The 72,089-nt window shown below is 42.6% G+C and overlaps 1 long non-coding RNA gene across 2 annotated transcripts; it reads left to right on the forward strand.

Annotated features, from left to right (window-relative positions):
• Positions 1-22,253: 22,253 nt before the first annotated feature.
• Positions 22,254-48,241, forward strand: LOC132400266 (uncharacterized). 2 transcript variants are annotated; one of them, XR_009514201.1, is made up of 3 exons: positions 22,254-24,025; positions 25,253-25,391; positions 48,041-48,241. It is a non-coding gene; the product is annotated as an uncharacterized LOC132400266 (long non-coding RNA). The 2 variants fall into 2 exon arrangements; XR_009514200.1 differs by lacking the exon at positions 48,041-48,241 and having other exon boundaries at positions 22,254-22,410; positions 23,266-24,025; positions 25,253-25,564.
• The last annotated feature ends 23,848 nt before the right edge of the window (positions 48,242-72,089 follow it).

Genomic DNA, 72,089 nt, shown 5'->3' on the forward strand with positions numbered 1-72,089 from the left:
TTAATTGGGGATATATTTTATTCTGTTCAACATTACCTCTAATGAAAATCACTGGTCATTCCAATTTTTAAAAATCTTTAGAATGAGGAAAGCAAATGAGAAAATCTCACTTGTGTTCTGTTTTTAGTGTTTGTTTTTTGGAATCTGAGCATCACTTGTAACTTCAAATGTATTATCCGCAGATTGAGTGGATTGCTAGGCCATTTACAAATCAGACAGATGAGGTGCGTCTGGAGTCACACGTGGGCCAGAGGAGGAATGCTTGGCAGATCTCTTCCCTGAAGAACTCTAATGAACCAGATGGTTCTTTAATGTCAATCTATTCGCCATCATTAACACTATTTGCTATTTTTTTCAAATTCCAGTTTATCAACCGAATTTTAAATTTCACAGGTGGGATTTGAACTCAGGCCTCCAGCAATTATTCGTTTGAGTTTCTGGATTACTAGTCCAATGACTTGACTAATGTGCCACCACCATCGACAAATTTCAAAAATATAGTTTTACTTGGTATTGCTTCCTGTACATTCACTTTCGTAAAATTAAAGTACCTTAAATGTCTAAAATTCCATGTTTCCAAAGCTGGTGGAAAAAGTAGCATTATTTCACTGCCTTTAATACATTATTCTTCTATTTCCTACTTGTCTTTTACTCTTGATTTTCCTAGGACCTTCTCAACTTGTGTGGACTGTAGCATATTTACTGTGATACATATTCATGTTTATTCCACAATTCACGTAAGTGGATTTCTATCTTAAGTCAATACAGACCAAACAGTTTGAAAGTTCACTTCAGGGTCAGCTTCCTTTCCAGGAGTTTCCAGAACCACATTAAATTACCAAGTAAGGAAAACTGACATGTGCATTTGTACTTGGCAAATATGCAGCTTACATTTTGCAAAGTTGTAAGAGTAATTTTTATTATAAAGGAATGCTATTTATTTCCTAAACAGCAGTCAAAACAATAACATGAACTGATTATAAGGGATTAGGAAAAATGGGGGGAATGGCATGTCTCTAAGTGATTCTTTCTATTGTTATTCCAATTAGAAAGAATACAATTAGTACTATGGATCCTGGAAGAATACTTGTACCTGCAAAGAAACTTTGAACTTTCAGTTTATGATTGAGGAAACTCCATGGAAATTAAATGTCAGCCCTGAATTTTTATTTTAATTTCAATTAATTTATGATCATTTAAGTGCATGAGATAAACAGAACTTACTTGCATTTTACCAGGAAGGGCAAAACAGAACTTCTTGCTATCCTGAACAAATAAAGCATTTTCAAAACATTTAGCACTGGCTTCTCAAATTGTTTTCTAGCAACATCAAAAATGCTTGGAAAGGATATTAATAAATAATGAATAATTCTCAGGGAAAGTAAGCGACTGAATTTGCAGTTCAGAACACAAAGCACATTTTTTTGTATTTTCTTTTCACCGCAGGACAAGGCTAGAAATTCAACAACATGTTTAATTTTAAATAGGAAGTGGGACTGTGACTCCACAAGGCAGAAGGATGGAGCACCTTAATAACAGACTTTTCATTGCCTGTCTGCTTCCACTGTGTAGAACCATTATTTGGCTGAAGGTGCCTCACAGAGGCAAAGTGAAACAAAAAAAATTGCCAAGCCAGTTGAGAAGATATTAGGGCTTATGATGGGCCAGTACACTAGTGTAGTGCTGAACATAATGCTTTGCAGTACAGTTTCATTTCCCACCACTACCTGTAAGGAGCTTGTTCGTTCTCCTCATGACCGTGTGGGTTTCCTCCAGGTGATCTGGTTTCCTCCCACAATCCAAAGATCTGGTTGGTAGGTTAATTGGTCATTGTAAGTTGTCCCATGATTAGGCTTGGATTAAATCAGGGGATTGCTGGGCATGCTGCTCGAAGGGTCGGTGGGACCTATTCCACTCTATATGTCAATCAATCAATCAATCAATAAATACAGACATGATGAAGTTCGATCAAACTGAAGTTCTTTAAATGAGGAAGCTGATAGAAAGTGGTGTAAGGAAGTGAGGCATTAGAACAATGGAAGGTGAAGCAAAAGACTGGAATTAGAAGAGACAGGTACAGAGTCATAGAATTGTACTGCTTGGAAACAGACTATTCAGATATTCCTATACTAATCCCAATTTCCATTTCTTGGCCCATAGACGTTTATGCCATGACAATTCTATTGCAAAAACCAAGTACCCTGAGAGATAAAAAAAAATCTTCCTTATGTCTCCTCTAAATCTGTTGTCCCTTATTATTATTAACCCAAGATACTGCCAGTAAACGTAGAGGAGCTTTGACCCAAAAGCTCAGCAGCAGAGACAGTTTAGCAGTAAACAATACTTTATTAATAGACTACAAAATAACAGAAAACAAGAGAGAACAGAAACTAAACACACCACGCAACATGATAAACTGTAGTCAGGGAGAGTGAAAGCTAACAACAGCTAACCAAGGCCAGCTGGTTCGAGGAGTGAACAAGGACTGTGAATGAGAACTGGGGTTAAATAGGCTGCAGTTGATGAGTCTGGAGTGAGCAGCAGGTGAATCATATTATCTGTGTGGCAACTTGGAGGTACCCGCATATGCGGGCCAAACATTTCAACCATCAGACTCCTGAACCAGTGTAGATAACTTCCCCTCAGCACTGAGTTAATTTTACCAACTTATGCACTCCCTTTCAAAGACTCTACAACACAGATTCTCATTATTATTATTATTATTTTATTGTATTTATACAGATTTTTACATGTTGCTTGTTTGTCAGTCTTTGTGTGTGTGTAATGTTTCATTGATCCTATTGTAGAGAATTTCTTTGTTCTGCTGTGAATACTTGCAAGAAAATGAATCTCAGGGTAGTATATGGTGCCATACATCCACTTTGATAATAAGTTTGCTTTAAACTTTGTAAATTTGTGTTAGGTTGGGATGGAGTGAAGTGGGAGAATCAGTTCAGCTGTGTAGAGTTTCCATTATGGCAACTAGTTAAAAACCTTTCAACTAGTTAAAACCTTTCAACATCTGGAAATATGGTACCTGAAGGTGTATGGCTGAAGGTAACGGAATTGTTGGCAATATGAAGAGACTTTCTGTACTGAATCATTCATTAAAACTGTTAGTGTTTTTTTTTCTGACATTTTACTGCCTCAGGCGTGAGTCATTCATGCATACGATGAGTTTTAATCTACAAACAGTGAATTCAAAAGCTGACTAAAGGGAACAGTTATTTATAAGTATAATTTCCATTCTGTATTACCTTTTCAAACACCTTTTTGTCCTTTAGCTGAGGAAAATGAAGACAAAAGTGAGACAATTTAGTCTTTATTCCTAGGTTAGATGCAGTGAAAGAGCAGGCACAGCATTTTGCACATTCTACTTTGTCACTTATTCTGACATTGTAAACCGATGTGAAATTCTATTATATTCTGAGTATCCACATCACTTTTCCTGCAGAGTAAGATTGATTGCACAAGGTTTGAATAATTTCTCTTCCCATTTTCTAAACCTGTCCACAATGTAACAGCTCGTGCTGTCTTTAACGTTGTCACCCCACTCCTTCCTTATTCTGTTTTCATTTTTTTAATCTCTTCCATGAATATTACAACAGGAATTATGGCTGATGTTTTCCTCCTCTGTAGTTATCAGGAAGCTCGGGACTCCTACACAGGTAGAAGCAAATATAGAAACCGCAAATCTCCTGAGAGAGCTGGCTGCTGGCAGTTTCCTCACTGCATGCCGATATTAAATATCCACAATGGAGCTCCAGCTTCCTGTCACATCCCAGCAAAATCAATGACTTCACTTGACCGGTGTGGTTGTGCGGAGGGCAGTTTCATGTTAGCTAATTCGGAATTTAAAAAAAAATCTATTAACTTAAGTGACAAAAAACACAGTTACTGATTTTTTTTGTTGCTTATGCAGAAATTGCTTGGAACAGAGAAAAGTGCCTTTGGATTGTGGGAGGAGCTGGGAAAGATGGCACCAGATAGATCATAGATACAGGCAACTTCTTCCAGATTGTCCACAAAACAGCTTTTTCTTTCCTTCCTATGTCTTCCTTTTCCTTTCTAGGTAGCTGAGATTCTGTCAGAGCTCATGATCCACAGTTCAATGTGCAGTTCTCCACAATCGGTGGGATGTCTTTGCGAAGAGTAAGAATTTCAGGTTTTAAAAGTTCTTTAATATTAAGTTGAACCATTTGAACTGGCTCCACCAGACAGATAGGAAATTGACAAGAGTTCCTGCCATACAATATTTGGGAAGCAGACTACTGCAGCAACAGCAAAGGTAACAGCCACTTTTATGGCTGCTTGCTTTTTCCAAGAGACCCAAAGGGAAAGTTGAATTACAAATAGAGCTTGATTACAACAAACTTCAAAACAATAACTGGTGACAATAATTATATTCCAAAACAAACTTACAACAGAACTCTTTCTCCACAGTTAATCTGATGGTGGATAATTGTACAACTATCAACTTTAAATTATTCATGTCTCTTGCCGTTGAACTACCACATTGTATTTATAAGCTGGATTTGTGGCATTGAAGATAACCTTAGCAATCTGCCCCAAAGAATAAATTTGTTAAAACCAAATTCTACCTTCAATGTGGGCTGCTCTAATTTCCTCCTTATATAAATTCTCATTCGATCAGTAGGCAAGACTGCCCACTTAATGACAACGAAGGACAGGTTTATACCTGTTGATTGTTAATGATACAGAGATTACCGAAATTTGTTCTTCCGTGCTACATTATCTTCAGTCATGATGTGATACAGCACAGATACGAGCTCTTTCACCCACGAAGTCTGTGCTGACCATCAAAAAACATTTACTGCATGTTGATCCTATTCTAATTCACTTTCTTTTCATCTTCTAGCTAGTATTCCTTCTCTCCTCCCCCCACCACCTCCTTTTCTGGCTCCCCCCCCCCTTCCTTTCCAATCCTGATGAAGGTTTTCAAAGTACATTTATTATCAAAGAATGTATACTGTTATGAATGAGGAGCAACTCTGATGGGCAGAAGGGTGCAGAGTCACCCCCCCCCCTTTTGAGAATCGCAAAATCATTATTATTTCGGGTCTGATACCATTAATGAGAGAGAGACAACGCAGGAGTACACAAAGGTGGAATGTCTCTTCATAACAAAAGCAGAACGGAACTACTGCTACTGCTGATTACTGCTATTGTCTCTTGGAGAAGGAATTGTGTATTGAGTACTGTTCTATTCATTGAAACCCCTCAGGGGGCAACCAGAGTGGTCTGTTTGATGTGTTGCATCATCCCAACCTGATTGACACCTGAGACCCCGTGAGTGGGGATAAAAGTAAGGTCTGGGGAACACCCCTCAGACGCACCAGGAGAGACGCTACGAGACCGGTGGGGGCTTGTGTGTGTGGCCACCCTCGCCTGGGTGATGAGTCCTCCATGGAACAGTCTAGCTCGGGGGTCGGCAACCTGCGGCTCCCGAGCCATTTGTGGCTCTTTCACCTCTGTGCTGCGGCTCCCTGTGGCTTTGGGAAATAATTGGTCAGTATTTAATTAAAATGTATTTTATGTTAGTTTGTTAGCTTTTGAAATGTAATTCTAAATTTGAAGATTATGGTGATCTTGTACAATCTAAGTGTGGCGACACATTTCCTGGCACATCCGAAACGGCTCACAATTAGCCAGCATTCCGGCTAAGGGAGATAGCCTACGGGGGTTTGTGAGTACGCGTCTTTTGCAGCATCTGCGTCCATGGGGGCTGGGTTGAGGGAGGCTTAAAAGCAAGGCTGTTTAGTTCGAATAAAGTTATTCGACTGCAGTTTACTGACTGCGTGAGCACACCGCTACAACGTGTTTTTATCGCTATTAATATACGTCACCACTGTCAATACCTGACACCCGCCAGTGCGCGATTTCTTTAATTTTTTGATCCAAGGTAAGCCAACTATGGAGAATTCTAAAAAAAGAAAAGTGACTGAAGAAAACAGAACGTTTAATGATACATGGACAGATTCATTTGCTTTCACTGTTGACGAGACTGGTTTACCGGTATGCTTAATATGCAATGAGAAACTAGCAAACAACAAAAAGTCAAATGTCGCAAGGCATTTCCAGAATAAACACGCAGCCTTTGCTCAAAAATATCCGGATGGAGATGAGAGAAAAAAAGCTGTTTCGGAACTGATGCGGAAGGTTGATCTGAGCAAAAATCATTTCCAGAAATGGATGAAGTCTGGAAAATCAACGACATACGCCAGTTATATTGACGCTCAGGAAATAGTCAGGCACGGGAAGCAGTTTACAGATGGTGAATATATAAAAGAATCTTTCATTAAGATTTCAGAACATCTATTCACGGACTTTAAAAACAAGAGTGAAATTGTGCAGAAAATCAGGGATATGCCCCTCTCTGCAAAGACTGTCAAAGACAGAACCATAAAAATGGCAGAAGACATCACAAGACAGCAAATTAAAGACATCAATTCAGCTGTGGCCTACTCGATTGCCTGTGACGAGTCTAAAGACAAAGGTGATATTGAACAAATAGCGTTGTTCTGCCGGTATGTAAACTCTGCCGGGCCACAGGAAGAACTGATTGAGTTGATACCTCTAAAAGACCAAACACGGGGGGAGGACATCTGTGAGGCTGTCTTGAATTGTTTAAGAGCCAAAGGAATAAAGACCACCCATCTGGTGTCAGTAGCTACTGATGGGGCACCTGCTGCACAACAAAGTCCAGTGGCTGTCCAAAGGGGAGGTGCTGAAACGCTTTGTCGCGTGTCTGGAAGAAGTGAAAACTTTCCTGGGCAGCAAAGGGCTCAACTTTCCTGAGCTGGAACAGCCAGAGTGGCTGGAAAAGCTACACTTCATGGTAGACATGACAGCGCACCTGAACATGCTGAACACAGCTCTTCAACGGGGTAAGGACGTACAGCCCTGCACATGTTGGAGGATGTTTTGGCATTCGAGCGCAAGTTGACGTTGCTTGCCAGAGATTTACAGAAAGGCACATTGTCTCACTTCCCCAATTTGAGAGAGTTCAAACAAGGTCACGACATGATAAATTCGGAGTATTTACATTCTGCAATCATCGCAATGCAAACATCGTTTGGGAAATGCTTCTGTGAGTTCAGAGAGGAAAAAAACACATTATCCTTCCCGGTCACTCCCCTAAGCATCGATCCATCCCTACTAAATACGACTGCATTGTCAGGTGTGAGTCAACCTGAACAAGTATGATAAATATTTTAATTGCCTATTATTTTACGTATATTCATATGTTTTCATTGTTCAGTGAAATAGTCCTTTTATTTTTCAGGTTGACAGCTGGCTGACGTTATTTTTGGTTTGCTGCTGGCGGCAAATTTAAGTTTGGCGTTTTTCATAAATACAAGAAGGACTCAAATAGACGTTGAGTATTTTACTTAAAAGTAACCTTCAACCCAACGTCTTTTTTCGGAGTTCAAAATGTTTTTGTTGCATGCAGAAATGTAATTTCATTTTCTCTGCAGGAGTTCATCAATTTCATAAATGCAACACATTATAGTTTGTTTATACATAGCATAAAGGCAAAACAAAACGTTGTATGCAGTGTTATTTCATTTTAAATGTCAAGCGGGTTTTGCGGCTCCCAGTGTTTTCTTTTCTGTGGGAAACGGGTCCAAGTGGCTCTTTCAGTGGTAAAGGTTGCTGACCCCTGGTCTAGCTAAAGGACGGAGGGGTCATATGTGAATGGCCACAACAACAACACATCGACAGATCAAGATCGAAAAGGAAAGTCGGCAAGTCAATAGCTGTTATTCTCTCTCTCCAACAATTGCAACACTGTGAACAACAACTACTGCAGCCTGCATGAACTGAACTGAACTTTATATTTCCATCGGACAACTCATTATCTCCTAGACAACGATAGAGCTTATTTCTTATTGATTATTATTATACCCACACTTTTAGGTTTAGTATTGATGACATATATTATCTATATTTGCATTGATATTATTTTTGTGTATTTTTACTAATAAATACTGTTAAAAATAGTATCATCAGACTTCAACGGATACTCCTATCTTTGCTGGTAAGACACCCAGTTACAGGGTACGTAACAATACATTATACAATCTTGAGATTCATCTCCTTACAAGCAGCCACTAGACATAAAAACCCTAAAGAACCTGAACACCCAAAGTGCAAAGAAAAATAAAACAAATCGTGCAAACAATAAAAGTAAGCAAGCAGCATTCAGAACTCACGTTTTTCAAAGGAAACAAAGGCAGGCATCATTGCAGCCAGGGCCAGCCACAACCTCAGTTCACAGCAGAGCCGATTCAATGTCCTGAAACATCGACACTTTATTCCTTTCCATACACACTAGTTAACCTGCTGAGTTCCTCCAGCATTTATTATGTGTTGCTCTGGATTTCCAGCATCTGCAAAACCTCTCGTGTTTATCACTTGATTCTCACCACTTTCCCATCAATTCTTCCCAGAGTCTTCCATTCATCTCAAAACAAGGCACAATTTACAGTCACAAGTCAATCTACAAGTCTGCACACCTTTAGACTGTAGGAGGAAACCAGAGTGAACCCACATGGTCAGAGGTCAGGGGAAAGATCAGGATTCAGAACTAAACCCGGCTCTGTTAGCTAGGTTCATTCCTGATCTCTGATTGCCCTTTGGCAAATAATTAGAAAATTATTCTCATTAAGAATAACCTTAAGAATAAATCAGTAGGTGAGTTAAAGAGCTGCTATTTAGGCTAAAGAGCTAATATACACACTGTATTCATGATGTAGAGAATGACACAGACATTAGAGGGCAAACTAATTTCTGTAGGTGACTTTAGTTGGAGACTGAGTTAAAATGGAATCCGTTTATAACAAGTAGAGCAGCATGGACCTGCTTATCTTAGGCACGTGCTGTTCTCCAAGGGTAGCTGAAGTATCTTCCTGAGATGGGCTTTTACTTCCGGCTTCTGGAGTGGCCACTGACAGATTATAATCACATAGAGCCTGAATGAAGAGCTCATCCATTCAGTGGAGGAGGGAAAGCAAAGAAGTTAGACTGGTGGAGTGAACAGTGGGAGAAGCATGGAGGAACAGTGAGTGTGGAAGATAACAAGCATCATCCAGATGGAAAAGAGATTAGGAGCTCTTCATGCACAACCTTATAGGAATTTTCTAAATTCCCTGTCTATTTCTCCTGAGTAGGGATGTAAAAGTCTTTCAGAACCTTCAGAGCACCCTAAAGTGATGTTAATCCCAGGCATCTTGCTTATTGGCTTCAAAAATGCATGTATTCATGTATTTTTACATTCCAAAATATTAATATTAGTTTTCCAGTGCTAGTTCTGTGAGAAGCATGAGTAATATTATCAATCTACCCTTTGACGTTCTAGTCGCCATTTGTGCGATCTGGTTTTTTTTGTGCGTGGTGGGTGGGTTCATGTTTTTCTTTGAATGACTTCCATGGTTTTATTTGTTTCATGGCTGCCTGGAGAAACCAAATCTCAGATGTATACTGCATACGTACTTTGATAATAAATGTACCTTGAACCTTGGAAAGCAAGTTCTGTCAGGAAAACACTGTCAGTGCCAGTAAATGCAGATCTTGGGGGTAACAGATGTAGAATCATAAGAACAGAGGTGGATAAGAGCAGAAACAATACGTTTAAATCATTGACTCTTTTCAATGAGATTCCAGCTGATCTCTGAACTGATGGCACATACGTGACTTTGTCACATAATTTTGATGATCGAAAATCTGACAACCACATATTTAAAATTAGCAATTGTTTGAGCATCATTTGTCATTTGCAAAGGTTTACTCCAGACTTCAACTACAATTTACAGATAGAACTGTCAAATAATTTCATTCCTGATTCCTTCAGCTTTGGTGTTTTGGTCTGTGCCTTCAGTCTTCATCTCTCCCACCATAAGTAGCTTTCCCTCTGTCTTTCTATCTAACTTCTTAAATAAATTTGTATCAGACTCACTCCTCCACAACTAGAATTAGTTCTGGAACCACATCTACCAAAAAGAAACGAACTGGGTAATTAAATTCCTGCAACGAAGAACAATCTGTCCAAACCAGCAACAGCTATTAGAGTGCCAACGTCAAAATAAAAAGAAGGCTTCACTTTACAGCAGAGAAATAAAAAGTGAAAGATTAAAGAAGCCAAGTTCGATAGGTATATATTCACATTGCGTCCACTTCACACAGGCAAGCTGGGCTATCAAGATGAGGCTGACGAAGAGAAACCGATTTAAAAGCTTAGATGTAATTAAACAGATGAATGATATTGTTATTGACAGACCATACTTATCCTTTCTACCTGGAGACAGGTTCATGCACTAAAATATATTTGGGAAATCTAACCAATGCATACATGCTAAAGGTTATTACATTGTTATTTGGCCATTAGAAAGCTCTGTGCAATACTGTTCACAGAGGGAGTGAAAAATAAATTGGTATCATTACTCAACTGACAGAGGAGCATATTACTTTCTTCTTCTTAAACATTCCCTGAGAGTTGTAGATGACTTATTTCCACTTCACTCCTGAGAAGATGTCTGTGCTTGAATTATTTTAATGTGGAATGGCCTCTGCAGACTAGCTACCACAAGAAAGAACGTGGAACATAGAACAGCACAGTGTAGCCATAATTCTCGTCCCTTCTCATAATTAGTTTTGCATTTTTGTGCTACGGTCTTGTATTTTCTTTAATGCTTTCAGCTTGAGCTCAATTATTTTATTCTGCATGGAAGAGAGATATTTCATTTCACATGCTCTGAAGCAACTGTAACTTGTTATTCTTCCCACTTCTTCCTCTCTACCAACTATGAACTTTTAGCACCAGAGGAGGTCCATGGCCAAGATGAAGCCACCCTCAAGGTGTAGGAACAACGCCTCATATTCCATCTGGGTAGCCTCCAAACTGATGGCATGAACATCGATTTCTCTTTCTGGTGTTTTTTCCCTCCCCCTTCCCCCTTCTTCTATTCCACCCCCCCTGCCCTTCTACCTCTTCCCATCTGCCTATTGTTTCTCCCTGGGATCCCCCTCCCCTACACTTCCATTTCTCCTCTGGTTCCCTCTCCTCTCCTATCCAATTCCTTCTTCTCTAGATGTTTACCTTTCCCATTCACTTGGCTTCAGCTGCCACCTTCTAGCTCGCCTCCTTTCCCTCCACCCAGCTTTTCATTCTGACATCTTCACCTTTCCTTTTCAGTCCTGAAGAAGTGTCTTGCTGGTTACATTGACCATTTATTCATTTCCGTAGACGCTGCCTGACCTGCTGAGTTCCTCCCGCATCTTGTGTGTGTCAGTTTGGATTTCCAGCATCTGCTGAATTTCTGGTGTTTAAATTTCAGGATCTCATGTCAGACAGCTTTGTCTTCTGAACCATTTGCTACTTTTGGTAACTGCTTCTCCACATCAGGTTTTGCATTTTCCAGTGCTTTGATCCCCTCAAGCAGAAACCAGGATGATGAAGGAAATTGCAGCAGGAAAGTGAGGTTAAATGGTTAGAAACTGAGCTGCAGAAGAAGCAGCAAACAACTGGGAGGTGCACACAGGGAAACCAAAGACCTGGAAGTTAGACTGAAGCTGGATTAAAACAGCATAAGAAAGCTGAAAACTTTTACAAAGTTGATGGCCTCCCTCCAGAATGATTGAGGCAAAAGATCAATTGATTCAGGAGTCACAGGAGACTTCAGATGCTGGAAACTGGAGCAAAAAGAAAACTGCTGGGGGGACTCAGTGGATTGAGCAACATGTGAGGAGATAAAAGGATTGTTGATGTTTTTGGGTCAGGACCTTGCAATAGGGCCATCTCTTTGCCTCCACAGATGTTGTTCGACCTCCTGAGTTCCTCCAGCCGTTCTTTTTTGTTTTTAATTGATTTATGCAACTACTACAACTTCAATAAGGAATTTAGAAGCAACAATGCCAGACGATACCAAATTCAAGATACAGCTCATCGAATTCAAGGACCTCAGATGATAATTTTACTAATGATTCACAATGTGAGCCAATGCATACTATAATGATTTTTTACAGAGTTTGGCCATCTGCTGAAGCAAAAGTTGCAGGCATTGTATTCTTTTTAATATGCCCAGATAGAAACTGCTATTGCTGATATCAGAAAATGAACCAGTTATACAGCTGTATGTCAGACTGTTATTTTATCATAGATGCAAAATGATTTCAAATAAACTTTTACAGAGGCTGCTTTGTGCACATGGTAAACTTCTATGCACTAATAATATTAACAATAATTTACAGAATATAATTTTCTTAAAATATAGTAATATTTATTTATTGATTATAGCCACTTATGAACAATGTTCAGAAGGCCTTTGACAAGGTGCCATACATGAGGCTGCTTAGCAAGATAAGAGCCTATGGAATTACAAGGGAGTTACTAGTAAGAGTGGAGCATTGGCTGATTGGCAGAAAACAGAAAGTGGGGATAAAGGGATCCTATTCTGGCTGCCGTTTACCATTGGTGTTCCACAGGGGTCAGTGTTGGGACCGCTGCTTTTTACGATGTATGTCAATGATTTGGACTATGAGATTAATGGATTTGTGGCTAAATTTGCTGATGATACAAAGATAGGTAGAGGATCAGGTTGTGTTGAGGAAACAGAGAGTCTGCAGAGAGACTTAGATAGTTTAAGGGAATGGGCAAAGAAGTGGCAAATGAAATACAATGTTGGAAAGTGTATGGTCATGCACTTTGGTGGAAGAAATAAACAGGCAGCCTATTATGTAGATGGGGGAGAGAATTCAAAATGCAGAGATGCAAAGGGATTTGGGAGTCCTTGTGCAGGATACCATAAAGGTTAAGCTCCAGATTGAGTCTGTTGTGAAGAAGGCAAATGCAATGTTGGCATTCATTTCTAAAGGTATAGAATATAACAGCAGGGATGAGGTTCTATAAAGCACTTGTGGGACCACATTTGGAGTATTGTGTGCAGGTTTGGGCTCCTTATTTTAGAAAGGATATAGTGATATTGGAAAGGGTTCAGAGAAGATTCATGAGAATGATTCCAGGAATGAAAGGGTTACTGTATGAGGAATGTCTGGCAGCTCTTGGGCTGTATTCCCTGGAGTTCAGGAGAATGAGGGGGATCTCATAGAAACATTCCGAATGTTAAAAGGCCTGAACAGATTAGATGTGGCAACAGTTATTTCCTATGGTAGGGGAATTTAGGACAAGAGGGCATAACTTCAGGATGGAAGGACATCCATTTAGAACAGAGATGTGGAGAAATGACTTTAGTCAGACAGTGCTAAATTAGTGGAATTTGTTACCACGAGCAGCTGTCATTGGTGGCCAAGTCATTGGTTGCATTTAAGGCAGAGATGGATAGGTTCTTGATTAGCCAGGCCATCAAAGGGTATGTGGAGAAGGCAGGGGAGGGGGGATGCCTAGAAGAATTGGATCAGCCCATGATTAAATGGAGGGCAGACTAGATAGGCCAAATGGCCTACTTCTGCTGCTATATCTTATGGTCTTATGGTCTAAACACGGACCTTGCAGGAAGTGCAAAATAGAAACTGAAATGCATTTGATCTGTGGCTTCGCAAGACGAGATGGAACTATCAGACTGTGTTGAACCTATTTGTACTGAGGACAATTGTTGCAAGCCAGTTTACTCGAGCTGAATGGGCTTTCTGCTCGAAATACTTTTAGACCATAAGAAATAGGAGCAGAATTGGGCCATTTGGCTCATTGAGTTTCTTCCACCATTTCATCATGGCTCTTCCTTTTTCCTTCTCAGCCCCAATCTCCTGCCTTTTCCCTATATTCCTTCATGCCCTGACTAATTCAGAATCTATCAACCTCTGCCTTAAATATACCCAATGACTTGGCCCCATAGTCACCGGTGGCAATGAATTCCACAGATTTACAACTCTCTGTCTAAAGAAATTACTCCTCATCTCTGTTCTTAAAAGATGCCCTTCTATTCTGAGACTGCATCTTCACTTAAGGCCATCAAGAGACATGACTTACAGGGGAAAGGACATTGATTTCCCAAAGCAATCCAGCAGGAAGAACAATTTAACATGGTTCAGAATGAAAGAGCTTCCATCCAACAGCATAGAAGAAAGAAAGAAATGTTTGGAACTGCTGACAAGTAGAAAGTTAGTCTTGTAGTTTTCAAGAGATTTGTTTCATTTGAAAATCAGTGATGACTTTTGTAGAAGTAAACATTTTTTTTGTCCATGCTGGCCTTACTTAGGATGTCCATTAAGGATTCTTTTCTCAAGCATCCGGAAATATCGCTATGAGCCAATGCTAAAAGATGTTATTATAATATGCTGAAAGGTCAAGGATTTATGGATGAGAAATTATAAACAGACATCTTACTCTCCCGGGACATAATCTAATGGTCTATCCAACTATTTCTATCTTTATTTCAAATTTCCAACATCTACAGCCTTTTTTTCGCGATAGACTGGCGTCCTATCCGGGGTGGGGGTTCTCGTACTCTCAGTCGTTTCACGCCACGGAAACTGGCATAAGCTCCAGCCTGATGAGCCTATCAGGTTCAGGACAGACTATAACTTTAACTAATTTAACAGCTTTTTTTGCCTCTGTGGAAGAACTTCTTCAGAATACATTGGCTGGCTGCTTGTGAACTTGGACAGAAAGTGGTCAGATATTTCTTTGGTGAACAGATTCATAAAATATGTCTTGCTCTGCAAATTTCTAATGATCTGAACACTTTCACTTTGAACTGTGTATGTTCCAGTTACTTTCATTGCATCTTAATAAGCCTCTTTGGTTCCTGCTGGGTTAATTTGTAACTTGTTGCCACCAGCCATTGGTGAAGCACAAAGCAAGCAAGGTACTTTAAGCCTTTTCCAGTACCCATGTTCAAAATGCAATAGCCATTTGTTTGTTAATGTTTATATTTCCAATCAGTGTTTGTTTGAATGCTACTGACTGCTGAGGGAGGTGGGTTTTATTTGTGGTGTTGAGGAGTTTTGCTGAAAGCTGTATTTTTAATCACTGCAGGCTTGGGAGTTGTGATTATGTGATACCGATTTAGTCCTAAAACAAATAGAAGCCTAACTGCATTTGAAAGATTATAATGTGGAGCTTTGAGACAGAGTTGGCTTCTGGACATTGCCTTCTTCAAAACACTTTTGTACATTTGGCTCCACAAATCTCTTCTGATCTTTAATTAGATCATTGAAGATTTATGTCCTGACTCCACTGTTACCACTATAGCACACTGGTGCATTCATAATTCACGTGCAATATTAAAACTCGTGCTTCACCCTTGGTTCACTTTAACTTGGGGGCGGCGCAGTAGAGTAGCACAACGATTTGCAATGCAGACAACCCAGGTTCAATTCCTGCTGCTGCCTGCAAGTCATAAGTGCATTCTCCTTGTGACCACGTGTGTTTCCTCCTGGTGCTCTGGTTTCCTCCCAAGGTCCAAAGACGTATTGGTTGATAGGTTAATTGGTCTTTGTAAATTGTCACGTGATCAGGCTCAAAGTAAATTGGGAGATTGCTGGGCAGCATGGCTTGAAGTGCTTGGAGGGCCTATTCTGTGCTGTGTCTCAATAAAATAAGATTTTAAAACATCCTGATTTTAGCAGCAGCAGGTACGATCAGTAACACCATGTCTACCAATGAAGGTTAGTGGGAGGCAGCTTCTATGTAAAAGATCCCGGGAATGGTATAAGCTGAAGGAGCTTGAAAAAGTCAATACAGGAATTCTGTTCCAGGCTAGTGTGAGCTTCCAAAAGCCAGCTGGATTACTGTTGTCTGTCCATATTGAATCTTTTCTATGTTTTATGTTTTATTAAGAATTTGGTCTCCAGTTTATGTCAGAACTGTCAAACCTGTGCGGAGCAGGCTTTGATCAGTTTCCTTGTGATGGCTGAGAAGTGAAAGGAGTCTCACTCAACTGGACAAAAGGGATAGCTTGGACTGTGGCTTGGGGCTTTAGATTGGGGGCTGAGGGTGAGGGGAAAGGAAGAGTGTGACACATTTGTAAAGAAACTCTGGCCCTAATCTTTATTGGGAAGGACTTTGCATTTAGAGAGTACTCTGGTGTTATGTGAATATGGCAGATATTAATTTAAACAAGAACCAGTATTCAGTTCTTAACGCAAATTCTAAATTGAAGTTAAAAGCTCACTTCTACAAATAAGCAATACTAACTATAAGAGATATCCTTTGCAAAATGGTGGTCATGAGACATTTGCATATGCACCAGCATATGAGAATGCGTTATTATTAATTGGCCTGCATGAATCCAGCCAACCATAGATTCTGTCATGCTCTCTGTCCTCAGGTGTTTTTATAATATCTGTGCTGATTATTTTCTCCCAACAAAGGCATTTGAACCTTCAGTGGTGTCTTATCAATTACAATATGGTTCCATTGTAAATACGTACCTCAAAGAAAACACGTGTTAAACCGAAGTATTAAAGTAAGTGATGTCATTTTAACTATTGAGATTGAATTGAATCACCCGCTGTTTCCTTTGATCTTGAAGGTATAAAAATGTGTTGTACATCTGGGTTTGTGATCCGTTATTGAGAGTGTCTCCATGAAAATATCTCCTTGTCATGATGAATAAAGCCTCAGTCACTAGCCTCAGTGTCTCTCAGTGTCTCTCTGGTGATCACAATCACAACAGAAGGTTGGATCAGAGTAAGGAGGACAATTAATATGAGGATGGATCATTCGACCATAACAACATAGAAAAAGATTGTTGAATTCATTGGGCTCATTCCAGCTCTTGGTAGAATGATTCTCTTTGCTTCCAGTACTTTACTCTTCCCCATGGCTCAGAGAGTTATTTTCCCACAAATGCCAGTCCAATTCCTATTTGAAAGGGTCTGAATCACTCTGTGTCCATCATCTGTTCATCCAATAAGTTTGAAATCATAACCAGTATTTGCCATAAATACTTCCCTTCACATTTCTACTGCACTCTAAATCTCTATACATCCACCCTCCCACATTCATTGTGGAGGTTAGGTATGTCACCAAAGACACTTGCACATTTCTACAGATGTAGCATGGAGAACATTCTAATTGGCTGAATCACTATCCAGTATGGGTGTGTGTGTGGGTGGGGGGGAACAGCACAGGATTGAAATGAGCTGCAGAAAGCTGTAAACTCTCTTAGTTCCATTATGGGCACTAGCCTCCCCTGCATCCAGGACTTCTTCAAGGAGCAGTGCCTCAAAAAGGCAGCATCCATTATTACCGACTCCAATCACCCAGGACGTGCCCTCGTTTCATTGCTACCATCAGGGAGGAGGTACAGGAGCCTGAATGCACACACTCAATGATTAAGGAATAGCTTCTTCCCCTCTATCAACCAATTTCTGATTGGATAGAAGACCTGTGAACACTACCTCACAACTTTTTAAATCTCATTTTGCATGGCTTTTTAAATAAATACATATACTTACCATAGTGCACAGTTTTTGTTATGTATTGCAATTGTAAAGGGGATTTCTTCTTTTTCTTTGTTACTGTGTATGTAATCAAAATGGCTTCTTTGTTTTGTTAAAAGCAGGAATGCTTCTTTGTTGCGAGAGAGTGCTGGAAGCTTGTTTGGGTTAAAATTTACTGATAACGAGAATTGTATTCCTTTGTAAACCAATTGGGATTAATGTTGTTCTTTCTTCTGAGTCTGTAAGCTATTGTTGGCGGGCTTTTGGGCAGATCGGCGCGAGGGGGTGAGAGAGAGAGGACGCGATGCTGTAAACTGGGCGAGGAACGGACCCCAAGCGGGGGTCTGAGGCCAGGAGGTACCCTGAGGAGAGGAGACGACGATAGATGTGCTTGGTTGACCACTTCGGGTGGTCCTGAGCTGCGAGTCGAGGAGTTCGGAGGGGATCGATGGTGGCCAGAAGACTTCAGAAATTGAGCTCCAACGGTTGTGCATGAAGTGGTTTGGACTTTGATAAGTTTGGCGCCTTTTCTTTATTGTTTTTCCTTCATATCTACTGTATCGTTATTAATCACTTAGTTTTAGTAACCTTTATAAATTGTACTCATTTAATCGCATATGGTGTACTGTCAGTTTTTGGGCGAGGCGGGGACATCACACAGCATCCACACCAGCTGATTACCCAGTTTGGCGGGGCCGAAGGCTGCTCCCCCTAGACGAGAACGAGCTGAGCGAGCCTGAGGCGACCCAGGGGGTTACATAATGTACTGGTGCTACATTACAACAAATTTCACAATATATGCCAGTAATATTAAACCTTCTTCTGATTCTGATTCACTCCTTAAACTTTCTATTACTGAAAATAGCTTCTTGCACTCAGTGTTTTAACAACAGCTTCATCCCCTCTGTCGTCAGATTTCTAAACAGTCCATGAACCCAGGTGCACTACCCAATCTTTTGTCTTTTGCATGATTTATTTATTGTTTAAAATTATAGTAATGTTTACATCTTGCACAATACTGCTATCACAATGCAATAATTTTCATGACATGTCAGTGCTAAAAGACCTGATTCTGATTCCTTAATTTGCACAGCCAAACCAGTCAAGTTTGTTTCTGTTTTAGCTCACATTCACTCCACTGGAACTGTCTACAGAGAAGTAATAATAATAATAATAATAATAATAATAACAACTTATTCTTTACTTAGTTATGCTTTTATATTGCTATATTTCTGCACTATTCTTGGTTGGTGCGGCTGTAACGAAACCCAATTTCCCTCAGGATCAATAAAGTATGTCAGTCTGTCTGTCTTAACTGATAGTTTTCCTCAAGTGGGAATGCTGATAGATCGGTGGTGATGTTACGGGACAGATCAGTGATCATGGTACACTCGATCATGGTGTTAGAATCTTGCAGAGGCTGTTTCCTTTCTCATCGTGAGGTAAGATTCAATGTTGGACTTGAGGCAGCAAATTACTGGAGGACATTGGAGAAAGCACCACTGTTCCTCCTGGGGTACAAGAGGCAGCGAGAAACCCATTTCATATAAATGTGTGTCTTTCCTTTGTAGCCCCTGTAAACCCGGTTGAGCCAAATAAATCTAAAAGAATAATAAAATGAAAGTCATGAAAGCTGTAAAAGACAAGAATCTCCCCGCTGGTTGGTTGCCAGCACAACCTGTGCTGGTAGAAAGAAGAAAGAGGCTATTTTGAGAAGGATTATCAAGAATCAACTTTATTCACCATATACATTTATACATATTCAGAATTTGTTGTTGTGTGACATGCAAAAACTAAAAACATTCAACAATTATAAAGAATAAAGCATTCTATAAAAATAAAGATTGGGATTTAAGTACAGATATGGAATAAAATGAATATAAATACATAAATACTACACACATATTTACAGTGTAAACAGCGTTCTGTAAGTTGTTTGAAGTGTTTGTCCAGTGCAGTGACTGGGATACTAGATAGAGGGGAGTTTTGGGGTTAACTAGAATGGATGATCAGATTAACTGCCTCAGGGAAGTTTTTGTTTTAATAACCTTGTATAGCGTTTTCCAGAAGAGAGCAGTTTGCAGGGTGGGTAGTGTTGGCCTTTATTCTTCCTGCCCGCTTCTTTGTCCTAGACACGTACAAGTCCTGCTGTAATGGTCGGCTGCAACCAATGACATTTAGGATTTGAATTAAAGGCTTTTATCCTGTCTTTTAAGATTTTTACATCCCACCTTGCGTAAGGTGAGGGGTTAATTGGATCCACAAGAGAGCACGGAAGCTAGAATCTGAAGGAAAGAACAAACCGCTGGAACAACTTGAGTTCAGAGTACATTTATTATCAAAGTATGTATACATTATACAACCTTGAGATTTGTCTCCATGCAGGCAGTCAAAAAAACCCATTAAAAAAAGACCGTCTAACACCCAAAGTGCAAGCAATATAACTATGCAAATAGCATTTGGAACGAAAGTGAGTCCACAGGCACGAAGCCAAGAGCAGCCGGACCGGGTCACAGACTCGGCCGCAAATCAGTGCAGAGCCAACTAAACATCACAGATCAGCAAGCAGAACCGGCCAAACCCTTGCCTCTGGTCCCACATCCAACCTTTTCAATCCATCTGGTCCAGCATTTAAATCCTCCAAACATCAGGTCATTCCTCACTCTAGGACCCGGGTCCTGTTGTGTTGATACACTCTGGGCCTGGACCCTGCTGTCATGTTTCGGCCCATACCCAACCTTCTCAAATTGGCCTGGTGCTTAGATCGATCAAACCTTGGTTTAGGTGAATGGGCCTCGATTCTGCTTCGCCTCCTCTCACCCCGACTTTGCCCCGCCTCTGCCCCCACCTCACCCATACTTTGTTTCGCACCCGCTCGCTTCAACCCTCGACTTAGCCTCACCTTCGCTTGCCCCTCCGTTGTTTGTGGTGATCATCTAGCATGAATTTTACCAGAAAACGTATCAGTAATAAAGTATTTAGTTCTGCTGTCAGCTGTGCTCCTTGTTTTGTTTGACATTGAAAAACAGTCACTGGGTTTCACCAGCACCATCTTAAACTCAGTGGGCATGTAGCTTCTGTGGAGGCAAAGGAATAACTCCTGGTGCAGGGTTTCATCCCAAAATGTCCATTATTTCATAACCTCTACAAATGATTCTTGATCCATTGATTTCCTCCAGCAGGTTGTGTTTTAGACACAGAACTCAGCACAGCACGGGCCTTCCAGGGTTATGCCGACTTATATAAACCTACTGACAATCAGTCTACCCCTTCCCTCCTACACTGCCCATAACATCCAATTGCCTATCTAAGAGTCTGTTAAATGGTTTTATTGTATCATCCTCCACCTACAACCTACAAGCACCTACAAACCTCTGTGTGAAAACCTACTTCTTTGTGGGATTAAACCTCTGTCTGCATTCTCCATTGATTTTTTAAAGCCATTATTGTCAATAAAAAATTTTTTATATTTACTTACAAGATGTTTTCTCACAAAGCCTTCCTCTTACAGAGTGGACTCGGCAGCCAACTGAACCATTGCCCTTCTTTCCATAATTTTAAGGGCTTTGGTGATGTTCAGGTAGGTCCAGGCAGCTTTTAAAAACAGGGGACTGTGTTGACGTTAATATATTCATGTTGAAGATCTTGATTTTGCAAGTTCAGCAGAATGCTAATATTTTGCTAAGTACAAAAACTCATTCTGCATGAGACGACATACACCTTTATGATAGTTGAGTGGGTGTAGAGATGGGGGGTTAACTCTGTCATCCTGGCGTTTTACCACATGATGCACCAATTTCTTTTGCCTGAAGATTCAGAATAGCTTCTTTCTGTTACTAAGGTGGCACTTACTGCCAGCACTGTGACCTATACCTGTTATAGAGTCAGCTTGACAGCTACTGTTGATGAATATATCTGATTCAGTTGCAGGTTTTTATCACAAGACCATGAAAGAGTACACCTGTGATAAACCAAGACCAGAATTTACTTGGTGACAATTCTTACCCAAGCATGGCTGGACACACATAATGCCAGACAGAACAGACAGAAAATCAACTCGTTGTTTCTTGTACTTTCAATCTGTTGCCTGCACCCCCACTAAATTCAAAATTAAACAATCACCATGGATACTGCTGCTTCTGGCACGATGTATTGACAACAGTACATTTCGTGCAGCCAGCAAAAAAAAGTAGATAAAAGATACGAAACTTCTACTCTGAACTCAAATCGTGTATCTGCGATCCAACATGACAGCTATAAGTGTCTCACTAATAATTATTTTCATGAGTTTTCCCAGTTTCATTAATAGGATTTTATTGGCAGCTTTTTGCTTCAATTGTATCCTAGATAAGACTAAAATGTTTGCAATAATATTAAAGAAAGCATTTGACATGCATACTTCTGCTTGCTATTTTAGAGAATGATCAACATACATCAAACTAATCATCTAATGCTAACACCAAAATAGCTCACACAGGAATGCCACTCGAAGACATTTAGTATCTATCTTCAAATATGAGCAAAAATAATTTCCTGACTCCTGTGTATTCTTTCAGATTTGCCCAATCCTGGAAATAGGTCATTCCTTTGTACTTGGTCATTAATGATTTCTTGCTGCCACAGTTAGTCAAGTCAAATGAGAAAAAGAATAAATCTGACTCAAATTAACCCAGAGGTTGACAATGCCAACATTAAAGTATCTAAGATCCAAAAACGTGTTAATTAATGAAGGAAGGCAAGAGCAACCATGATATAATTATTAACAGATTTTAGATTTTTCATATATAAGATGGAATTTTACTGTGTGTCAGACAGAGTGGTCAGCAGCACTGGGGCTCCACAGGGGACTGTCCTGTCTCCCTTTCTCTTCACCATCTACACCTCGGACTTCAACTACTGCACAGAGTCTTGCCATCTTCAGAAGTTTTCTGATGACTCTGCCATAGTTGGATGCATCAGCAAGGGAGATGAGGCTACGGTGATGAGGTACAGGGCTACGGTGGGAAACTTTGTCACATGATGTGAGCAGAGTCATCTGCAGCTTAATGTGAAAAAGACTAAGGAGCTGGTGGTGGACCTGAGGAGGGCTAAGGCACCGGTGACCTGTTTCCATCCAAGGGGTCAGTGTGGACATGGTGGAGGATTACAAATGCCTGGGGATACGAATTGACAATAAACTGGACTGGTCAAAGAACACTGAGGCTGTCTACAAGAAGGGTCAGAGCCGTCTCTACTTCCTGAGGAGACTGAGGTCCTTTAACATCTGCTGGATGATGCTGAGGATGTTCTATGAGTCTGTGGTGGCCAGTGCTATCATGTTTGCTGTTGTGGGCTGGGGCAGCAGGCTGAGAGTAGCAGACACCAACAGAATCAACAAACTCATTCGTAAGGCCAGTGATGTTGTGGGGGTGGAACTGGACTCTTTGACGGTGGTGTCTGAAAAGAGGATGCTGTCCAAGTTGCATGCCATCTTGGACAATGTCTCCCATCCACTCCATAATGTACTGGTTAGGCACAGGAGTACATTCAGCCAGAGACTTATTCCACCGAGATGCAACACTGAGCGTCATAGGAAGTCATTCCCGCCTGTGGCCATCAAACTTTACAACTCCTCCCTTGGAGTGTCAGACACTCTGAGCCAATAGGCTGGTCCTGGACTTATTTCCACTTGGCATAATTTACTTATTAATTAATTATTTATGGTTTTATATTGCTATATTTCTTCACTTTTCTTGGTTGGTGTGACTGTAATTAAAGTAATGAAACCCAATTTCCCTCGGGATCAATTAAGTATGTCTGTCTGTCTGAACTACGATATCAATTCAGTTTGCTTCTCCACAGATGCCGCTGGATCTGCTGACAGAAGTGAAGTGCTGTCCGAGCATCCTGTGCTAGACTTGGTAGATAGGGTTTATCATGAAGAATGTTATGAATAAGATCGAAGAGGTTTACCAGGATACTGTCTGGATTAGAGGACATGAGCTGTAAGGCGAGGTTGGACCTACTGGGGATATTTTCCCTAGAGCCGCAGAGACTGATGGAAGACCGGACAGAGGTTTATAAGGTTATGAGAGGCATGGAGAGAGTTGACAGCCGGTACGTTTATTTTTAACCGCAGGGTCAAAATTAGAGGGCGCGCATTTAAGGTGAGCAGTGAAGAGTTCAAAGGAGATGTACAGGGTTAGAGTGTTTTTTCTACAAACTGTTGAGTGCCTGGAATGCACTGCCAGAGTTGGTGGGGGAGGCAAATACAATAGGGGAAGGCACATGTGCCTTAGGTAGGCACATGGACATGCAGAGAATGTGCAGAGAGAGAAGGGAATATATTAATTAGGCATCATTAGCTTAATGATTTCAGCACATCATCATGGACAATAGGGCCCATTACTGTGGTGTACTGTTAGACGCTTGTGGTGAACTATGTGCCTGTCTGGACACGCCCCCTGCTGACTGCTCCTGTGGCTCCTCCCACAGGCCCCTGTATAAAGGCGATCTGAGGCCTGACGCTCGGCCTCAGTCTCCAGGTCATAGTATGATGGACACTCACTCCTGGTTCCTTCTTCCAGTCAATAAAAGCCGATATCTCGCCTTACGTCTCAGTGTGAGTTATTGATGGTGCATCAACGCTGTAACTTGCTACGATTTTAATGGGGTGGAGGAAAAGTGAGATGTATGCTTCGTTAATCTGTGAAAGTGACAGGACACCTTAGAAGGTCCATTTAGAGGATGCGTCGGCCCTTGGTTTATAAGCAGTGGCATACAGTATTAAAGTTAAATTGATTTAGTACCCTGGAGATTTATGTTCAGTTGATGTTAATGACATATATAAAAAGTTGCCAAGGCCAATTGAAGAGGGTGTTGTAGGGCCAATATTATGGAGCAGCTCAGGAAACTGGGGTGTTGTCAGACATTAAACGTTAATGGTTGACTTTGTGGAAGTGTTCAGAAGTAAATGTTTCCTGGGGCAGAAGTATCTGTAATTAAAGACAAAAGAACTTGCCATAGCACAAAGAAAAACATTTTTATGCTGTAAATTCATTACAGTCAGGAATGCGCTGCCTGAAAGGTGGGTGAAATTGCTTTCAATAATAGGAAACTGGACAAATGCCTGAAGAGGAAAAATTTGCAGGACTAAATTAGATAGATAGTTCTTTCAAAGAACTGACACAGACCAATTGGCTCAACAAGCTTCCTTTATTGTTATATGGTTACACAAAGAGGAAATATTAATTTCAGATCTTGTGCATTAAGTGCAGTACTATGTACGCATATACTGTATAGCTAGGGTGCTTAAGACTTTTGCACAGTACTGTATTTGTCAACATGGTTTGACAAACGAGTTTGTAAATCTGCTGGGAGCAAAGGGAATGGTGAGAGTAGAGCGCTGTGGGAGGGGTGTGGGACAGGAGTGCCAGGGATGGGGTTTAGAGTGGGTGCAGACACACCCAACCTTGACACACCAGGCAAGGTCATTTAATTGCAAACAATTGGTTTATTGATCACTACAGAATGTCTCTCTGGAGCTTCCCGGTCCCTTCCCCCTTCTCCCAGCCGTGATTCCCCCCTCCCCTGCCTCCTTCCCACACTCAGTCCACAACAGAGACCCATATCAGAATCAGGTTTATCATCACTCACGCTTGTCATGAAATTTGTTTTTTATTTGCGGCAGCAGTACAGTGCAAAACGTAAAATTACTGCATAAGTCTTAAGCACGCTAGTTATATATATTTGTCTAAGACTTTCACACTGTATTGTATATGGCTCATAATGTTACTGAATTATATATATATATCAAGTTAATTTCAATTTTGTATTCATCATTTGTTAGATCAATACCTATAGGCTGATCTTTAGAAAGTGCTGCTGCATAGTAATGGAAACAAACACAGAGTCACCATGGCAATGAAGATCACCTTGGAGACTGATTAATGCTGGTAGGAGCAGCATGGACATCGTATCAGATGATGGTGTGTAAATTATACCAAAACTCTCCATCTCTCCATTTGATTATGGTAACATTAAAAAAATTGAAGTGTAATAATAGCTTTTAGCTGATTGATTTTACCTTATTGCTCCTTCAAAGTACTGTACTCTCTCATAATTGAAAAAAATTAATTTGGAGGAAGTTGCACTGACATAAAATAAAAGTATATATCCTGAGGTCTGAGCTGAATAGGTATTAGAAACACACATGAAGATTTGTGACACACAATTATCCAGTTTCATGTAATGCAATCAAAATCACATTGTTGTGGTTTCTGGAAGCAGGGTTTCACTATCAGCTCCGATATTAATCACACAGGTTGTAGGAAAGCTTAGAGCTGGCACTTACCATATCCGGATGAAGAAATCCAGCAACAGACCAGCACAGGACTTCACACAGACCTTGAACTCTTCTTTTTCAGCACAGAGGTGTTGGCCGGCTGCTGAAACACATCTGTGAGTTGAGCCACAAAGTGTCTGTTGGCTGGCATGCTGGGAGATACAACATCGACGTCCAAGAGCTACTGCAGAAGCTTGGGCTGAAGATGAGCGAGAATGATTGCCAGCCATATCATGCACAGCTGTCAGAAAAAAAATTTAAAATGTTGAATGCTTATTTGTATTTGGGTTCAATTTTTTGCATTGTGGCCAAGAGGATGTCTGTGACAGAAGGAAGGTAATTGGAGAAATGGAAATGGCATCGCGTTGGAGTTAGCCCTTCGTTAGAAAGCTGCTGTCTCCTTTGCCTTTTCGGCTGTCTTCCCCTTTGGCTTCTTCCGCTTCCTCCTTCTGTTTTACCTCCTCACCTGATGCCAGGTGCCACACCTGTCCCTGCACGATAGCAAAGGAGCCCTACACACACAGCTGACCATTCACTGATCTTCACAGATGTTCAGCGTGCTACAGAGCTCCTCTCCAGCAGTCCAAATAAAAACATTGCTTCAGCATCCAATGGTGTCTTCTTCCAATAAGGCAAGAGGATGGGTCATGTCATTCATTGGCATCCTGTGGTTTGTTGTTGGAGCTGAAGCTCATAACGTGGTGGACCTCTATCTGCTCCATCTATTCTTTTACATGATTTCCATGTGTAGGTAAAGCATCTGTATGGTCTACTACTCTTTTGATTCTTTAGGTTAACCGAGCCAGCTTCCTTGTGGTGTTCTCTGACTATGATGGGACTGGAGTTCTTAGTTTTACCTTGACACTGACAACTTGCTTCATGACTATGTAACATTTTGTTTCTGAGTTTTACTGAAATCTCGCCAATTGCTTTTGCTTGGATATTGGATTTAGTACGATTTCATTCCATTAAATAGACATCCCTGGGCACCATTGGTAACCTGTATCTGTCCTTTTCTCTCTCCCCAGATGGTTTAGTTTATCCACTGCTGTGAATTTGATGTCCTTTTCATTGTGCACTGTTCATAGGAATGACTTTGTAATCCATATCATGCTCTCTGTTTTTCCCATTCACGTGACATTTCTTCTTCAGCTGTTCATATTGCCTTCCACGGCTTTTACAATATCTAAGGTGCTTTTGCTGTTCTACCTTTCGTCTTGCACTTCCTTCTCATGGCACTCAACATGTCTAGCCTGCCTTAGGACAGCTCCACAGCTTTGCATGTCAAAAATTACACTTCTCCAGTTTTGTGCAATGATTATGACTTCAGGCTGGTCTCACAATCCCCCCAACACTGCAAAGAAACCAACCCCTGTTCAATAGATGTTTATATCAATCAGACTACAATTACCTTTCACATTTAGCTCTTCTGTTATTATCAGTGAAAAAGGGAAAGATAGAGAGCTCGTGCTAGAGAGAGACAGAAGCAAATATAGAGATAGATAAAGAGAAAGAGAAAAAGCCCAATGGGTCATGTGACACAATGCTTAGAAGATTTTGTATATCCAATAATATGAGTTATGTTTTATCTTACGCTCATCAAGATCTAAACTGCATCTAAACTCAAAGTACCTCTAGTCCAGATGAAGGGTCTTGATCTGAAACATTGACTCTTCCTCAATAAATGCAGCCTGACCCCTAAGTTCCTCCAGCAGTTTCCTTTAGACTCCAGATTCCAGTTTCTCCCTCTAGATCTGGTGTCTCCAAACTCCAAGTAAACACTGCTTCCTTTAACACAATTCCTGAAGGGTTTCTCCTGCTGTGACTGCATGTTTAATCAAGTGACATTAAGAGCTACAATAATCTGAAATTGATCTCCAAGGGATTACTTTTGACATTGCAAGCTGTCTAACATCAAGATCTACCTGTTTGTCCTGACGAAGGGTCGCGGCCCGAAACGTCGACAGCGCTTCTCCCTATAGATGCTGCCTGGCCTGCTGTGTTCCACCAGCATTTTGTGTGTGTTGTTTACTTGTTCTGCTGCCTTCCCGAGGGTCTCTTATAGTTGTGTCTGATGTTATGCACACCAAAAGGGTGTGAGTGAACCCCAACCCCCAGGCACATATATTGCCTGCAAACCCAATACCTCACCATTATTTGCAATATTTTTCAAAATGTACATATATTTTGGCAAAAATTTCATATTTCTTTGGCAGCTGTTATGTTTAAAGTCATAGATGTTCATTTTGAGGTATGAAGCAGGGTAGGACAACAATATTTAATTCCAATATATCATTATCAGAGAAGTAAAGTTGCAAAGAGTCTACTTAAAGATCAATGCATTCCAAAATGACTTGATTTTCTTTCAAATGAAAATATTATACAAGCTTCAAAGAGATTTGGAAACTAATAATGCCTTTTGAAAAACATGTAGAGTTTTCATAACTGAATTTAATGACATGTCAGCAGCGTATGAGTGAAAGATCTAAGTACAAAAACTTCACTATTTATCTTTGCTCCGGCATTTTTGAAATCCCACAGAAGTCAAAGGAGAACATAAATTTCCACAAGACCATAAGACATAGGAGGAAAATAGGCCATTTGGCCCATCTTGTCTGCTTTGTCATTCCATCATAGCTGATTTATTATCCCTCTCAATGCCATTCTTTTTCCTTCTCTCTGTTCCCTTTAATATCCTGACTAATCAAGAAACTGTCAATCTTCATTGAAATATACCCAATGACTTGACCTCCACAAATGTCACTGCAAAATGTAAATGGTAATAAGATTCCTGCAGACGTTTTTTTTGTAGTCACTGGTCTCAAATTGTCCAGAGTTTTCTGGATAAAGTTCATGACATGATTCAGTAACAATCCAAGGGAAAGCTCTGTAATGTCCCATATCATCTGGCATCCACAATGGTTTTCAAGTCCCACCAATATTTAATGGAAATTTACAATAATAGTAAGAGGCGTCCCTTGTGCCTTGAAGAGTTGATTTCATTCCAACCGATCGCCATTTCCCCAGCTGGGTGAAATTGTCATTAGACCAGAATGTCAGTACTTCCTCTGAGAGCAAGTTCGAGCTGTTTCCATCCTTCACAGCTGGCTGAAGGTTCAATCTGATGTGCCCTCTCCATTTCAATCATGTATAACATGCAATGAAATCCAGCAAACTCTAGACTCTCTGGCTTTGGAAGTTACATCATGCTTCCTGGCAATAGAACACCCTCTGACTATTTATTTAATCAGGTTCACCCCACGAGAATAATATTTTCATTTCTAGTCTTTTTAACTGTAGGACATAGAAAGAAGAAAGCTGGTAATATTAAGGAAGTTGCTGAAGGGATACATGTCCTCTGTTACAAAGCTGAGGTTATATAAGGCATTGGGCAAACTGCATTTGAAATATTGTGAGCAGCTGTGGGCCTCTTAACAAAGAAAGGATGAGCTGGCATTGAAGAGGCCCAGAGAAGTTTCATGAGAAGGATTCAGAGAATGAATGGGTTAACAAATGAGAAGTGTTTGATGGCTTTGGCTTTGACCTGTACTCAGTGGAGTTTAGAAGAATAGGGGGGGGGGGGCTTCTCATTGAAACCTATCAAGTGTTGAAAGTCCTAGATAGTGTGAACATAGAAAGGATTTTCCAAAATTGGGATAGTCTAGAACCAAAGGACACATGCTCAGAATACAAGGTCATCCCTTTAGAACAAAGATGAAGATGAATTCCTTTATCAGAGAGTGGGAACTCTGTGGAATTAATCGGCACTGATGGCTGTAGGCCAAACCATTGGGTATATTAAGGCCAAGGTTGATTGGTTCTTGATTAGTCAGGGTGTCAAAGTTATGGAAGAAGACAAGAGAATAAGGTTGAGAGGGATAATAAGTCCGCTATGACGGAATTCGGAGCATACTTGATGGGCTGAACGGCCTATTTCTGCTCCTATGTCTTATGTTCTATGGCTTGTATAATTCATTGCTGGGAGTGTATGTTCCCACATTAGTATCAAGGTACTCACACTCTGAGACACTGCTGTTACCCAGTCAACATGGGTGGGGGTTATAGGACCACAGGGTATATGAGCAGAATTAGGCCCATTTGGCCCATTGGATCTGCCATTCAACCATGGCTGATGTCTTTTTATTTTATCGAGCTACAGTGTGAAATAGGCCTTTCAGGCCCTTCAAGCTGTGATACTCCAGCAAACCCTGATTTAAACCTAGCCTCATCACAGGACTATTTACAATGACCAACTAACCTACTAACTGGTACATTTCTGGACTTTGGGAGAAAGCCTACGCTTTCCACTTGGAGGACATACAGACTCCTTACAGATGATGTTGGAATTGAATTCCGAACTCTGACAGTCCCAGCGGTATTAGCATTACCCTACCACACCACTGCCTGATCCCCTGACCCTTAACCCATTTACAAATCAAAAACTTATCAATCTCTGCTTTAACTACTCTCAATGTCTTGCCCTCTCTACATACCCCTCTGTGGTAATGCATTCTGAAGATTCACTACCCTCTGGATGAAGACATTTCTCATCTCAGTTCTAAAGGGTTGTCTCTTTATTCCGAGGTTGTGCCCTAATGATTTTTTTATATCTGCTTCGGAAATTGCAGGTTGAAACCCAGGACTGGAACCACTGGTGGGTCCTATAACATGAAGCAGGAACTCTTTCCCTTTTTCAGTCTTTTTATTGAGTTTCATATACAAAAAAAAATAAAAATATAACATAACATAATATTGAATAGGTTATAAATACACTAGGCTTGAAGAAGCAGGAACTCTTGAAGGCTCGAAATGACTGTTGTCAACAATATACTGGGTCAGTCAAAGGTTAAACACACTGCAACTCTTTCTAATGGAGACTCCTGACACTTTTCAGGTCCTGGACTTTCCACGGATGGAATATTCTATCTTACACATTGTGAAATCTATTTACCACTCTATAGTTGAGATTGTATTCCCACCACTGATTGTCATAACCTTAGGAAATGCTGTGAATATCTGGCTTTAGTGCAGTCTGGAGCCTTCCCCTTCAAGCCTAAACAAATCATAAAAATAGGATGTCATCATTTTTGCTAAGTTAAAATAAATTACATTAACACCAAAATTACAATAAAATAAACACCAGGCTACCTCATTAAAAAACCATAACATTGACTGCAACAATGGTTTCCACCTAAAAAGAATATAAGTGGGAGGGTGAACAGCCAGAAGTCATGGTCCACGTAGATACCAATGACATGAGTAGGATGAGTGATGAGCTTCTGCATAGGGACTTGAGGGAGTTAGGTGTTAAGTTAAAGGGCAGGACCTCCAGGGGTGTGATCTTAGGATTGCTACCCCTGCCATGTGCTAGTGAGGCTAGGAAGCTTATACAGTTCAACACATGGTTAAGGAGTTGGTATAGGAGGGAGGGTATAAGATTTTTTGGATCATTGGGCTCTCTGCCAGGGAAAGTGGGACCTGTACAGAAGGGATGGCTTGCACCTGAACTGGAAGGGGACTAATATCCCAGCAGGAAGGTTTGCTAGTGCTGAACAGTGTGGTTGAAACCAGAGTTGCCGGGGGGAGGGGAGCCAGAGTGCTGGAACAGGTAGTGGAGACAGATGTTGTTAAGACTGCAGACAAAGTCAGGAATCAGAAGGGTGAGCATGGTGCCTCCTAGTATGCTGAGATGTGTATATTTCAGTGCAAGAAGTATCGTAGGAAAGGCGGATGAGCTCAGAGCATGGATCAGCACCTGGAATTAAGGCAGTGAAACTTGGTTGCAACGAATTTGAAAGGAGATGATAGACAGTTGCAAGAAACATAAGGTTGTTATAGTTGGTGATTTTAACTTTCCATATATTGACTGGGAATCCCATACTGTAAAAGAATTTGATGGGACAGAGTTTGCCTAATGTGCTCAGGAAAGTTTCCATCTGGAGCTGAACACGCTCAAGACAAAGGAGATGATAGTGGATTTCAGGAGACATCCCCCCCGTTATGTCCCCCCTCACAGTCCTCAGCAGCCCTGTGTCCACCGTGGAAAACTTCAGGTTCCTGGGAACCACCATCTCTCAGGATCCGAAGTGGGAGCAGAACATCAGCTCCATCCTGAAGAAGGCCCAGCAGCTGATGTACTTCCTGCGGCTCTTGAGGAAATATGGTCTGCCTCAGGAATTGCTGCTGCAGTTCTACTCTGCAGTCATTGAGTCTGTCCTGTGCACCTCCATCACTGTGTGGTTTGGAGCCGCCACCAAGCAGGATAGAACCAGACTACAGCGCACAGTGAGGACTGCCAAGCGCATCATTGGAGCCTCCCTGCCTTCTATTGTGGACCTGTACTCTTCCAGATTGAAGAAGAGGGCGGGGAACATCATAAAGGACTCCTCCCATCCTGCGCACGGACTGTTTGAACTGCTTCCGTCTGGTAGGTGCTTCAGATCCCTCCAGACTAAGACTAATAGGCACTGGAGAAGTTTTTTCCCTACTGCGGTCACTTTGCTAAACAGTTAACTGTCGGCTAACTATTACTTGGATTGCACTACCTGTATGTATAATCTATATTTTCATTTATATTTATCATTATTATTGTTATGAGCAGAGAGACAACATCTGCCGGAAGTAAATTCCTTGTATGTGTACAGGTACTTGGCGATTAAAGTCTGATTCTGATTCTGATCATCAGTTTGTAGCAGTCCCAATGAGAGAGCGTGAAATACTGAATCTGGTATTGGGAAATGAGACAGGGCAGGTGACAGACGCTTGTGTAGAACACTTTGCACCTATTGACAACAATGCTATTTGTTTCAAAGTAAATATGCAAGAAAGATAGGTCTGGTCAGCAAGCTGAGATTCTAAATTGGAGAAAGGCCAAATTTGCTGCTATCAGAAATTATCTGGCAAGTGTGGATTGGACAGGCAGTTTTTTGGCAAAGATGTACTTGGTAAATGGGAGCCATTTAAAAGTGAAATGCCTGTCAGAATAAAAGGTAAAGTTAACAAGTCCAGGGAACCTTAGTTTTCAAGAGATATTGAGACCTTGGGTTAAGAGAATAAAGGAGGTGCATAGCAGGTAGAGGCAGATAGGAACAAATGAGGTGCTTATGGAGTACAAGAAATGCAAGAGGGTACTTAAGAAAGGAATCAGGAAAGCTAAAAGAAGGCTCTAGCAGACAATGTGAAGGGATTCTTCAGAAATGTTAAGAACAAAAGGATTGCATGGGATAAAATTGGTCCTCCGGAATACCAGAATGGTAATCCATGTGTGGAACAAAAAGAGATGGGGAGATCTTGAATAATTTTTTTGCATCTGTATTTACTCAGGAGAGAAAGTCTATAGAAGTGAGGAAAAGTGGCATCAACTTCATGGACGCTGTACAGATAGCAGAGGAGGAGATGTCTGCTATCCTGAGGCAAATCAGAGTGGATAAATCCCCAAGGTATGACAAGGTGTCCATTTGACCCTTGTGCCTAGTGCTGAAATTGCCAGGGCCCTACCAGAGTTATTTAAATCAGGATTAAATTGGGGGTTTCTGGAGAGCATGGCTGGAATGGCCAGGACCTATTCTACACTGCGTGTCAATAAATAAAATGAAATCATATCTCTGCCACTTTATTGAGCAGCAAGCAGAGAAGGCCACATTCACCTAGCAGTCAGACACCAACAACACCTGTGGTTGCTAAGGAAGGGAGAAAGCCTGCAGAACGCGTGGAAGAAGCACCAAGTTTCTGTAAAACAGGATCTGCGTGAATCATTAAGAGCACCAAATTTCTTGGTGTTCACCTGGAGGAGAATCTCACCTGGTCCCTCAAAACCAGCTCCATAGTAAAGAAAGCCCAGCAACATCTCTACTTTCTGCGAAGGCTGAGGAAAGTCCATCTCCCACCCCCCCCCCCCCCCCATCCTCACAACATTCTACAGGGTTTGTATTGAGAGCATCCTGAGCAGCTGCATCACTGCCTGGTTCAGAAACTGCACCATCTCGGATCGCAAGACCCTGCAGCGGATAGTGAGGTCAGCTGAGAAGATCATCGGGGTCTCTCTTCCCACCATCACAGACATTTACACTACACGCTACATCTGCAAAGCAAACAGCATTGTGAAGGACCCCACACACCACTCATACAAATTCTTCTCCCTCCTGCCATCTGGGAAAAGGCACCGAAACATTCTGACTGTCACGACCAGACAGTGTAACAGTTTCTTCCCCCAAGCCATCAAATTCCTCAATACCCAGAGTCTGGACTGACACCAACTTACTGCCCTCTACTGTGCCTATTGTCTTGTTTATTACTTATTGCAATGCCTGCACTGTTTTCTGCACTTTATGCAGTCCTGGGTAGGTCTGTAGTCTAGTATAGTTTTTTTGTGTTGCTTTGCATAGTTCAGTGTTGTTTTTGTATTGTTTCATGGAGCACCATGGTTCTGAAAATCGTTGTCTCAGTTTTACTGTGTACTGTATCAGCAGTTATGGTCAAAATGACAATAAAAAGTGACTTGACTTGATGTGCCAAGAGAGAATCCACGTACAATGGAGCTAAAAGTATCATGGCTTCACCAGATATGTGACGGTTACATCAAAATCTCAACCAGTCATGCTATTTATTTTTCCCTCATGCATCCTCAGACCACACATACAACACCCTACTCCAAATACCTCTCTAGTTCAGGGGCTCCTCGATCCACACCTATGTTAAACCTATGAATGTACTGTATAATGAGAAGAGGTGTTTGCTTCATAAAATACCAGAATGCAAGGAAGGAAGGCAGAATGATGGGACGTTTTGGGCCTGGATCTCACCAGATTGGATATGATCTTCCTCTTCATGGGTAGACAAAGCTTCTCATGAAGTAAGTCATTCAGTCATTAAGTTGTCTAAAATGTATTCGTTGCTAGTTTGAGCCTGTTTATGCACAATCAGAAGCAACTAAGCAGGCCACAGTGAGGTTCGGATCTGCCACGTTAAGTGTCCCATAATGAACTGTTTTTATATAGTTTCTAAATACGGAACTGCAAAGGATGAGCTCTATATTCTTTTTCCAATTGTCAAGCTTCAATTGTTGTCTGGACGTAGGAGCTCCACATCTGTGGAACACACTGTACTTGTCTGATGCTGGACTTGGCAGTTGTGAATTCTGCAAAAAAAACCTGTACGTAGTTCTCCGTTCATCTTTGCAGAGAATTAATTATGTGTATTACACCTACAGTAGCAGTCTCTGCTTCAAAGGCCCAGAGCCAATGTTTCAGTTAATGAAAAACATGACTGAGAGGGAATCATACTTAACATAAAGCACATACATCCATGAGGATCTCACAATATACTGAGAGGAATCATTCAGATCAATTAAGGATCTTTTAGGGAGAGGTGTTGAGATTAATGTCTCTGTTCCTGTGATGACAATCAGTCCTGTTATAAGATAGGATGGCTGTAAATCAGTAGTTTTTATTATTTGGTGGATATTTGACCTGGAGGTGTTGGGACTTAATGATATAGAATGTTGGTGTTGCTGAAACAAGTTGTTCTTCACAGTATAAGCTAGGGATACAATGCAAGATAAATGTTACATTTTGCAACTCCAGAACATAAAATTAATTGAAAGAAAAGCACAGGAGTTGGGGATAACTTATGTACGTTTAGTTTTACTTTAGTGAGGTGCTCAATATAAAATGCATCTGAACTATATAATACTACTAGTATATAGAAATACACAGCATAGTGAATTCTAATCCTATTCAAGCCTAAAGATTTAATTGCTGTGGAGAATTCCTTAGTCTTATGGGATAAAACTAAAAGAGTTATAAGAAGGGAAAAGATTAAAAGTGAGAGCAAACTAGCCAATAATATAAAGCAGGATACTAAAAGTTGTTTTTCCAGTTATATTAAGAGTGAAAGGGAGGTGAGAGTTGATATTGGACCATGAGAAAATGATGCTGGTGAGGTAGTAATGGAGGACAAGGAAATAGCAGATGAACTGTGCATCAGTCTTCACTGTGGAAAACACTAGCAGTGTGCCAGAGGTCCGTGAGTGTCAGGGAGCAGGACTGAGCACCATTGCTATTACAAAGGAAAAAGTTCTAGGCAAACGCAAAGGTTAAGTCATCTGCACCAGATGGACTACATCCCAGAGACCTGAGAGGTTGCTGAAGAGATAATGAATGTATTGGTCATGAGCTTTCAAGAATCACTTGATTCTGGCACGGTCTTGGGGGACTGGAAGATTGCAAATGTCACTCCACTCTTTAAGAAGGGAGGAAGGTAAAACAAAGGAAATTATAGGGTAGTTAGCCTAACCTCAGTGGTTGGGAAAATGTTGGAGTCTATTATTAAGGATGAGGTTTTGGGGTACTTGGAGACTAATGAGTAAAAAAAAGGTCAAAGTCAGCATGGTTTCTGTGAAGGGAAATCTTGCCTGGCAAATCAGTTAGAGTTCTTTGAGGAAGTAACAAGCAGGGTGGACAATGGAGAAGCAGTGGATGTCATTTATTTGGATTTTCAGAAGGCATTTGACAAGGTGCCACACATGAGGCTGCTAAACAAGATAAAATCCTCGTACATTACAGGAAAGATACTGGCATGGATAGAGGAATGGCTGACAGGCAGGAGGCAGCAAGTGGGAATAAAGGGAACCTTTTCTGGTTGGCTGCCAGTGACAAGTGGTGTTCCACAGGGGTCAGCATTGGGACTGCTAGTTTTCACATTGTTTTTCATTGATTTAGATAGTGGAATCAAAAGCTTTGTGACAAAATTTGCGAATGATACGAAGATAGGTGGAGGGGTAGGTAGGGCTGAGGAAGCAATTTGATTGCAGCAAGACTCAGACAATTTGGAAGAAGGGGCAAAAAAAATCGCAGATGGAATACAGCTTTTGCAAATGTATGATCATGTATTTTGGTAAAAGGAACAATAGTGCAGACTGTTATCAAAATGGGGAGAAGGTTCAAACATCAGAGGTACAGAGGGACTTAGGACTCTTCATGCAAGACTCCCAGAAGGTTAATCTACAGGTTGAGTCTGTAGTAAAGAAGGTAAATGCAATGTTGGTATTTATTTCAAGGGAAATAGAATATAAAAACAAGGAGATAATGCTGAGGTTTTGTAAGACACTAGTCAAGCTGGATTTGGAGTATTATCAACAGTTTTGGGCCCCATGTCTCAGAATGGATGTGTTGTCATTGGACAGAGTCCAGAGGAGGTTCACGAGAACGTTTTCAGGAATGAAGGTGTTAACATATGAGGAACATTTGGCAGCTTTGCGTCTGTACTCACTGGAATTTAGAAGAGATTGGGAGAATCTCATTGAAACCTAGTGAATGCTGAAAGGAAAAGATAGGGTGGATGTGGAGAGGATATTTCCTATCCAGAAGTACAGGAAACAGCCTCAGAAATGAGGGGTGACCTTTTAGAACAGAGATAAAGAACTTTTTTAGCCTGAGAGTAGTGAATCTGTAGACTGCAGTGGAGGCCAAGTTCATGGGTATATTTAAGATGGAAGTTGATTGCTCCCTGATCTGTCAGGGCATCAAAGGAGATGGTGAAAAGGCAGGTATATGGGGTTGAGTGAGATCTGGGATCAGCCATGACGGAATGGCAGAGCAGACTCGATGGGCTGAATGGCCTAATTCTGCTCCTATGTTTCTATGTTTTATGGTCTTATGTTAACATCTTTCCTGACAGGGGTGGGGTCACTTTGTCTGGCAGGTGAAATGTGGCTGTGAAATAATCTCATGTTCTGGAGCCTCCTCCATGGTGGTTGTAGGAGCTGACCCTGGTTCTGGAGGAAGTGATTCTGAAAGCTCTGAACACAATTCTTGTGGACATGTTGACATCCCAAACAGTGCATGGCAAGCTGCTTGAACTGTTGATTGATCCCAAAGCCACCATATGAAGCTCTGAGCCAAAATTTTCATTTTAACCATGCTGAGAAGACTGGCAGGAACTGTAGCACCTCCAGCACTTTGGCTCTCAGCTTGGATGGTATAACTCAATCCCCACATAAGGTAATCCCTGTCAAGGACAAGTTCGTTCCGGTGCCAGTAAAAGTGGGGAAACTGGAATTTCTGCAGCATATTCCAGCCATTCTGAGTTGCCATGTAGACTTGAGACTTGAGACTTGGGGCCTTTTCTGGTTTCCCTTTGGATCGTCTCTGCCATCATCTCTTGTGTATGGAATGGGCTGCTGGCGACAGTGATGGAGGCAGATACAACAGGGTCTTTTAAGAGACTCCTGGACAGGTACATGGAGGTCAGAAAAATAGAGAGCTATGGGTAAACCTAGGTAATTTCTTAGGTAAAAACATGTCCGGCACAGCTTTGTGGACCGAAGGGCCTGTATTGTGCTGTAGGTTTTCTATGTTTCAACGTTCCTATAATAGGGAGTCTTTCAATTTGCTTTAAAGAGAATACATCAAGAGGAATGCCCGCTTTTGTAAATTGTTAAGGTATTTCCTATTCCAAGGTTAAATGGAACAATCCATCAGCATTTCCATGATCACTCTTGAATTTGCTCTTGTAATTATGTCCTCCTAGAAAACGAGCCCATCTCTGCATTTGTGCTGTTGCTGTTAGTGGTACACACAGATGCTACTCCAAGAATGAGCCTACTATAGCAATAATGCCATTTGTGAGTGTTTATGGTGAGAAATATTTTGGACTCTTCTTCCATCTCCATCTGTAGGTAGGCTTCAGCTAAGTCTAATTTGCTGAAGTGTTTCCCTCCAGAAAGGTTTGCAAAGGTATTTTCTATCCTGGGAAGAGGGCATTGATCTACAAACATTTGTGCTTTCAGTGCTGTGTTGATGGTGTCTTTGAAATCACCACAGATCCTGTCAGACCAGCATTTCTTGGCTACCGGGAGTTGCCCATGCTTGCCTACCAACATTGGAAAGAATTCCTTCAGCCTCCATACGATCTGGATCACTGGCTTCTTTATTACAGATGGTATAAGGAACTGGATTGACTTTGAAAAAAAAATTAGATACGGCATTTTCAGTTAACACCAGTTTACCCTTGATATGTTTGTGTTTTTCAGTGCAATTCTTGAACACTGCTGTGGCATTATCCAGTGCCTTTCTAAATTCTCTTTCAGCTGACTGTATTGCAGGGGATGTTGCAAACAAAGGGTGGATGGAACTCCAATCAAGTTGTAGATGTCTCAGCCACTCACATGTCATAATGTTGCTCTCCTGTTTTTACCACATACAAGCCCAGTGCAACTTGTTGGTTGTTGTATTCCACTGTTATGAATTATAAATCCCACAGGAATTATCTTTTCTCCAGTATAAGTTCTTAGCTTGATACCTGCAGGTTTCAGTTCAGTATCTTTGAGATGCCATTCAAACTCATTTTGTGGAATGACAAACAGCTGAGCCAGTGTCCAATTCGATTTTAATTAATTTGCTGTTCACTTCTGGTGTAAGCCATATTGCTTCTATCTTATTAATGTTCACATTTTAAATCTCAAGAATACTCAATCCTGTGACTCTCATTATTATTAGATTTTTCATGAACAACATGCAGATTAGTACTCACTTTGAATTTGCAACTTCACTTTTGATCTCTTTTTCTTCCCCATGCAGTCCAATTATTTTTGTCTGCTCAAAATGCTCTTTGTATGTGTCCTACTTTGTTTCATTTTCTGCAGGTTTTGTCTTTAAATCTGCATTGGTCTGGTGGAAGTGAGCCCCTGCTGCGATGGTAAACAATTTGTCCGGCCAAGCTTGTTTCTGTCCAGAGGATGCAATTTTGTTCACGCTCACTTTCATTCCTGACTGCAACTCAATTACGTCTCTGGCTGCCCTTTTCAATTTAGACTGGTCTTTTATACGTGAGCTGTGTTTCAGTTAGGAGCCATTTTTGAATGCTTTCCTGCTAGATCCACAAACTAAACGATCTCTCATTAAGCCCATCAGAGAATAAACAATTCAGCCATGTACACTGAAATGGACTCCCTTTCCTTTATGAAACCTAAAGCGTTCTGCAATCAACAATGGTTTTGGTTCTAAGTCTTCTTGCATAACTTTCACAATATCAGCAAGGCACATTTCAGCTGATTTGATTGGAGCAGTTAAACTTCTAAGCAATTGGTACACTTTTCCATCAATTGCATTCAGCAAAACAGGCACTTGTTTCTTATCAGCTATTCCATTTGTTTTAAAGTACTTCTCAATTTATTCAGTACACATCAGCAAGTTATCTGTTATGTGATCTATATTTTAAAAAATTTATTATTATCATCCTGTACACACTGTTTATGAAGCCGGAATATCATCCATTGTCTGCCCTTTTTAGATTCGCTTGTCTTGCTTCCTTTTCCCAAGATAAACATGATGCACTTTTTTTAAAACTCAAACGTCTCTCTCTCTCCCCTTGTGAAGAAGAAAAACATGCTACACTTTATTTTTAACTCAATCATCTTGCAGCACTTCAACAGGTAGGTAGTCATCTTGGGTTTGTTCTAAAACTACCTCAGCACCACTGTTAAGTTTTGTAATTCCAAAATTTAAAACTAATTGAAAGGAAAATGGTGGCATAATGCTTTACAGTACCAGCGAACTGGGTTCAATTCCCACCGCTGCCTGTCAAAGAGTTTGTATGTTGTTCCCATGGCCACGTGGGTTTCCTCCGGGTGATCCAGTTTCCTCCCACAGTTCAAAAACGTACTGGTGGGTAGGTTAATTGGTCAATGTAAAACGTCCTGTGATTAGGCTAGGATTAAATTGGGAGATTGCTGGGCAGCATGGCTTGGAGGGCTGGATCTCAATAAAATAAAATAAAACACGAGAGCCGGTGATAACTCAAGTATGTTTAGTTTCACTTTAGTGAGGTGCTCAAATATGATGTGGTGGCATAATGACGTATGTCATTCATGTACTTTTACATGTAACCTGTAATAAATTATGTAAGCAACAAAGAATGCGTCATCAGACATTTGTCCATTTGTTTCAAATGTTAAGGGTGTGGGCTTTCATGTATGAGCACAAAATGCAGCTGATAGTTCATTGAGAGGAAAATCTTAAAGATGTTTGTTCTGCACAATAGGTTCAGACAAATGGTGCTACTTTTCCAGTTGTTTTGATTCTCTGTCTTCTTTGCCTCCAAAGTGCTTGTATCTCTAGATCTCCATGCAGTTGCTGTCAGCACACTATTCTTTGGAAAATCCGAGGTAATGAGTCAGGTCCAAGCAAAGGCCATATGCAGTAGCATGTGCTTCTGTATATAAATAAAGGACAAATAGCAATTGTGTGGATTTAGAAAACCGTATTGTTTTATTAACTGCCAACTGTAAAACTCCAGACACTTTTTTATCCTTGCAACAGTTCCATCACCTTGTTAATGAAGGTGGCTTAGACTGAATCAAAGAATAATCTCTACAACGAGTCTGCTATCAAGAACATTAATTGATTGACTGGTTGATAAAGGTTAAACAGACAAAGATCATTGCAGTATGCATTGTCCTGTTGACTTGAGGGCTGTCATTGGAATAATTTAGTGAAAGTATTTTATTTACTGAGATGCAGTGTGGAATAGGCCCCTCAAGCCACACAGCCCAGCAATTGACCTAATGATGATGATGATAATAATGGCTGGTTCTTGACTTGCGAAGATCAGGAGGGACAAAGAGTCCTCAGGAGCAACAGCACGATTGTTGGTGACTGTAGAGACCAATTCTGGATCTGCAGACCCTGGAGCAGTGGGGGCACGGGGCACACGGGAACAGCTGGGATGCGCGTGTATGGGTAGTAGGATCCATCCTGTGTCTCCTCTTCTCTTCTGGATTCCTCAAAATTCTCGGCTGCTCCATGGATCAGTGTTCTCCAGTTGTCTCTGTCACAAGCCAGCTGCTGCCACTCATTGACCACGATGTTTGCCTGAGAGAGCTGCTGCTTAAGTTGGTCTTTGTACCTCTTGTGTGGGGCATCACGATCTCTCTTGCCCTAAGAGAGTTCTCCGTAGAGAACAGTTTACAGTAACCTGGGGAGTTGTCCGTGTAAGATGAGTGGCCTGACCAGCAGAACTGCTTGAGCAACAAAGATGCCTCCTCCAGGGCCTCGTTGTTGGAGACATGACCCTGCCAGCTGGTGCCCACAATGGAACAGAGGCAGTGCTGATGGAAGTGCTCGAGCAATTGGATTTGCTTGCGGTACAAGACCCAGGCTTCAGAGCTGTACAGTAGTGCTGTGACAATGGCAACCCTATACACCTGGATTTTTGTGGACAGACGCAGCTGGTGGTTCTTCGACGCATGTTCCTGGAGGTGCCCAAAGGCACTGCTGGCTCTGGCAAGTTGATTGTCAATATCCCTTACTACTGTAGTGTTGTTGGAGATGACACTGCCCAGGTAGGTGAAGTGCTCAACTATGGTGAGAGGTTGGTTGTCAATGGTGATCCAAGGTGGCTGTAAACACCATGAGCAGGCTTCTCACAGAGTTGATGTTTTCTTCAGACTGACCATTAAGCCGAAAGCCCTTGCAGCCTTGGTGAACTGAGTGGCTACAACATATAGCGTGTCCTCTGTGCGCGTGAGAAGAGCACAGTCATCTGCATATAGTAGCTCAAGAATGGGCTCTTGTTTTTGTTCAGGCGTCAAAAGGTGGTGGAGGTTGAAGATACTTCCATCAGTGTGGACCCGAATGTAGATGCTATCTGAGGTGGTCTCTTTCACTTCCTGTAGCAACATGCTGAAAAAGACGGCAAAGAGTGTTGGTGCCAAAGCACGGCCTTGTTTCACGCTGTTACTGATAGAGAATGGGTCAGCCCGCTCGCCGTCGTGTTTAACCTGATCACTTTGGCATTCATGGAGCTGCTGCAGGATGCTGAGGAATTTCGGGGGACAGCCGAGCTTCGACAGAGTCGTCCAGAGACCATCATAGCTGACTGTATCAAGGGCCTCGGTCAGGTCAACGAATGCCACATACAGTCTCATGTTCTATTCACAACATTTCTCCTGTATCTGGCACAGCACGAAAAACATGTCGAATGTGCCTCTGTTCATTCGGAGTCCACACTGACAATCTGTGAGGTTACCTTCAACAATAGTAGGGATGATTCGGCCTAAGAGAATTCTGGTGAGGATCTTCCCAGTTGTGGACAGCGGTGTAATGCCTCTGGAGTTTGAGTAATTTGATTTCTCCCCTTTGTTCTCATACAGCAAGACAATTGTGGGACTGAACCAACAGAGTGTCCAGGGTCCAGGGTTTATGAGTTCACTCAGGAGAATGTCTCCTCCCATTTTGTGCATAGCCATGGCCTTCAGCTGCTCCCATTTCTTTCCTGTGTCGCTGTCTGCCCTTGGTGTGCCATGACTGTCCAGATTCTCCCTTAGCTTGATCTGGAAAACATCTCAGAGGCCAAAAAGTTTATCCACCTGAAGTCTCTTCAACCATGGTCCCATTTTCCTTATTGCTGGCTTGATAGCCAGTCTGACTTTCACCCTGGCCAGTCTGTGAGCCATGCAACAGTCCACACTTGGCATGTCCCTGGTGTGTAGAACGTTCGACAGGTCCTTTTGGCGTGATAAAGATGTAGTCCAGAAGGTGCCAGAGTTTGGATTGGAGGTGTCTCCGGGTCATCTTGAAGCTGGCTTTCTGTTGTGACAGTATATTGGTTATAACCAGAGCTCCAGCAGAATCCTCCCGTTGTCGTTGCAGTTTCTGACACCATGGTGACCTAAGACTCACAGCCATACCTCAATCCTAATCACAGGAAAATTTACAATGACCAATTAATGTTTTAGTAAACATTAATATCATGGCAATAATAACTAAAAGATTTAGTCAATATGGTGATATTGAGTAATTATCTTAATGTTCTCTGTTTGGGATAATTCCAGTTAGGCTTGCTAAGGTTACTACAGCTTTCCTGTGTTTACAATTGTGATGAACTATGTATACCTGTCTGGACACGCCCCTCTGCTGACTGCTCCTGTGGCTCCTCCCACAGACCCCTGTATAAAGGTGATTGGAGACACTGCTCCCCCCCCCCCCGTGCTCTGATTCGCTGCTAATAAAAGCCAATCGTTTGCCTCCCGTCTCCGAGAGTTATTGATGGTGCATCAACAATGAAGATGAAAGAAGGTTGCTCCTTTTCAGTTATTGGAGTGTGATGACTGTTGGATGAACACAAATAGTTCAAGTTTTGACTGGCCAGCTGGAGATAGCAGCATATTAAACCAAGGTTCTGAGTGGCTGATTGTAGACTGTGGAATTCGGAAGTGTTCCACAATCAGCTACTCCACGTTCCTGTGTCAGAGATATTACTTATAACAAATTTTCACCTGTGAGTTAATGTATGGCTTTGTTAATAGCTAGAATTATAAACCATGGGAAATAATTTGTCTGTGTGCTGTTCCTCATAATAGGATTATAATTGTGTTTGATATATGTTGAAGAGTATCACCAATAGCCACCAGCACCAGTTTCCCTTCGTTCACTGCCAAATGTTAAACAAGAGAGAATAATGTCAGCTGTCCACGCCTCCAAGTAGGTTCCTAATGAAAATTGTTTTGAAGACATTCAGTGCCCTAGTAAATTGCATCTTATTATCACTCTACAGGTCCTTGAAGGAAGGATAAAACCAGCATCACTCACACAATCACAATCACACACACACACACTCACACACACACACACACACACACACACACACACACACACACACACACACACACACACACACACACACACACACACACACACACACACACACACACACCAGCTAATTTGGAAGACAGTGACTTTGGCATCTCAAAAGGACTCTGTTGAAATATCACTTGGGGTCCTCAGTATTCACAAGTCCAGAGGGGCCTCAGGACCCACACCACCAGTTTCAGGAACAGCTTCTGCCCCTCTGCCATCTGACTCTTGAACCCTTGGGGATAACCTCACTCAAATCCACTTCTCCCATCACTGAACTGTTCCCACAACATATGGACTCACTTTCAATGACTTTTCGTCTTGTGTTCTCGACACTTATTGCTTATTTGTTATTATTATTATTTTGTTTGTTTTTTTTAGTTTTTTTGTATTTACTGTGAATGCCCACAAGAGAATGTTAAATAGTGCTGCCTGGACACCTCAGCCCTTAGAAGCTTCAGGTGTTGACGGCACTAGGTTAAACTGGCACAGGTCTCTCGTGCATTGTGTTGTTTTTTCATCACAATCAAACTTCCGGCTCATTGAGCTTTTATTGGTGTCTTCTCATCTATGTATTGTGGGTTACACAGAGTGGAGCATCAGAATATCAGTGAAGAAATGATTCATGCTTATTTAAGAAGACAGAGGTCACATGAAAAAGGAAATTAAGAGTGTAAATGTCAATGAATCAAGATTGATCATGGTCAGAGTGAAGTCAGAACAGGATAAAGGCAGAGAATAGATACCAGAGACATGGCAACGTTATGTCTCCAGCACCATGAAGGTATGCCAGTATTTTGTATTGCCCAGGAGTTCTTGTTCCAAGCAGGGTTCAGAGTGATAATACCAGTGAATGCTGCCTCAATTATGACTCTTATTCTGTATGTTGTATGGGATTATTCACATGGTTAACCAAAACAATTGCTCAAAAAAATAAGGGAGTTTCATGTCCTATCAGTTATATTTAGGAACAAAAAGAGAACTTTAAGACAACCAACAAGAGAAAATCTGCAGATGCTGGAAATCCATGCAACACACACAAAATGGTGGAGGAACTCAGCAAGCCAGGCAGCATCTATGGAAAAAAGTACAGCTGACAATTTGGCCCGAAATGTCGACTCTAATTCGTTCCATAGATGCTGTCTGTCCTGTTGAGTTTCTCCAGCATTTTGTGTGTGTTGCTTTTAGACAACATTGTGTTTATAAGATGGTTTCTGTGCTTCCTTACGGGAGTTGAGATACTAACCATTCAGTGTTGCTCTGTGTATACTGTCCACCAATTGATAACAAGCATTGATTATCTGTTTCTTTCTGCTATGGTGAGGGGGTTGGAGGCAGGGGTGAAATACATATTCTCAGAAAAAGTTGCCACAAAAATCAAACACGCCCTCAGATGTAGAATCTACTAGCAGGAGTGGGGGAAAAAAACCCCTTCGAATCCAATGCAAATATTTTCTTAAGATTGCACTGGTGGGAAAACAACATGTATAACAACCAATCACTTAGAAAAAATACTTGTGACAGCTATTTATTTTGGTTCCTGTCCAAAAGGGAGAGAGCTCAAGCTGCAGCCCACATTCCCTCTCAGTAACACTGAAGGGAAGTTGCTTTTATGGCACCCTTGTAATCCTGTCTCCAATGGGCATGCACACAGAAGCCCAAACCAACTTCAGTCTGGAATGTAAACAATTTTTTATAGCATAGTCCCACTGCAGCATCGGCCTAAATAACTTTCACAGCTAACATTACAGTTATTTTCTACTGATAATAGGCTTATACATTTCCTTTCTCTTCAGTATCAGAATGCTACAAGAACACACTGCAGGTTAGTTTAAGCCTATTTTGCTCAGTGATTTTAAGTTGCTGAAGGGTAACATACAGTGGCATCGATAATTTCCAAACAACAAGGAATCTTATACGTCAGTTACATGTCTCTATAAATGTTATTATTTATGTTTTCTAATGATGGAGATATTGAATACAAACCCCCCTTGTCCTCTAAATTGCCAGCGAATGTTGCCAGGATCAGCAAGACTTAGCACCTGTACACCTTCGATTTCCACACTCGCTCTCTTAAAGCATTGCTTATACAGTTAGTTCTTCACAAGCACTCTGGTCAAGAGCAGCCATAATTTTGTAGGGTTAGTCTTATCATGGTGACTCCCATGCATGACTCAAAGACTCCTTGCTCTTACTTCAGCAATACAATCTTGCCCAAGCACAACCCCTTCTTTCTCCCCATTATCTATGTTCTTGAAGAAATAGTTGATACTCAGTGCCCACCAGAGTCATAAAGTCATAGAGCACTACAGCTCAGAGAGGCCCTTCAGCCCATCTAGTCCATGCAAAACTATTAGGCCACCTGGTCCCAAAGTCCTGCAGCCATAACATAGCCCTCTAGTCCCCTCCCATCCATGTATGTACGCCAAATTTCCCTTAAATGTTAAAATTTGACCCACAACTACCACTTCCACTGGCAACTCCTTCTAGATTCTTAGCACCCACTGTATGAAGAAGTACCCCCTCATATTCTCATTAAGCTGTTCATCTTTCGCCGTTAACCCATGGCCTCTAGTTCTACTCTCATTCAACCATAGTGGGAAAAGCCTGCTTGCATTTACCCTATCTACTGCAAATGTTTCCTCTCGCTTCTAAACATGAATGTCAAAGGGAGGCACATGTCCTTGACATGCGAGATGGTGAGGTTGCTGACCTGTAGATAAATGGATACAATAAGGAATTCTAAGGATACAATAGGTTTTCTTATGAGACTCTTAGACACGGAGCTTAGAAAAATAGAGGGCTAGGTGGTAGGGTAATCCTAGGCAGTTTCTTGAGTAGCTTACATGGTCGGCACAACATCGCGGGCCAAAGGACCTGTAATGTGCTGTAGATTTCTATGTTTCTATGAAAAACATTTATCTATAATACCAATTTGGCATCACTGTATAGCACACAAAGTGACTAACATTCTCTGTAAGGAGGCAACCTGGGTGGCTGCACGATGCAGCAGATTCAGCTCTGTTTCCTACTGCAGCAAGTCATCCAGGGAATGCAGAGAAACTGGAATCCCCAGAGCCACGAGCACAACCTTTCTCCATGGGGTTTCCTCAGCAATTTTCACACGTTTTTATACAAAGCCCGCTTCTTACAAAAAGAAATGCAAAAACTACCACCTACAGATTCTAGGATTTGAGCAGCTTTAGGGAAAGTGAAGATACAGTGTTAGCTGGTGCATTTAGGCTAATGAACCAGGAATATCAGGTCAAATTCTCCCCAAGGGGACAAATGTTTAAAATCAGTAGGGGCGCTAGGGTAGTGTCGTAGTTAGCGTGGCGCTATTATAGATCAGGGTGTTCCGGAGTACTGAGTTTAATTCCGTCTGTAAGGGATTTGTACGTTCTCCCTGTGATCCCCTGGGTTTCTTCCAGGTGCTCCGGTTTCCTCCCACAGTCCAAAGATGTACTGGTTAGTAGGTTAATTGCTCATTGTAAATCATCCAGGGTTAGGCTAGATGGGTTGCTGGGCTCATTAGGCCGAAAGGGCCTGTATCCCAAAATAAGAAACAAATTGAAATAAAAATCTTGAATTTAGCATGAATACTAGTACTAGTAAGTCTCATTAATCGGCATTAAAATTTCAGTTTTTTAATGTTCCGCAGGTAAGAAAATGTGCTGGAATCTGGAGCAAGAAGCAGCCTGCTAGAGGAACTCAGTGGGTCAGAGAGCATCTTCAGAGGGAAATGGACAGCTGTTGCTTCGGATAACACCCTTTGTTTGAATTGAATTATCATCTGGAAAATGTGTCACCCTTATTTAATCTGTTCTGTATGGATCTTCTGACCCACATAAAGCATTGGCTCTTAAATGCCTTCTAAAATGATCCAGCTCGTCTCACAATTTTATGAAAGAGAACAATTCTAACAGCACATTTCCCATCTTAAACCATCACTTGTACATCTAGACCTTCTGTTACATTCCCCTGTTGTCCAGGGTTGTCTGGGAAGCAACATAAAGCCAAGTTCATCTTCAGTGCTGTGCATTGTTTGTGATGGAGAAAGGACAAGCAGTCCTGTTTGCAATATATTTTAATTGACTTTATTTCTTACATCCTTCACATACACAAGGAGTAAAAATCTTTATGTTATGTCTCCGCCTAAATGTGCGATGTGCAATTTATAATAAATAGTATGTACAACAGGACAGTCAATACAGCATAGAAATACAATTGTATCAGCATGAATTAATCAGTCTGATGGCCTGGTGGAAGAAGCTGTCCCGGAGCCTGTTAGTCCTGGCTTTTATGCTGAGGTACTGTTTCCCGGGTGGTAGTAGCTGGAATAGATTGTGGCTGGTGTGATCCGAGTCCCCAGTGATTCTTCGGGCCCTTTTCTCACACCTCTTTTAAATGTCCTGAATCATGGGAAGTTTACAACTACAGAAGCACTGGGCTGTCTGCACCACTCTCTGCAGAATCCTGTGATTAAGGGAGGTACAGTTCCCATACCAGGCAGTGATGCAGTCAGTCGGGATGCTCTCAATTGTGCCACCATAGAAAGTTCTTGGGATTTGGGGGCCCATACCAAACTTCCTCAACTGTCTGAGGGGGAAGAGGTGCTGTTGTGCCTTTTTCACCACACAGCTGGTATGTACAGACCATGTGAGGTCCTCGGTGATGTTTATGCCGAGGAGCTGTTCACCCTGTCATCCCCAGATCCATAGATGTCAATAGGGGTTAGCCTGTCTACTTTTTTCAGTATTCCCCAACAGGCTCCTTTGTTTTTGCGACATTGAGGGACAGGTTGTTTTCTTGACACCACAGTACAGTATTTACAGAAGTGATCCAGGGCAACCAAATCCGTGGGAGTAATCCAAAAGCCAAAATCTACAATACAAGAACACAGGGCGAAGCACACAGACTACAAGTTTGTCCTCTCTTCTCGGATGCTGGCTTTTTAAAATTGTGTTCTCCAAATCCCAACTGGAGCAGTCCTGACAAGGGGACTGGTCTAGCCGCTCTCTAGATGGGGATTGAGAGCAGCTTGGCACCACTGAAACAAGGAAAGCTGGACAGATAGAGAGAACAGAAACAAAAAACACGGGTGCGCACTTAACACACATACTCTGGTCAAAACTAGCAAACCCCTTTATGTTACAGCACGCGGTCTCTATCTCAGTCTGAAATATGAATGGCCTTTGGCAGAGTAATGCTGTGGTGGTAGATGGAGAATTTGGCTCATGACTACCTCTCCATGGCAGAAGGGGAAATGATTCAGAGTTTGGACATATTTTTGTAATAACAACAACCTCTCACTCAATGTCAATAAGACCCAGGAACTGATTGTAGACTTCAGGAGAGGGAAACCAGAGGTCCATCGTAATTTTAGCGCTGCGTGTAGCACACCGCTACAAACCTCTCACTCAATGTCAATAAGACCCAGGAACTGATTGTAGACTTCAGGAGAGGGAAACCAGAGGTCCATGAGCCAGTAAGCATCGGAGGATCAGACGTGGAGAGGGTCAGTAACTTTAAATTCCTGGGAGTCATTATCTCAGAGGGCCTATCCTTGACCCATCATATAAATATAATGTTGAAGAAAGCATGACAGTGTCTCAATTTCCTCAGGAGTCTGCAGAGATTCGGCATATTATTAAAAACCTTGCCAAACTTCTATTGCTGTGTGGTAAAAAGTGTGTTGACCGGCTACATTATGGCCTGCAATGGGAATACCAAAGCTTTGAGTGGAAAATCCTACAAAAGGTAATAGACTCAGCCCAGTGCATCACAGGTAAAATCCTTCCCAACCATTGTGTCATGGTTTCGGTTGGCTGTTCCCCTTTAATGTTCCTTTCTCCCTGATTATGCCCTAATTTCAGTCATTAGATTTCCAATTGCTGCTAGTTTACTTAATTACAGTACACCTGGTTTTAATCAGAGACTGTGAAATAAGTACGATGGGGTCACTATCCCAGGTTGCCAGTTTGTTGGTCTATTCCCATGTGATACTTCGTTCCCTGTCTGATTAGAACCGTTAGTTCTAAGTACAACTCCAGTTTCAAGATAGTCCCTGTAATCCCAGCCTCCTTGTCAAGATTCCTCCGGTTTGCTGTTCTACGTTCATGTCTATGCCAGCATCCCAACTCAGTCAACTTGCTGGTGTCCTGCTCTTGGGTTCTCCTCAGTTGCCCTGTGTAACACATTGAGCACGTCTACATGAAACTTTGCTGTAGAAAAGCAGCATCCATCATCAAAGATCCTCACCACCCAGGCCATGCTCTTTTCTCGTGGCTGCCATCAGGTAGAAGGTACAAGAGCCCCAGGATTCACAGCACCAGGTTCAAGAACAGTTACTACCTCTCAACCATCAGGCTCTTGAACAAAAGGGAATAACTACAATCATTTAAGGACTCTTTTGTTTTTTTTATTTCATGCTTGTTATTTATTTATATCTGCATTTGCACAGTCCATTGATCCTGTTAACAGTTACTGTCCTATAGATTTGCTAAGTATGCCCACAGAAAAAGAATCCCAGGGTTGTATGTGGTGACATGTATGTACACTGATAATAAATTTTACTTTGAACTTTAGACATTATCCTCAGTTCTGCACAAAATCCTTCTCAAAAAAGCAGAGTGAGAGAATTCTGGCCAATTCCTCTTTAGACTCTGATGAAAAGCGAAAACAAGTTTCACGAGACAGCAGTAGATGTGAGACATTGCTGCCAATATAATACTGTGGCGACCCATTTCCTGGCACATCCGAACCGGCTCACAATTAGATAGCCTACGGGGGTTTGCGAGCACAGAGCTTTGGAGCCTCTGCGCCACGGGGAGCAGGTTGAGGGAGGCTTAAAAGTGAGGCTGAGGATTTCGAATAAAGTTTTTCCTTCGACCGCAGTTACCGACTCCGTGTCGTAATTTTAGCGCTGCGTGTAGCACACCGCTACAATTGGTGACCCCGACGGTCCAAACGATTTTTGGACCAGAAATGACCGACGCCGCCTCTGTTCATGCGGTTTCGTTGAAACTGCCGGGTTTCTGGACACAGCGCCCGGACCTATGGTTCCAGCAAGCCGAAGCCCAATTCCACGTTCGCCAGATCACCTCAGAAGACACCCGCTACTACTACGTGGTGAGCTCCCTCGACCAGGGCACAGCGGCCCAGGTCGCGGAGTTCGTACAGTCGCCCCCGGCAGACGGCAAGTACACGGAATTCAAAGCCCTGCTCCTCAGGACTTTCGGACTCTCACGGCGCGAGCGGGCTGCCCGTTTACTGCACCTGGAAGGCTTGGGCGACAGACCTCCATCGGCTTTAATGAATGAGATGTTGTCTCTCGCCGACGGACACACACCCTCCCTCATGTTTGAGCAGGCATTCCTGGAGCAGCTGCCCGAGGACATACGCCTGCTGCTGTCCGACGCGGATTTCAGTGACCCCCGGAAGGTGGCAGCCCGGGCGGACTTGCTGTGGAACGCCAAAAAGGTGAGCGGGGCGTCCATCGCACAGATCACTAGGCCACGCTCCCAGCAGCAAACCAGTCCAGGCCCGGCTGCAGAGCCCACTAACCCCCGGCCCAATGACCACTGGTACTTCTACCACCAGCGGTGGGGTGCAGAAGCCCGCCGTTGTCGCCCACCCTGCAAGTTCCCGGGAAATGCCAGGGCCAGCCGCCGCTGATGGCTACGGCGGCTGGCCATCGGGATAGCCTCCTGTATGTGTGGGATAGAAGGTCGGGACGCCGGTTTTTGGTCGATACTGGGGCCGAGATCAGCGTTTTACCTCCGATGAGTTACGACACCCGCAGCAGGGCACCGGGTCCCCCCCTGAGGGCTGTGAATGGCAGCACAGTAAGGACCTATGGCACCCGTCAGGTGCAGCTACAGTTCGGCTCCAGCCAGTTCACGTGGGACTTTACACTGGCCGCCGTAGCCTGACCGCTTCTGGGTGCGGAATTTTTGCGAGCTCACAGTCTCCTGGTCGACCTGCCCAGGAAGAGACTGGTACACGCCGAGACCTTTCAGACGTTCTCCCTGGGTGCAGCCCAGTTGCCAGCCCCTCACTTCGGCTCCATCACGCTGTCCGACAACGACTTCACCAGGGTCCTGGCGGAGTTCCCATCGGTTCTGGCACTGCAGTTCACAGCGGCCATGCCCCGACAAGGTGTACAGCACCACATCCCGACCCAGGAACCACCCCTCCACGCCCGCGCTCGGCGGCTCCCCCCGGACAAGTTCCGACTGGCGAAGGAGGAGTTCCAGAGGATGGAGGAATTGGGGATCATCCGGCGGTCCGACAGCCCATGGGCCTCCCCCTTGCACATGGTGCCCAAAGCAACGGGGGGCTGGAGACCGTGCGGCGACTACCGCAGGCTGAACGAGGCTACCACACCGGACCGCTACCCTGTGCCGCACATTCAGGACTTTGCGGCAAACCTGCAAGGCGCACGGATCTTCTCCAAGGTAGACCTCGTCCGAGGGTACCATTAAATCCCGATGCATCCTGACGACGTCCCCAAAACGGCTCTCATCACCCCGTTTGGCCTTTTCGAGTTCCTCCGCATGCCGTTCGGCCTGAAGAATGCCGCACAGACGTTCCAGCGGTTAATGGACGCGGTGGGACGGGACCTGGACTTCGCATTCATCTATTTGGACGACATCCTCATAGCCAGCAGCAGTCGTCAGGAGCATCTGTCCCACCTCCTTCAACTCTGCGACCGACTGAGTGAGTACGGTCTTACAATCAACCCCGCCAAATGCCAGTTCGGACTTGATACCATTGACTTCCTGGGCCGCAGGATTACTAAAGACGGGACAACCCCTCTGCCCACTAAGGTAGATGCGGTCCACCACTTTCCCCGACCCACCACGATCAAAGGCCTTCAGGAAATAGTAGGTATGGTCAATTTCTACCACCGCTTCCTCCCTTCAGCTGCCCGGATCATGCGCCCCCTGTTCGCCCTGATGTCAGGTCCGAGCAAGGACACTACCTGGGACGAGGAGTCCGCCGCCGCTTTCGTTCAAACGAAGGAAGCTTTGGCGAACGCCGCAATGCTAGTACATCCCAGAATGGACGCCCCTACCGCCCTCACAGTGGACGCATCTAACACGGCAGTCAGTGGGGTGCTGGAGCAACTCATCGCAGGTCGCTGGCAACCCCTGGCGTTTTTCAGCAAACACCTGCGACCACCCGAGCTCCAGTACAGTGCTTTCGACCGGGAACTGTTGGCGCTCTACCTGGCAATCCGGCATTTCAGGTACTTCCTAGAAGGTCGGCCCTTCACCGCGTTCACGGACCACAAACCGCTTACCTTTGCGTTTACGAAAGCGTCCGACCCCTGGTCGTCCCGCCAGCAACGCCACCTGTCCTACATCTCTGAATACACGACGGATGTCCGGCACGTCTCGGGTAAGGACAATGTCGTAGCGGATGCGCTCTCTCGCCCTACTGTTCATGCCCTTTCCCAAGGCACTGGCAGAGGCGCAGCAGGCGGATGAGGAGATTCTGAGTTACAGAACCGCAGTCTCCGGTTTGCGGCTCCAGGACCTCCCCGTAGGCCCGGGAGAGAGGACCCTACTCTGTGACGTCGCCACCCGCCAGCCCCGTCCCGTCCCGTCGTCCCGACAGCCTGGCGGCGCCGTGTTTTCGACTCCATTCATAACTTGGCACATCCCTCCATCCGGACAACTGTCTGGATGGTTTCCAGCAGGTTCGTTTGGCACGGACTCCGTAAACAGGTCAGTGAATGGGCCAAAACGTGCATGCACTGCCAGACGGCCAAGGTGCAGCGGCACACCAAAGCCCCACCGCAGCAGTTCCATCCCGCCCACCGGCATTTCGACCACATTCATGTGGATATCGTGGGCCCCCTGCCAGTGTCGCGCGGAGCACGGCACCTCCTGACTATCGTGGACCGGTTCACAAGATGGCCAGAGGCGGTCCCGCTCACCGACACCACCTCCGAATCTTGCGTCCGAGCCCTGATCGCCACCTGGATATCTCGCTTTGGTGTACCGGCCCACATTACCTCCGACAGAGGCGCCCAGTTCACCTCCAGCCTGTGGTCAGCTATGGCCAGCCTTTTGGGGACTCAGCTGCACCACACAACTGCCTACCACCCACAGTCGAACGGGCTAGCGGAGCGTTTCCACCGTCACCTGAAGTCGGCCCTCATGGCCCGCCTGCGAGGAGCCAACTGGGCGGACGAGCTTCCCTGGGTCCTACTCGGCATCCGCACAGCGCCCAAGGACGACCTGCATGCCTCGTCGGCCGAGTTGGTGTACAGCGCACCCCTGGTTGTCCCCTGGGAGTTCCTACCAGCCCCACGGGGGCAAGGGGAAGATCCCGCAGCAGTCCTGGGCAGACTACACGAGAAGCTCGGTAACCTGGCCCCCATACCCACTTCACAGCACGTGCGGAACCCGACCTGCGTACCCAAAGACCTGCAGAACTGTAAGTTTGTGTTTGTACGAAGGGGCGGGCATCAGCCACCACTGCAGCGGCCATACGAGGGGCCGTTTATGGTGCTCCGGAACAACGGGTCCACGTTCGTGCTGGACGTTGGGGGGAAAGCGAACGTTTTCACGGTGGACCGCCTCAAACCGGCCCATGTGGACCTGGCGCAACCGGCCGAGTTTCCGGCACCTCGGCGCAGAGGCCGACCTCCCAAGCAGGTTCTGGCCCAGACTGTGGACATTGGGGGGGGTGTATCGCCGGTTTTTGGGGGGGGTTATGTGGCGACCCATTTCCTGGCACATTCGAACCGGCTCACAATTAGATAGCCTACGGGGGTTTGCGAGCACAGAGTTTTGGAGCCTCTGCGCCATGGGGGGCAGGTTGAGGGAGGCTTAAAAGTGAGGCTGAGGATTTTGAATAAAGTTTTTCCTTCGACTGCAGTTACCGACTCCGTGTCGTAATTTTAGCGCTGCGCGTAGCACACCGCTACAATACCCACCTTTTGTGTGGAATAATATCAGCCTTCTACTAGCAACATAGCACTTTTTTTAGCCTGTGTGGTGAATCCACATGCCACAGTTATTCCAAGAGTTGATAACATATCAAATGTGAACTTCCTGACATCTGAGGATATGTAAATTATTGGCATTTCCCCCTTTTTTTAACCAGTTGTAATGACATAATTTGCTTGTATAGAACAGACTAGTCTTCACATATTTTAAATACATTGATCAAATCACGTCAATCTCTATGTTTTGCACTGCCTGAGCACTTTCACAGCAACTTTAGATTATGTGGTAAAGATAAGAGAAATCCCAACATACATATCAGACACAGCACCTCACCTTCCATCCAAGCACAGTGCACTGAATTCAACAATGTGAATAACCAGTTTTCCTTTATGAGTCATAACTGGCCAGTTTTGATGTTAAAATGTCCACTTGATCTCTGTTCTTCACTCTTTACACTAAGTATTGTACTCAGTCTCTTAGATTTCCTGTGCTTTCTTTTGCTTTATTATTTTTTCTGCCCACATTCATCAATTAACCAGATGAAGTTAAAAGTTTTTTTTATTTCCCTGACAATAATAGTCCCCAAATTATCAGCATTCCCTTTGTGCTCTCTACAACTTAAATCATGCCTGCTTTCTCAGTTCTTCAGTTTAGATAAAGGATTATTGACTTGAAGTGTTAATTTTATTTCATTCTGCACATTTGTTGCCTGGCCTGCAGAGTATATTCAACACTTTCTCTTTTTGCTTTAACCCCAGGAAATGCATTTTGTGTTGGTAATGGAGGAAGTCACTAGGACTATCACTGATCAAAAGGAAATCTATTGATTGCATTAAAGTAATTTATATTGTGATTTTTCTATATAAGTAAGTTTGATAAGTAATTTGAGTCAAAGCCTCCGTCGGTGTTGAGTCCTAGCTGCCGAGATATGTAAGTATGGGCAGTACGATACGTAAAGCAAGCTGTTCCCCATGTAGCAAGCTCCCCCTCTCCATGTATGTGATGAACCCAAAGGAATAGCAGAGACCAATACAGCTTGGCACCAGCAGTGTTACAGGACTTGGCTGTCAGCACTGAACTCAACGTAGGTCTGCCTTAAGGACTCCAGCTCCAGATTTACTCCCAAAGCCTTTCCCATGGGTGGGTATAGCTGCAAAGCAGCGGGGTTTGAGTTCAGAAGTTTCCTTTTCCTAGATGCCAGTCATTGCAGACAAGCCCTACCTGCCTGAAGTGACTGGTTTTCAGGCATCAATAAACTGCTTTTGTCCCTCCTTCTGTCAGTAGAAATGGTTCCACCAGACATAGTAGCTAAGTCACATGTGAAGGCCAGGAGCTGGATTTGGTTGTCAGAGGTTATTTGAGGTGCATACCAAAGGGAGCATTTAATAGGTAGTGGGAGTTTGTCCTCATTACCAACTCTGCTTTTATACCTTGAAGAAACCAATGATAATTAATACAAGAATATTTTCAATAAATTACTGATTATAGGCTTTACACTGAGTTGTAAACATGCTCCATCACCTTAGACAGCCCTATACTTGTTATGTTAGAAGTAGTAACCCAATTCACTTGACAAACATGAGAAAATCTGTAGATGCTGGAAATCCAAAGCATCAGGAAAGGTCTCGGCCCGAAATACCAACTCTTTACTCTTTTCCATAGATGCTGCCTGGCCTGCTGAGTTCCTCCAGCGTTTTGTGTGTGTTACTCCCCATTCACTCTCCCTGCTCTAACCTACCTTTGCCTGAGTCAAATCTCATGGGATTTACTGTAGGTCTTAATCTATGTCCTCAGAATATTTGGGGAAGTGCTCCTCCAGCAATTTCTGTGTTGCGAAGATCTAGCTTTGCCAAGATTGTCAAGTATCCAACGAACAAAATAATAGGAGTTTTCACTTTACAAGAATATAATATAAAAACATTGAAAATATGAAATAAGAGCACTTTAATAGAGCCAAAGATGACAATATCCAATCAGAACTGAGTTGATCAGAGATTCAAAATCAAATTCATTGTGAGTCTGAACTGATATTCTAATAAGCCATTTAACATTTTCAAGAAATAGATAGAATGGTCCTGTGGGAAACTATTCTCAATTAAATGTTAATGCCACACAGGGCACTAGCTTCAGCTGGAAATTATTGGATTCAGACAGAAATCTCCAGGTATCAAATTTCTTGGTGTTGGAGGAATCAACCTGATATGTGGAGTTCTTAGTGGAACATTGATGAAACTATGAAGCACTTAAGGATGTTGTTAAATCAAATGAATCCCACCTTAATATAGTCCTGGTGTCAAGTCAAGCAATGTATTTGGAGCATACTTGAAAATATTCAATTCTTTCACATCAAAGCAAAAGAGTGAAGAAACATTCTGATTGTGAACTATTGATAATAAATGGTAAATACAGGTAAACAGACTGTGCAAAATAAAACACATTTTACAGTAATTTATCAGTCAAACATATTTCGAACCCAAACACGGTGTTAGTGTAATGGCTAACGTAATGCTTTTACAGTGGCAGCAACCTGGGTTCAATTCTGCCACAGTCTGTAAGGTCCCCATAAACAGATTCTGCCAGTGTTGGAAATGGAGAGCAACACACACAACATGCTGGAGGAGTTCAGTGGGTCAGGCAGCATCTATGGAAAAGAGCAAACAATCGATGTTACAGGTCAAGAACTTTCTTCAGGACTGTTTGTACTTTGTCTCCATGATCATGCTGAATTCCTCTGGGTGCTCTGGTTTCAAAGAAACACGTTCCAAAGACGTGTGGGTTAGTGGGTTAATTTGTCACAAGAGTGTAATTGGGCAGTGCGGGCTCATTGCGCTGGAAGGGCCAGTTGTTGTGCTGCATCTTGAAATAAAACAAAAATTCTTGAGATTGCAAGACTGCTACAACTCCAGCAGCAGTACTTAGATTGAGATGCAAATCCACTAGGCCGTAGCCTTCCCCCCATTTTCTATCGGACGAATTGGGGCTGGAATCTTTAACCATGAGATCAGCAGCATGCGAGACGCATAGCTAAGAGCGAGCGATTGTCTTGATTGGTCAGAGCTTTACCACTTGCTATGCTCAGATGGAATTAGGCACGTCAGCCACAAGAGGACTTGGCAAGATATTTTTTTCATTGTTCCTTTTTAGCTAGCGTTCTGGCACTGCTAATACTTCAACCCATTGTGATTAGAAACATAGAAAACCTACAGCACAATACAGGCCCTTTGGCCCACAAAGCTGTGCCAAACATGTCCTTACCTTAGAAATTACCTAGGGTTACCCATAGCCCTCTATTTTTCTAAGGTCCATGTACCTGTCCAGGAGTCTCTTAAAAGACCCTATTATATCCACCTTCACCACCGTCACTGACATCCCATTCCACACACTCACCAATCTCTGCGTAAAAAACTTAGCCCAGTCATCTCCTCTGTACCTACCTTCAAGCACCTTAAAACTGTGCCCTCTCTTGCTAGCCATCTCAGCTTTCCACCATAGTGAAAGCCTGATAATTTTTTTCTGAGGGCACAAGAGTCCCACCAGAAGTGATATAATAATGTAATCTTCTCTTGATTCTTCGAACATGGCCATGGTCGGTCGGGGGTGGAGACCTCAGGTGGGTACCAGCATTGATGTATACTTCCAAAACAATTATTTGATGTTAACTCATCTTCAGTTGTTGAGTGGCACCCATGTATTTCCATTTTTCTTTTAACGTTAGCATTCAAACACATGCAGTTTTTCTTTCATTACGAATCCATTTTATTCCTGGAGTAAGGTTTCTAACTCCAGCATGGTTCGCACTTTAGAATTATCTTTAGTACTTGTTAATACATGATTCTATTCACTGAACTGAGCTGGAATTAGAATGCAAATTTCCAGATGGTGGAAAATGACAATCCCACTGTGAAATGATCAAACAGATCAACTGGCAAAGGGAATAATTATACAGCAGAGCTGAGCCCTAAAGTCACAAAATCTAAACAGGGACTAAGCAAGGGAAATGGTTCAACAAAGAACATGGTTACGCTTTTAGAAATCTTTGAAAGTAGACACTGCTGAGAGCCATATGTGGCCTGAACACGTATGTGCACAGCTGCCTTCGACATCAGTATTTGGACAAGGAAGCAAGCAAATCTTTTTCCATTGTGTAATTTGCTTTCTGACACTTTGGTGTTTTAATAAATGCCAGTATTAGTATCATTGTTATTATGTATAATTAAGAACAAGTGCCATCATTTGAGAAACATTTTTTAAGATTATTGTGCTTGTCCTTGCAGAGGGAATATTGAAAGTTGCATCTAAAGGAAGTATCAGAAATTTATGACATGTTTGAATAACACAAATAATTTTAATTATGCAAAATATGACCTTGACTGTTATTTCAACTCTATTTGGTAGCTTTAATATTAACTGTGAATTACATTGCATTCATTAACTCTCATTACTCCTGTTTAGTATCTGTTAGCATATGTTTTATGTCTCATTCAGGGGCGGATATGAATAATTTCAATTTGTTTCTGATCGAATGTCTTAATACCGTTTATCAGAACTTGTAGCACTACTTAAATAAAAAAGCAGAAGTGTCAGGTGCCCAGTGAGTCAGGCAGAATCAATGAGGAGAGAAACAGACTTGATGTTCAATGGTTTAATGGTTCCATTTAATATCAAAGAATGTATACAATCTACAACCTGAAATTCTTATTCTCTGCAGACATCTTCAAGACTGAAGAAAAACCCCAAAGAATGAATGACAGAAAGAAATGCAAGAGCCCCCAAGACCCCCTCCCAGGCACAAGCAGCAGCAAAAGAATCAATACTCCCCCCTCCCCAACCCCTTCCTATTTCACCAGCAAACATCAGTTCCCCCACCATCACCCACCATGTAAGCAATAGCAAAGAGAGAGTCTACAGTCCATCAGAAACCACTGTCCATCCCAACAGTTTGACATGCCACAGGCTCTCCTTCTCACCAACAGCACTCCTTCCACAGCTTGCTGTTTCAACGTTTCGGTCAAGGATCCTTCTTCAGTGTAGGGATGAGAAAACAAGCCTATTTCAAGTTGCAGAGAGGGGGAGGGTGGAGAGAACAGAGAGAATATGTGTAATAAGTTGCAGATCAATGTGGTGCAAGTAATAAATACCTCAAAAATCGGCAGTTAAAGACAGAAAATAACAAAACACTCTCTAACTGCAACACTCAGACAGAAAAAGGGGACAGTTACTTGAAATTGCCGAAGACCTGATAGCAGCAACGAATCCAGGAACGGGTAAGGTGCCTCTCTTTGAGCTTATATTGTCAGAGTTCAAAGGTCACAATGGAAATGGGACTGACAGAAAAAGTGGCAGTAGATTAGAAACTCAGGACTGAATTGAGTAGTTCCCCAAGCCAGTTGCCCAATCTGCATTTGATCTCATAGACAGAGGAGGCCACTAGATTGGAATTGCGAGTGAATTGTTGTTTCAACTGTGTCATAGAGTTTTTACAATGATGGAAATAGGGTCTTCATTCCAACCTGTCCATGCCTACTAAGATTCTTTTCAGATCAGCTAGTGGAGGGATTTACAGCCATTTGTAACCTCTTCCTGCTTCAATCTGAGGTTCCTACCTGCTCTGAGAAGATCATGATCATCCCAGTATCTAAGAAAATTGAAGTAATGTGCTTTAAAGACTTCCACCCAGTGGCTTTGACATCTACCATCCTAAAGAGTTTTGACAGACTGGTCATGGTATACTTTAACTCCAGCCTCTCAGCCTGCTACAATTATCACCAAAACAGGTCCACAGCAAATATCATCTCCCTGCCCCTATACTCGTCTCTGGAACATCTGGACAGTAAGAACACCTATGTCAGACTGGTAGCTAAGTACCTAGTGTATTGTTTTAGAAGATCAACAATTGGGGTTCAATTCCCACTGTTGTCTGGAAGGAGTTTGTGCGTTCTCCCCGTTGCCCCATGGGTATCTGTAAGGAGTTAAACCATTCTCCCTGTCCTCATGTGAGTTCCCTCCTCCCCACCTTCCAAAGGCACACAAGGAGTTTGTAAGGGCTTGTAAGCTGTGGCCTTGCTACATTAGCGCCAGAAACATGCCAACACTTGCAGCCTGTGTTGGTCACTGTATGTTTCAACGTACGTGTGAAATATAAAGCTAATCCTTATCCTTATTTATTGACCACAGCTCTGCCTTCAATACTGCACTTCCAAGCAAACAGATCTCCAAATGCCTAGACCTGTAACTCAAATTGTCCTTTTGCAACTGTATAGGCAACAACACCTCACCATGATTATTCTGAACACTGGTGCTTTACAAGGTTGTGTCCTTAGCCCACTACTCTACTCCCTGTACCCTGCATGGCCAGCTTCTGCTCGAACTCCATCAAAAAGATTGCAGATGATACCACCGAAGTGAGCTGTACCTGGGGAAAAAAAATGAGCTGGAATGCAAGATGGAGATGGTGAGAACAGGCTTTCCAACAATGTCAGCGAAACTGAAAAACAGGTCATTTATGTCTGGAAGGGGGTGGGGATGGGTGGTGCACGTGCGCCTGTTCACATCAACGATGTGGAGGTTGAGAGGGCTTCAGGTTCATCAGAGTGAATGTCAGCAGCAGGCTGTCCTGGTCCAACTACAGTGCTGTCATGGCCAAGGAAGCTCAGCAGTGCTTTTACTTCCTCTGGAGGCTAAAACAATTAGGCATGTCCCTATCGACTCTCAGCAATTTTATTGATGCACCATCTGTCTAAGCACATTGTGACTCGGTATAGCAGCTGCTCCACCTGTGACGGCAAGAAACTGCAGAGGTTTTTGGCCACAGCTCAGCTCAGCAGGTCACAGTTATAAGACTATTGAACAGTTCCCTAGTACGATAAAATCTCACGTTCAACAGCACTTCATTATCTCCTTGGGCCTTGCTGTCGATCTGAACTGCATTTTGTCTGTTATTGTTTTACCTCAATGCACTGTTGTTCTGAATTGTATGGATGGCATGCAAAACGGAGGTTTTCACTGTTTCTCAGTACACGTGGCAATAATAAACTTAGCTACCAATTTTTACCTTTCTCAGCTAGTCACATTTGTAGGAGTGACAAGAGGACATGCCCAGGACAGTGTGGGTCCTTCACAATGGATGCTGCTTCATGAGGCACTGTCTTTTGAAGATGCCCTCGATGGTGGGGAGGCTGGTGCCCATGACGGAACTGGCTGAGACTACAGCCCTCTGCAGCTTTTTTGTTTCTGTGCATTGGCACTTCCACACTAGACGGTGATTCTACCATTCAGAATGCTCTCCATGTACATCTGTAGAAATTTGCTGGAGTCTTTGGTGACCCACTGTATTTCATCAAACTCCTAATGAAGTCTAGCTGCTGGCCTGCCTTCTTTGTGATTGCATCAATATGCTGGGCCCAGGAAAGCTCCTTTGAGATGTTGGCGCCCAGCAGCTTGAAGCTGCTCACCCTTTCCACCGCTGACCCCTTGTCGCTCACCCGCCACTTGGGTGAGTGCCGTTTCAACAACTCTTACAAGGATTGACCCCCTTGGACAAAAGAGCCCATTTGATTTGGCACAGCATCCATCGCTTTGTACGTTTATTCCCTCCACCATGGCAAGCAGTGGAAGCCCTGTGCAAAATGCGCGACAGTTACTTACTCCAGCTGCTCTGATAGAACCTCAGAAACCAATCACTCCCTTCAGGAAGGAGAGCAAGGGGAACAGTTGCCTCCTCCAAGATAAACGCCATCCTGACTTGGAAATATATCACTGCTCCTTAGTTAATACAATGCTTAGATCCATAAATTCCTTCCCCATTGGCACTGCAGGAACACCTGCAATTGCTCAGATCCTGGAAGATGAAGTAAAGAAAAGTTAGCAACCAAGTACTTTGTGACCTGTTTAAATAGAGACGAAAGAACATCCTGCTAATTACATAGAGCACATGAATATGTCCATTGGCCCATGATAATGTGTTGAGATAATTAAGCTATGATGCCTATTAAATTCCTCCTCCCTTCTGTGTACACAATGTCCAATATCCCTGCTTTCTCTGCGCACTTGTATGCCTATTTCAGAGACTCTTAATCAGCTCGATTGTATTTGCCTCAAATGCCACTTCTCACACACCATTCCAGGCACCCACCATTTTCTGTGTGAAAAAGCCCCTGGTCCATACATCTCCTTTGAATTTACCTCCTTTCAATGCATGCACTCTCACGTTGGACATTCTGATCCTGGGAAAAAGACACATGCTCTCTGCTCTAGCTCTACCTCTCGTATTCTTACAGACTTACATCAGGCCTCCCCTCAGACTCTGCCAAAGGCAAATACAAGCCTCTCCTTTCAGAATATGCCCTCTCATCAGGTAATGTCCTGGTAAACCGCTTCTACACCATTTGCAAAGCCGTCATATCGTTCCTAAAATGGGGAGTCCGGAATTGAATTCAATACTTCAGATGTGGCTTATCCAGAGTTTTATACAGCTGCAATATAACTTACTGACTTCTCAACTCAGTGTCAAGACTAATAAAGCAAGCATGTCACCACACCTTCTTTACCATCCTATCAAACCTGCGTAGTCAATTTCAGGGAGCAATAGATCCCCCTGTGATTATCATTGTAAAACATCTGTCATTAATGATGTACAGTCCCTTTACATTTGACCTCCCGCAATGCAACACTTCACATTTGGCTAGATTAATCTCCATCTGCATTTCACTAACAATATCTGCAACTGATCTGTATCCAAATATATTCTACACTATCAACAACACCAACAATCTTTGTGTCATTTGTGAATTTACTAAACAACCTGTCTACATTTTCATCCAGGTCAATTCAATTCCATTCAAAGTAATTGTAATGGGTGGAACCATATGCCGTTCACAACCACCGACATTGAGCTGGGGTTTATAGAGACATAGAGAACCTACGGCACAATGCAGGCCCTTTGGCCCACAAAGCTGTGCCAAACATGCATTTACCTTAGTAATTACCTAGGGTTACCCATAGGCCTCTACTTTTCTAAGCTCCATATACCTATCCAGGAGTCTCTTAAAAGACCCTATCGCATCTGCCTCCACTGCCGTTGCTGGCAGCCCATTCCAGGCACTCATTACTCTCTGTGTAAAAAACTTACCCCGACATCTAAAGTCATTTGAATTAAATTTGTCATTTAAAGTAAAATTGGATAGGTTTATGGACAGGAAAGGAATGGAGGGTTATGGGCTGAGTACAGGTCGGTGGGACTAGGTGGGATTAAGCATTCGGCACGTACTAGAAGGGCCAAGATGGCCTGTTTCCGTGCTGTAATTGTTATATGGTTATATGGTTATATCTCCTCTGTACCTACTTCCAAGCACCTTAAAACTCTGCCCTCTCGTGTTAGCCATTTCAGCCCTGGGAAAAAGCCTCTGGCTATCCACATGATCAATGCCTCACATCATCTTATACACCTCTATCAGGTCCCCTCTCATCCTCTGTCACTCCAAGGAGAAAAGGCCAAGTTCACTCAACCTGTTTTCATAAGGCATGCTCCCCAATCCAGGCAACAACCTTGTAAATCTCCTCTGTACCCTTTCTATGGTTTCCATATCCTTCCTGTAGTGAGGTGACCAGAACTGAGCACAGTACTCCAAGTGGGATCTGACCAGGGTCCTACAACATTACCTCTTGGCTCCTAAACTCAATCCTGCGATTAATGAAGGCCAATGCACTGTATGCCTTCTTGACCACAGAGTCAACCTGCGCAGCAGCTTTTAACGTCTTATGGACCCCAAGATTCCTCTGATCCTCCACACTGCCAAGAGCTATTTTAAGAAGCTGTGTCTGACATGATGAAGAAATGCTGTGAAGGCTTTTTATTTATATATGCGCATTATGCCATTTTATTTACAAAAACCTACTATTCAACTGTACATGAACGCTCATGAATACAGCATTGTTCGGAAGCAAAAGACAGTACCAACAATCATGCACAATACAAGGCATATATAACACATATAAGATGGCAGTAACATACAGTTGGCATGTGGCCAAGTGGTTAAAGCATTGGTCTAGTGATCGGAAGGTTGCTAGTTCGAGCATCAGCTAAGGCAGTGCGTTGTGTCCTTGAGCAAGGCACTTAACCATACATTGCTCTGCGACGACACCGGTGCCAAGCTGTATCAGCCCTTGCCCTTCCCTTGGACAACATCAGTGGCATGGAGAGGGGAGACATGCAGCATGGGCAACTGCCGGTCTCCCATACAACCCTGCCCAGGCCTGCACCCTGGAAACTTTCCAAGGCACAAATACATGGTCTCTCGAGACTAACCGATACCTATTATTATAACATACAGTCGCACACGAAAAATATAGTCCAAGACCCTGAGTCCATGAATGGAGTTTGAGTCAAACACAATACGGCTTGTCTTCTGCTGAGCAAACACTACAGAAAAAGTACCGAGTCCAGTTTGGATGCCACGCCACACTAGATCCCTGTAGAACACCAATAGTCATGGAATTCCAGCAACTATGACCCTCTATCCTCTCTGAGCTAGCCAATTCTGAATCCACACAGCTGTCGCTATGGATCCATATTGCTGAAGGGCTCTGAGAATTTTAGTTGGAGATTGAACCTCCAGTATGACACTATTTGGGTGTTTAATGGAATTATAGTATATAGCCAATATAAATTTTAACAGCAGCCATTCTCCAGACCTGAATGTAGAATGTAGATTGAATTTAAAACTCTGCTCTGAACTATGACCTTCCATTTTTACCACAGAAGCCAGCATATGCATTCATGCAGCCTGGAGTCGGTGGGAATTAACATTCATTTCGGGTGTCTGGGGTGTGGGTGCAAAGAGGGACATGTTTGAAAACTATATGCAATTCAAAGGAAGCATTGTAGATACATTGTACCTATAAAATTGTCCTGCTGTTACCTTTGATCTTTAGCATATAAACACGTCATGTAACATTGAGTTGAACAGGCCTCTTCTTCCAAGAATGTCTCAATAGGGTGGCTGTTGCTCATTTTTGTTGAATAAAACACTTCTATATCCATCAGCTTCAGTGTCCTTTTTCACAATACAACAACACACTGATGTCAAACCAGATTAAACCGTCATTGAGATTATTATCTGTCCTCTCAGTGGGCAACCAAAGAGTCATAGCATTGTATGCCAGAATACTTTTCTGATATGGAGCCAAAATCATTTTCTTATTTGTTGGATACCATTTTGAACCCACGTTGAAATGTTTAACACTCCAATAACAAATGAATCTCGAAGGTTAAACATTTGAACAATGAACTTCCATTGGACACAGTGAAGATTGTTAGTTGAATAAAATATTCCAACACTATCCGTAAACAAGGATGACAGCTGTCAAGGAAAAAGTGTTGGACAGAACAGCCAATTGTTATTCTAGAAATATTTACGCATAAAATTTTAGACAACCTGATTCAGCCGACTGAGCTTTGGTTTAAAAATTGATCAAAAAGGGATTCAACAATATGACACTCCAATCTGAGTGTGAGGTGTGTATCCTATATAAACTCTTGGCTGTGAAAAGAGTCCCATAACCTGCACCAAGATGACATATTAATGGATTTGTTACCATAACAGTGAAAGGAATTTCACAAGAATGTATATACACTTGCTATTAATGCTGTGCAGTTGAATTTAAACCTGTATGTTTAAAGAGTCTATTTTTAAAAAAGGATTGAGTTGCTCAGGTGGTTTACTTGGATAGCTTGCTTCAATAAATATTTTAATAAAGCTGATGAATAGCTCAAAAACATCACTTGTTTGTTATTCTGAACACATTGCCTCTGATGTTTCAACTATACTAGAACCGTCGAGACCTAGATTTGCTTTGAAGCTAAATGTAGTTTCAAACTCGATTGCCAGTTGTAGAATGAAAAAGATAAAAATGCCCCCTGTAAATTTAAATTCATGTAAACGATGAATACTAGTTTGTGTTCAATGCAGCTTGGGAACTTATATTTTGCAGCATCACTGATGCAATCAAGGGTTTGTTGCCCCCCCCCCCATGTCTGTCAGGATCGCCAAATGAGCACATAAGGTGATCAGTCTGGTGTTTGAGAAGCAGCCAATCAGTGATCAGGATTGACTGGCAAGAAGAAATTAAAGTAAGGTAAGGTAGGGTAAGGGCAAGTGGAGTGGCCAATGTTGGAATGGACAGTGTTAGAGTAGTTATTTGAGGCTTTACCTCTTTCCATGCTTCAGCACAGACAGGATTGTGTGAGACAAGCCGAGAAAACTGTAGGGAGATTTTTTCCTCCATTTATTTATTGTCTTTCATCTTTATATTTGCATAGTTAGAACAGTAGGAATGCCAGGCAGAATAGTCCTCTTACAGGCTGTGGGAAGGCAGGGAGACCTCCAGTGCCCCTGACGATTAAAGCTATGAGAAATACAGCTTCTAACAATCCATGTTAAGGAGCTGGAGCTGGAACTGGATGAACTGTGGATCATTCGGGAGGCTGAGGGGCTGATAGCCAGGACATAGAGAGTAGTTATGCCTAAGGTGTAGAACACAGGAAACTTGGTAACAGTCAGGAAGGGGAAAGGGGTTAACCAACCAGTGCAGAGTGCCCCTGAGGCCTTCCCCACCAACTACAGGGGTACCACTTTGAATGCTGTTGGGGAGGATGACCTAGCAGAGAAAAGTCACAGCAGTCTGGTCTCTAGCACAGTGTCTGGCTCTGTGACTCACAGAAGAGATGAGCTGTGGTGATAGGGGATTCGTTAGTTAAGGGAACAGAAAGGAAGTTCTGGGAACGAGAATGAGATTCATGGATGGTATGTTGCCTCTTGGGTGCCAGAGTCCGAGACATCTCCGATCGAGTCATCGGCATTCTTAAGTGGGAGTGTGGACAGTGCAAGGTTGTGGTCCATGCAGGTACCAATGACGTGGTAGGAAGAGTGATGATATTCTGCAAAGTGAGTTCATGTAGTTAGATGCAAAGTGAAAGGCTGGGACCTCAGGGTTGTGGTATCAGGATTGCTAGCCATGCCGTGAGCTAATGAGGGCAGAAGTAGGAAGAACATACAGCTTATCATGTGGCTAAGGAGTTGGTGTAGGAGGGAGTGCATAAGATTTTTGGATCATTGGCCTCTCTTCCAGGGAAGATGGGATCTGTATAGAAGAGAGAGTTAGCGCCTGAACTGGAAGGGAACTAATATCCCAGAGGATAAGTTTGTTAATGCTGCACAATGGGCTTTAAACTAGAGTTGCAGGGGGGTGGGAACCAGAGTGCCAGAACAGTTAGTGGAGAGGCTGTGGAGGCAGATGTTGGTAAGATCTCAGACAAAGTAAGGAATTAAAAGGTTGATCATGGCACGACCAATGTTCAGAGTTGTGTTTATTTCAATGCAAGAAGCATCATCAGAAAAGCGGATGAGCTCAGGGCATGGATCAACACATGGAATTGTACTGTAGTCATTAGTGAGGCTTGGTCACAGGAGGACAGGACTGGCAGCTCAATATTCTGTGTGTCTGGGTAGTCTTGTTTTGTCTGGTGGATTTGGAGCTCCTTTCCGGGGAACCTGCTAAGATGGTAGCGTGATATTAATACGCAGCAGCCTCTTCGGACTCTGGATTTGGGGATTACCAATCGTTATGTGGATTTTCTGGTGTATTCTGTTTTGTCATGTGCTTTTGTGATATCATTCTGGAGAACGTTGTCTCATTTTTTAACTGCATTGCATTTGTGGTTTTTAAATGACAATAAACTGAAACTGAACTGAACTGAATGTAAGAAATGCAAGACCACACTTAATAAAGAAATCAGGAGGGCTGAGAAAAAGAGTTCCCTAGCAGACAAGGTGCAGGAGAATCCAAAGGGATTCTACAGATATGTTAAGAGCAAAAGGATAGCAAGGGACAAAATTGGTCCTCTGGAAGATCAGAATGGTAATCCATGCATGGAGACACAAGAGATCGGTGAGATCTTAAATGAAATTTTTGCATCTATATTTACTCAGGAGATGGAGAGAGTTTATAAAAATGAGGCAAAATATCAGTGAGGCATACAGATTACAGAGGAGGAGGTGTTTACTGTCTTGAAGCAAATTAAAGTGAATAAGTTCCCAGGGCCTGACAAGGTGTCCCACCAGACCCTACAGGTACAAGTACAGAAGTTGCAGGGGCACTGGAAGATATATTTAATCATCCTTAGTGGCAGGTGAGATACCAGAGGATTGGAGGATAGCTAATGGAGTTCCACGGTTTAAGAAAGGCTCTAAAAATAAACCAGGAAATGATAGGCTGGTGAGCCTGACATCAGTAGTGGGAAAGCTATTGGAAGGTGTTCTAAGGGACTGGATATATTAGTATTTGGATAGACATGGTTTTATTAGGGTTGTTCAGCATTGCTTAGTGCGTGGTAGGTCATATCTAACCACTCTCTGGCTTCCCCCACATAGCCAATGTCCAATCCAACTTACAACCTCACCTTGAAAGCAGAGTGACTGAACCTTCTTAACTAGCCTCCCACACAGGATCTTATCAATACATCTGAATACTGTCCTGGTTTTTTTTTTGATTCAAGCATCAACTATTTCATTTGCAGAGAAATGGAACAATGTGCAGACATCAGCAATCATCTCCAACGTGGATCTCAATACAGAAGAAAGGTATTGACAAAGCAGTTAATGAATTTTGAGCCTGAGGAATTCTGGTGATGATGTCATGAAACTGGGGTAAGTGACCCTAAACTATCATAATCATTTTCTTTTCTGTGAGATATGATTCTGACCATTAACTTTCACGCTAATACTCTTTGACGTCATTTTACCAGGGCACTTTGTCATATGCTGCCTTGATGTTAAGAACATACAACAAAAGATAATCCTTTCTATCCTGTAGAATACTGTGCTGTCAGCAACAATGGGTCTCTCCTTCAGGGGAACAAAATGTACCCAGGGATCATGGAGCAGGGGTCTATTGCACTGCTGTGACGGTATGTTTCTATTAGTAAGATTATATCAGTCTACTGCTTGGATCTCAGAACTGAAACACTGACTGGTTCTGATGCTGCCTGCACTGTTGAGAGTTTCCAGTATTTCTAGTTTAATTTCAGGTTATCAATATCTTCATGTTTTGTTTGTATTTTCATTCACTATTTCTCAATCAAACTAATGGCACAATTCCTCCAATTTAAGAATAAATGTCTAAATGTTAGAACATAGAAAATCCACAGCACATTACAGGCCCTTTGGCCCACAATGCTATGCTGACCATGTAGCCTACTCTAGAAGCTGCCTAGAATTTCCCTACCACATAGCCCTCTATTTTTTTAAGCTCCATGTACCTATCTAAGAGTCTCTTGAAAGACCCTATTGTATCCGCCTCCACCACCTTCACTGGCTGTGCATTCCACACACCCACCACCCTCTGTGTGAAAAACTTACCCCTGACGTCCCCCTTATACCTACTTCCAAGCACCTTAAGAATATGCCCCCTTGTGTTAACTGTTCTAGCCCTGCAAAATAGTCTCTGGCTATGTTGTGATGATAACTTTACAAAGTCAGATCCATAGCAAGGTAATGGGATGGTATCTTCTATGTCTAAATTTAATGCCTAATCAATGTCTTGTGAAGAGAATGATTTTATTCTTTTTTTTTTACTTTAACACAGTAGCTATTACACAATTGAGCGGCTTCCTGGGACATTTTAGAGGGTACTTAAGAGTTAATCACAATGCTGTTGCCCTAGAGTTATAGGGGTTACTGAGTGAGGAAGGCAGGATCTCTTCTGCAAGCTCATTAGAGGAGAGACACAGGAGATTGCAGATATTGGAATTTAGAGCAAAGAATAGGATGCTGGAGAAACTCAGTAGGTCAGGAGGACTATGGAGGAAAATGGATCATTGACAGTTTGGGTCTCAATAGAAAGATAGAGGGAAGAGGTGAGGGAAAGAGATAGGTGAATCTGGGTGAAAAAGGCAGTTGGGGGGTGACGAGTAGAAATAGAAATAAAATTTTGGAGATGATAGGCGGAGGTGAAAAAAGGCTAAAGATGTTGGAATCTAATAAGTGGACTATGAAATCAAGTGAGGGAGGTGGTGAGAGCAGATGGGAACAGTGGGGGAGGTGAACCGGTGGGAGGAATGTGTGGGTGATAGGCAGATGGAGTTGTTTTGTGGTTATAAATTTTAATAACTAGATTATTTTTAAAATTTCCGATCTAATTTTGTGGGCCATTCTTTGATAGAGATGATCATGTTTAATAAGAAGAAAAATAAAACTGATACATGTGTTAAAGAGGTCTTGCAGATTCCTCCCACAGTGTTTTGCAAATGTGGATAGATGTAGAAAACAAGCTGTTTTCTGAATTCATAAAAGCTTGTTAAGGTTTACTTGGGGTTTTATTTTCTATCATAAGCAAAGCATGGAATCATAGACATGAAAGGACAAGAACATGCCATGAAGAGGGAAATGTTTGTTATGTTGCCTCAGCAACCAGCAGAACTGTTAAAGTTGACTCCTCAAGAAAGCCAGTGGTTTCTCTCTCAGTTGAGAAGAAGCTTTGCTATTTAAATCAGTAATAAAATATTTTTGTTTTATCTATGTAGAGGTACATCATGTGCGCCACCCAATTACAGGCGTAACCAATTAACCTACTGAGCTGAACGCCTCTGGAATGTGGGAGGACGCTGAAGGAACTGGGGAGACCCATGTGGTCATAGGAAGAACTGCGGACGGCGGCAGAATTGAACCCGGGTCACCGTCATTGTCATAGCAC

Source organism: Hypanus sabinus, chromosome 10 (assembly GCF_030144855.1).
Source record: "Hypanus sabinus isolate sHypSab1 chromosome 10, sHypSab1.hap1, whole genome shotgun sequence".
Taxonomy (NCBI): Eukaryota; Metazoa; Chordata; class Chondrichthyes; order Myliobatiformes; family Dasyatidae; genus Hypanus; species Hypanus sabinus.